Here is a 72,089-nt window from a genome sequence, read left to right as displayed (position 1 = left end):
GCACCCTCCCGAGGCTCGTAGCGACGAGCACGAGCTCCCCGGCGCACGAGCCCACGGTGGACCGCCGCTCGCCTATATAAGGCATCCCCGAGCCCCCCTCTAGCCACCACTCGTCCTCTTCCATTCCAAATAGCCCCACTGGGCCTCCCGTTCACTCCCAGAGCCGCACGAGCTCGAGCTCCGCCGCTTCGGGTCGCCGTCGATCTCGTGGTACAGGCCTCCTTTGCCCCCCATCTCTCTTGATCTGGAACCGCCTCACCTCTCTTACCATTTCCCCTCTGCCTCCCCTCTCTATTGCAGCCGGAATCGACCGGGGCAAGCACCTCCTGAAGCCCTTCCGCCGGCTTCCTCATCGCCGGCGAACCCCTACACTCTGGCGACCGCCTCCACCTCCACCCGAACGGCGACTCCGCCCTGAGCACGCTGATGCCCTTGGATCGCCTCGCCGTCGACCATAGCAACGCCGGTGAGCTCGCCTCCCTCTCTGGGCCGAGGTTGAAGACGACGGCCGTGGGGCCCGTCGGTCAGCCTCACACTCTGACGGGTGGGCCCCACCCGTCAGGTTTAAACACGCACGCGCGCGCACCGGTTTGCTGCGTCGGCTGGAGGTGTATTTCCCAAATACGCCTTCGACGTGGCAGCCTTGCGCGGGCTGGATTCCCCCTGGGCCTGCTGCACTGTGGCCGAATAGGCCCAGTTGCACAGTGGCCTTTTTCCTTTTCTTTTTTCTATAACTTCTCCAAAAATTCCACAGGATTAAATAATAATCCAAATGCAATAATTCCAACTCCTAAATTCTTGTAATAATCTCACCTATTTATTGGTGCTGTTTCCACTCTTATCAAACCAACTTTTCTTCGGTGTTCAAATCTAAATTTGAATTTGAGCATTTATGCCTGACATTTAAAATTCCTAGCACTGTTTCCATGACTCCAAATCCAAAACTAGGAATTTTACCCTTCTTAGTTTTCACCCTAGTATTTAACAAAAATGAGTTGACATTTTTCTGAGCACTTTGGTTATTCTGTTTTGCTATTGCCTTATTTTTCCCGTCATTTCTTTTGCGACGAATAGATCCCGTATTTGACGAAGTAGTTGGATAAGAAGAAGGAGAAGGACTTGAAGACTTTGAAGCCCAAGGCAAGCAGCCCTTTGACCATGTCTATGAAACCCTTTTTATGCATGTCATATAGCACTTTATTAGTGTTGCATCGGAATCATGATGAGATGGTAACCACTTTGATGGGTTGCCTCTATTACTACCTCGTTGATACTTGCATTGTGCATGACCCTACCTCCTTATGAGGGTTATGCCGGTGGGAGTAGATAGGATGCTAAAGTAGTGCTACGCAAAAAGGGACGAGAATATGCATGGTGATGGGGACATAGTATTTTCAAAAGACTTTTCGAAAACCCCATCGGGTGACACTTATGCCCGAGGGACATAATGAGATGGGTAACCACTTGATGGCGAAGTGGTGTACCGAGGAAAGTGTGTGTGTTGTTTTCGAAAATGGATTAGATTTAAGATTTGTCGACTGTCCCAACCTTACATGCGCAACCACTCTACCCTTATATGGGAAAGGGCATTATTGATTACCTAGGCCGATACTAGCTTGGAGCCCGCATTACTAGTGACAGGGGAGAGTTGGTGCTCTCTCTCGGGACGGGGTCATGCCAGGTAGGGCGGCCAAGAACATTTTTATGGGGCACCGGACACACCATTGGTACCCCATGCCAGTGGTATGTGATGAATATGGGAGCAAGGCTCCACAATTTTAAGTTGTGAAAGGTTGGGCACGGGGGTTACTACCAATCGAGTGGACTCCATGTTAGTGTCGTCTAGGGAAAGATAGTGATCGGGTGCTTACCCCGGGTACTTGAGGTACCGCGGGTCGTGGATGACACGGAAGTTCCTCGGATCTTGGGGGTAAAGTGTGCAACCTCCGCATAGTGTAAAACTATTCGAATAGCCGTGTCCACGGTCAAGGATAGTTGGGCGGTGCTGCTTAAACTACGTCCAGAATTTTAAAAACCACGTGTGTGTGTGTGTGTGTGGGTGTGTTGATCAAGCTAAATGGGTTAAGTCAGATGACTTGACACGATGATCAAGTTGGATTGGTGTCCAACTCTGATAACTGTTACTTGTTCATACGGATGTCTGTACTCTCTTGATGCATACTTTACATGTTGATAGATCATGTCATTGCACTCAAAACTAGCTTTCTGCAAACTACCTACTTAGTGCTATATCATTGCATCATTGTGCCCTGTTCCAATCGTGGGTTGCTAGCGAGTACATTCAAAGTACTCATTGGCTTGCCACTGGTTATTTAATTGGCCAGGCATGGAAGAACAGGAGTTCGAAGAAGAGTTCTTTGGAGACGAACATGCGAACTAGGACGTTTCCCAGTCAGAATGCCTGTAGGGTTAAGGCATATGGCATGGGTTGTACTTATCAACGAAGATTTCCGCTGCTTAAGTTTATTTGGTATTCAGCCCTTGTGGCTTTATCTATGTAATACTTGACCATAATGGTCATAATTTGTGTAATACGATATGTATGGATGTAAGACTTGTTATTCAGCTTTTGTGTGTTCAGTGAGCATTGATCTCCGGGATCACTGTACACGTGCATTCGGTGATCTCGACTTATGAGTCAGGGTCCCCACACATGGGATTTGCCACTTTCTTTGATATCGATATCGTGGCCCTCTTGTGGAGCAAGACTCTTAAAGTAGCCTTTGTTGGGCATGTCGAGAATGGTCTATATTTGATTAACTTTTTGGAGCGACCCACTAAGACTGCAACATGCCTAATGGCTAAAGTTGATGTGGGTTGGCTTTGGCATCGCCGTCTAGCCCATGTCAATATGAGATCTTTGCAAAGTCTTCTCAAGCGGGACCATGTCCGTGGACTAACGAATGTTAGTTTTGCTAAAGATCGTGCTTGCAGTGCTTGTATCGAAGGAAAGCTACATGAGAAGGCTCACCCTCCCACGACTATCATTTACTCAAAGAGGCCTTTGGAGCTCCTTCACTTGGATCTCTTTGGGCCTCCATCCTTCGATAGTCTTGGGGGTAGGAAGTATTGCTTGGTGATTGTGAATGACTACTCAAGATACACTTGGGTGTGTTTCTTCAAGAGGAAGAGCGAGACCCAACAAACCGTCATTGACTTTGAAAATGAAGCACAACGTCAACACAATGCAAAGATCTTGACAATAAGAAGTGACAACGGCACCGAGTTCAAGAACTACACCTTGGACGAGTTTCTTAGTGATGAGGGGATCAAGCATCAATATTCCGCACCTTACAACCCTCAACAAAACGGTGTTGCGAAGAGGAAGAACCGGACGTTGATGGATGCGGCAAGGACCATGATGGCGGAGTTCAAGTCTCCATACAACTTTTGGGCCCAAGCCATCAACACCGCGTGTCATGCACCCAATCGGCTCTACCTCCGCAAGGGCTTGAACAAGACTCCATATGAGATACTCACCGGTAACAAACCCAACCTCAAGTACTTTCGGGTGTTTGGGTGTAAGTGTTTCATTCTCAAGAAAGGTGTTCGGTTGTCTAAGTTTGACGCTAGAGCTTACGAGGGCATATTTGTTGGTTATGCTACAAACTCTCATGCTTACCGTGTCCTCAATAAATCCACGGGACTTATTGAGGAGACGTGTAACGTGGAGTTTGATGAGAATAACGGCTCCCAAGTGGAGCAAAGTGGCACTTTGTGATGTAGGTGATGAAATTCCTCCTCAAGCCATAAGAAGAATGGGTGTTGGTTTTATCCTACCCATTGAGGAACCCCTTGTGGCCGAAGGAGAAGCACAATGCTCCACTCAAGTGGAGCCATCACCAACCCAAGGCCCACACGCTTCCGAAGAACAACATGAAGACCCTCATCCTCAAGAACAAGACCAAGGGCAAGATCATGCTCAAGACGGTGTTGACACACCAAGTGATGCCCAAGGTCAAATTCTCTCCTCCGAGCAAGTTCAAGAACAAGAACAAGCTCAAGACGACGCTCAAGATGATCAAGTGACCACTCCTCGTCTCACCCCCGAGGAGGAATTGGAGCGTCGTGCCGCTAAGGTTGCTTCCAAGCTCTCCACCAAGGATCATCTCATGATGAATGTGCTTGGAAGCTTAAGAAAGGGGGTAAGCACTCATAGACAATTACCAAGCTATTGTGAGCATCACGCGTTTGTCTCTTGTGCCAAACCCCACAAGGTCTATGAGGCGCTCGAAGATCCGGATTGGCTCAATGCCATGCATGAAGAACTCAACAACTTCGAGCGCAACAAAGTATGGAGATTGGTGCCAAGACCGACGGGGAACCACAATGTCATTGGAACCAAGTGGATATTTAAGAACAAGCAAGATGCCCATGGGATTATCATTTGCAACAAGGCTCGCTTGGTAGCACAAGGCTACTCCCAAGTCGAGGGTATCGACTACGGTGAAACCTTTGCTCCCGTTGCTCGTCTTGAATCCATTCGCATGTTGATTGCATATGCTTCTCATCATAACTTTAAGTTGCAACAAATGGATGTCAAGAGTGCTTTTCTTAATGGTCCTATTAATGAATTGGTTTATGTCAAGCAACCCCCCGGGTTCGAGGATCCCTACTTTCCCGATCATGTGTATCAACTCGATAAGGCACTCTATGGCCTTAAACAAGCCCCACGTGCATGGTATGACCACCTTACCGAGTTGTTACAAGACCGTGGTTTTGAAGTTGGGCTAATCGACCCCACTCTTCTTACTAAGAAGGTTAAAGGGGATTTGTTTGTATGCCAATTATATGTTGATGATATTATCTTTGGTTCCCCTAACAAAGCTTTCAATGAGGAATTTGCCGCTCTCATGACCTCAAAGTTCGAGATGTCTTCCATGGGAGAGTTGAAGTTCTTTCTAGGGTTCGAAGTGAAGCAAAGAAGAGAAGGAACCTTCATCAACCAAGCCAAATACACTCAAGGCATGCTCAAGAGATTCAAGCTAAGTGATGTCAAGCCGGCTTCCACTCTAATGCCCACAAAGTGCCAACTTGACATAGATCCCAATGGTAAAGTGGTGGATCAAAAGGTATATCGCTCCCTGATTGGCTCCTTGCTTTACATTTGTGCATCTAGACCGGATATCATGTTGAGTGTGGGAATTTGTGCACGGTTTCAAGCCGCACCTAAGGAAAGTCACTATGTGGCGGTCAAACTAATCTTTTTGGCTCATACCCCAAACTTTGTCTTATGGTACCCAAGAGGAGCAAACTTCAAGCTTGTGGGGTATTCGGATTCCGATTGGGTGGGAGACAAAGTGGATAGGAAGTCCACTTCTGGAGGGTGCCAATTCCTTGGTTGCTCTTTGGTAAGTTGGTCTTCCAAAAAGCAAAGTTGTGTGTCTCTCTCGTCCACCGAAACAGAGTATGTAGCGGCTGGTAGTTGTTGTGCACAACTCTTATGGATGAGGCAAACTTTAAAGGATTACGGTGTCCTTTGTGACAAAGTTCCTCTTTGGTGTGACAATGAAAGTGCAATCAAGATTTCTCTCAACCCGGTGCAACACTTCAAGACGAAGCATATTGAGATTCGGTATCACTTCATCTGGGATCACATTAGGCGAGGGGAGATCGAGCTCAACTATGTCAACACTCATGATAACCTTGCAGATATTTTCATGAAGCCGTTGGATGAAGCAAGATTTCGCGAGTTAAGGCATGAGCTAAATATCATTGATTCGGGCAATGTTGCTTGAACCCTTGCACACCCCACCATACTCAATTTGTTATCTTGTTTAGATGCAGGCATAGACCTAGAGGGAGTGTTGTTCTCTCAATGAACTCTCCCTCCCCCCATTATGCATAAACTGAACAACTCTTCCACATTAGCCATTTGTGATGGTACTTGTGCTTCAAAGATGAGTTTTGGTCATGGTCCCAAGGATAATTCTTCGCAGTGCCATACCAATTGACTCATACATAAGGGGGCTACGGCCTCCGACCACCTTGTTCGTGTTGTGCCTTGTGTTAGTCCTTCTTGTTCGTGCCTTAGTTTGTTTTCTTAGGCGCTAGGTGTAGGGGTCTCCAAGTGTGGTTCTCTTTCTTTTTCTTTTTGTATTTCTTGGAGACCCACCTTTTTCTCATGCCTTCTCTATCCCAAGCCTTTCCTTCCTCAAGCCATCTAGTCTATATTGCACACTCTTGTTCATGGCGTTGGTGATGGTGTCCGGGCGGTACAACCGAGGTCACAGGCGGTTCTACCACTGGTGCTCTCCAGGCGGTCTCCCAGTGGTGGCTTAGCGGTTCCACCGCTCAACCACTAGGGGGGGCGTCTGGCCAGTTCTATCGATTGGTTACGGCGGTACTACCGCTGCCTCTTGGCGACGGAAGTACCGCCCGTACCCACTGGCTCCTACCAGGCAGCGGTACAACCGCTCCCTTGAGCGGTACAACCGCCGCGCGACTTTGGGCCTATATATTCCCCTCGGGCTGGTGGGGGTTTCTTTTCTTCCTTCCCCAGCCCTTCCCATCTTGTTCCCTAGCCGCCGGCCGCCATTGCCTCTGCACCGGAGTGCTTCTCGCGCTTCGGATCCGTGTGGTCTCCGTGGATCCTCTCCAAGGAGGCCTCCTCCTTCCCGATCTCTTCCCATGGATGACGGTAATGCCCCATTGTCTTTCGTTCTTCGTTCTAGGGTTTGTTCCCTTTGTTCTAGGGCATTACTTGACATTCCGTGTTTATTGATTAAACTATTGGGTGGAAGAGATCACTTTTTGCCTCATGCTTAGATTGCACGTCTTTGAGAGTAGAATATGGCTAGTATGATTCATATTTCACAGTTAAATCTAGTCTCTACCCGTAGTGCCACTGTTCAAGCGGTTCTACTGCCTCTGCAGGCGATACAACCACTGGAGCGGTACTACCGGTAGGAGAACCGGTTCAACCGGGATATCTGCACCATGTAGCCCTGTTTCATTTTCTAAGTTCGTGCAATATTTCTTTTCTTCCATTTGTGTGTGCAATCCTCTCATCCTTGTTGGGTCTCTTGTGTTCTCCTTGTGCGTGTGTTCAGGTGGATCTAGTTCTCGCTCTGCTCCTCGCAAGACCAAGAAGAGGGCACGACGGACCTTGCGTCCGGTTGTGTCAGATGACGAAGAAGAGGTTGTGATTCCTACCAAGCCCACTCATCGTGAAAAGTCTGCCACTGCAAAGCAACGTGTGGTAATGCTGTTGCACCGTTGGAAAGCCAAGGATTGGGAAGCCTTCCGCTCGAAGAATCCTTATGAGGTTCCCATTGCTCCTCGTTGGAGCACCGTTCAGTTCCGGAATGAGATGCAAGTATGTTTTGTACATGAACTCTTTGAGTACAACAAGAACAGGTATGCCAAGCAATGGACCATCGATCTTGACCATTGGAGGAGCAACTTGGAGTATTTTGGTGAGGCATGGGCTCTCTGCGAGGAATTTGATCTTGTCAAGCTCATGTCAGTCAACTGTGACTTTGATGTTCAACTCATCCATCAGTTCTATTCCACGGTTCACTTTGGAGAAGATGACGCACGCACTCTCACTTTCATGTGTCGTGATGAGCTCTTTCAATTTCCCTGGAGGGCTTTTTGCAATGCTATTGGGTATGATACCGGTCTGGAAGGAAGGGGTGGCATCCGTCCTCATGACCATCCTGAGTCCATGCCTAAGGAGAAGCTTGCCCCTCTGTACATTCGGGGCCGTGGGATTATTGGAGAATCCAAGGATTTGGAGAAGGTCTATGACATCATGCACCGAGTGTTCCGTAATGTGCTCTTGCCCAAGGTGGGCAATCAAGATGAGATTCATGGCTATTTGGTTGACTTGATGGTTTCTATGAAGACCATGGTGGGGACTGGTGCAACGTTTGATGTGTCCAATTGGCTGTGGCATGAGATGTACAACATGGTCATCTACCGTAAGGTCCCAATCTTCGCTCCGTTTGTCATGTGCTTTTTGAACTCTATGTGGGCTGTTCGTCGTCCCGGAGAGCTCCTCACTTCTCCAGACAATCTCACTGTTCATGAGGTCAAGCTTCTTAAGAAGAAGAAGCACGCCGAGCCTCGCTTCCCTGCCAATGCTCCTGAGGATGTCTATGCCACTTCTAACGATGAGGACTTTGAGATGGAGCCAGGGGCCAAGCCCTCTTGGGTGGCCAAGCTCACTGCCAAGGTGAAGAAGACCTTTTGTCTCCAGACTGACATCCAGAAGAAGATGTATGAGGCACATGTCAATGAGAAGCTTGCACGGCGTCACCAAATTGCAATGATGAAGCACCACAATATGCCAGTTCAGAGTTGCTCTGAGAAGAGCATCACCCTAGAGGAGCGTTGGATTTCAACCCACAACACCTGGACTGATGATGAGGCCCCTCCCCAGCCATCCACCTCTTTTGCTGCTGCTGACAATGCCATGGAGGAATCCGATCACAACGACGATGACGACTCTGCTGATGAGGATCCAGATGCGACCGAGGAGTCAGAGGAGGACTACTGAGCTTTGGGACGCTAGCTTCGCTCTTTTCCTTTTTGGTGTCTTGATGCCAAAGGGGGAGATGGTCCTATAGGTCTCGGGATTTGCATGGGTTTCTCGTTTCCTCGTGTTTCTCTTTAGTGTTGTACTTTGTTCGTGGTTCTTGCTGTGTTGATACTTATGCTACTTATTATTGCTTTTAGTTCATCGGTTATTATTATTATTATTGCTATCTATCATATTATGTGCTTAGAGTGGTGAGTCCATAAAATCTAGGGGGAGTCTAGCCCTGAATGTGTGCCCATGCTTTCTAACAGCTTGTTCATATTGGGGCACACATCTAGGGGGAGTTCTGACTAGATTTCATAGACTTCTCTCTTGCAAATCGTGTTGTTGTCATCATCCACCAAAAAGGGGGAGATTGAAAGGGCATTTCCCTACTTTATGTTTTGGATGATGATGACAACCCGTTGTTGGTCTAATCTTGTGCTAAATGTTTCAGGTTCTTGACGCTTAGGCCTACATCGGAAAGCTATTCTCTCTCGTAGGAAAAGATCGAAGACGGAGTCCCCTATGCTTTTTTATCTCTTTGGTCGTAGGGAACCCGTACTATCAAGAGGGAATCCTCATTAGAAAGAACTGGGGGAATCTATTCACATACACCTTCATCACCCCTCCTTTGTCTTTCTCGGGTGTGTGAGAGAGAGTTTCCCTTATCTCTTCCCTTATATACTTCTGCTCACTGTTTCTGCCCAGCGGTTGTACCGCTCTTTGGAGCGGTTCTACCGCTGGGTCTTGACGCTCACCAGCTTTGATCGAGCGGTTGTACTGCTGCCTCCGGGCGGTGGTACCACCACCTTGCTCTGCAAAAGCTAGGGCGGTGGTTCCGGCCATGCACCCTCAAGTACCGCTCGAGCTTCTGTTTTGATGCGGTTCTCGGGCGGTAGTGGCCCGGTTGCTCCGGTCGTTCCTCGATGACCGGTACCACCGGTGGTCCGAGCGGTTCTTCCGCTCTGAACTTAGCCGCCCAAGAGCTCAAGGCCATGCAGTTGTTCCGGCCATGCACCGGTCTAGTACCGGTCAAGCTTCTGTTTTGATGCGGTAGTTGTGCGGTGGCTAGGCGGTTAGTCCGGTTATTTTCTTAACCGGTACTACCGCCTGCTGGCCCGGTTGTACCGCCTGGTAGGGTTCTACAGATACACCGTGAGTCCCGGTTGTACCGGGACAAGGACCGGTTGTACCGCTGCAGTGCAAAAAACGCAGTAACGGCTGAAATTTTAGGGTTGCTATATAAGGGTGCTTCTCCCACCTACCACTCCTACCTTTGACCTCTCTCACTCCACCATTAATGCAACTCAAGCTCTCATGCCCGATCTCTCTCTCTCTAGCCACTCAAACTTGTTGATTTGCTAGGGATTGAAGGAGACCTAGATCTACACTTCCACCAAAGGATATTTGCTTCCCCCATACTTTTTTGTGTGGATTTTGTTACTCTTGGGTGTTTGAGCACCCTAGACGGTTGAGGTCACCTCGGATCCATATTCCATTGTGGTGAAGCTTCGTGGTTTCATTGGGAGCCTCCAATTAAGTTGTGGAGAGAGCCCCAACCTTGTTTGTAAAAGTTCGGTCGCCGCCTTCAAGGGCACCAATAGTGGAATCACGGCATCTCGCATTGTGTGAGGGCGTGAGGAGAATACGGTGGCCCTAGTGGCTTCTTGGGGAGCATTGTGCCTCCACACCGCTCCAACGGAGACGTACTTTCCTTCAAAAGGAAGGAACTTTGGTAACACATCCTCGTCTTCACCGGCTCCACTTTTGGTCTTCTCCTCCCCTTACTTTTGCAAGCTTACTTGTGTTACTTTCCTTTCTTGCTTGTGTGCTTGTATGTGTTGCATCATATAGGTTGCTCACCTAGTTGCATATCTAGACAACCTACTTTGATGCAAAGTTTAATTTGGTAAAGGAAAGCTAAAAATTGTTAGTTGCCTATTCACCCCCCCCCTAGTCAACTATATCGATCCTCTCACTTATATTTTCACCTCCCAACGTATTCACCTCAAGGGTGATGTCAACAATAATAACTCATGCTACCCATATCCAACTGGATATATGTGCCTAGATCTTTCCTCACCACATGATGCTTGCCAAAAGAAAAAATAAAAAGGAATAGAGAGAAGAACCTTGACTCTTGCATAAAAGTAAATTCATAAAAGTAAAAGATAGGCTCTTCGCAGAGGGAAGCAGAGGTTGCCATGCGCTTTTTGTTTGTATGCTCAATCCCTTAGTGCAAAAGAACGTCACGTTATATTGCCCCTTGTGATAGCAACCTTTATTATGCAGTCTGTCGTTTTTATTCTTTGTCATCACAAGTTCGCACAATGCTTAATTTTCTCTTACACTAAATGATCTAACACTTTTATAAGCAATTTTATTGCCTTATTGCACCGATGACAACTTACTTGAAGGATCTTACTCAATCCTTAGGTAGGTATGGTGGACTCTTGAAAATAAGATTTGGGTTTAACGGTTTTGGATGCACAAGTAGTATCTCTACTTGGTGCGAAATTTTTGGCTAGCAAAGATGGGGCCAAGCACCACATGTTGAAGGATCTATGACAATATAACTTCTAGAGAATATGAACAAACATAAATCATTATGTTGTCTTCCTTGTCCAACGTGAACAATTTTGGCATATAATATTTTAATGGGGGCTCACAATCACAAAAGTTTTCCAAGATAGTGTATTTGCATGTTAATCTTCTCTTCCCTTATTAATTTTTTCATGAGTTGCATCATTGACCAATGCTAATCTCCAATAAAATTTCTACTTATACTTTTCCTTATGTGGTGTCATTACTTACCATAAGATTAGCATATGATCTTTTTCATTTATTTCATTTCCTTTTATTGAAACATGAAAGTAAAGAAAGCAAAACTCAAACTAAGCTTTATTATATATCTCACACATGATTACAAAGATAGATCACTAAGCAAACTCTCGAAGAGAAAGGATCGAACTAAAATTTTATTCATCTAAAGCAAAAGATAACTATGGATCGAACTAAGATAAGTAAATGCAAAATATAGTCGGGGTGATACGATACCGAGGCACCTCCCCCAAGCTTGGCGTAGGCCAAGGGAGTGCCCATACCCGATACTCAATTTTCTTTTGGTGATGAAGAAGGAGGTGGTGATGATGTAGTGGTAGCGATCTTGTCCTTCACGATCAAGAGATTCTCCAATCTACGAATGACGCTCCGGAGGACGATGATGTGCTCTTGCAACAGAATATTTTCACGGGTGAGATATTTATTTTGCACATGAACCGTTTCGATGACCCGAAAGGCTTCGATCTCGGTGGGGGCGAGATGATCATAGTAAGGTTTAAGGATTTCTTATTTTTCCTCGGCAGGCCAGGCCTGCTCAACCACCGACGCTTGATCTCCGGTAGCATCCTTGCTCTTGTCCCCTTTGAAGGCTTCTATGGGCTCTTCTCTCTTCAGCTCGATCTTCATCAACCAAGCATCCTCTTCCACGTTGTTGGAGGAAGAAGAAGACATGATGCGTGGCTCAACAGATCTGACCGAAAATAGCAAGAAAAGAAAACAGAAGATTTCTCCGTGATACGGTGGTCAATAGGTTCGGGGGGTATATAAAGATTTTTTATCTTGGGAAACAAGCAAACGGAATAAAAACGGAGTCCGGAAGGTACCCGAGGTGGGCACAACCCACCTGGGCGCGCCTGGCGGTGTCTTGTGCCCACGAGGGTCACCTTCCTGGTAGTTTCTTATTTTCCTAATTTTTAAATATTCCAAAGCTGGAAAAAAATATTTTTGCGGATTTTTCGGAGTCCGTTTACTTACTATATCACGTACCTCCTCTTTTTCACGATTCTGGAGTGTTCCAGAAGGTTCCTTTTTATGTGTTCTTCTGGTGCTATAGTTTGGATAATATTGTTTTCAACATTAATGGGTGTACCTGAGATATAATGTTTTATTCATTGCCCATTGATGACCTTAGGGTTAGTACTTTTGGCATTATTTATTTTCATAGCTCCAGATCGATAAACCTCCTCGATATCATAGGGTCCTTCCCATTTAGAGAGGAGTTTTCCTGCAAAGAATCTAAAACAAGAGTTGTACAAAAGAACATGTTCTCCGACTTTGAATTCACGCTTTTGAATTATTTTATCATGCCATATTTTAACTTTTTCTTTAAATAACTTGGCATTTTCATAAGCTTGAGCTCTCCATTCATCTAGTGAGCTAATATCAAATAACCTCTTTTCACCAACAAGTTTGAAATCATAGTTGGGTTCTTTAATTGCCCAATACGCTTTATGTTCTAACTCAAGAGGCAAATGACAAGATTTTCCATAAACCATTTTATAAGGAGACATACCCATACGATTTTTATATGTTGTTCTATAAGCCCAAAGTGCATCATCTAATTTCTTAGACTAATTCTTCCGGGACCTATTGACAGTATTTTGTAAAATTAATTTTATTTCTCTATTGTTAAGTTCAACTTGACCACTAGACTGAGGATGATATGGTGATGCAATTCTATGGTTAACATCATACTTGGCAAGCATTTTACAGAAAGCACCATGAATAAAGTGTGAACCACCATCAGTCATTAAATATCTAGGGACTCCAAACCTTGGGAAAATAACTTCCTTAAGCATTTTAATAGAGGTGTTGTGATCGGCACTACTAGTTGGAGTAGCTTCTACCCACTTAGTAACATAATCAACAGCAACCAAAATATGAGTATACCCATTAGAGGAAGGAAAAGGTCCCATGTAATGAAAACCCCAAACAACAAGTGAATAATTCATAGGCATTTCTTGACGCTTACCGATATTACCTATTCTTCGACATTCATCACAAGATGAGACAAACTTACGAGCATCCCTGAAGAGAGTACGTCAATAAAACCCAGATTGCAATACCTTGTGAGTAGTTTTGTCTCCCGCATGATGTCCTCCATAAGCTTCGGAGTGACATTTCCATAGCATTTATCCAAGTTCATACTCAGGTACACAACGTCTAATAATACCATCTACTCCTTTATAAATATGTGGGTCATCCCAAAAGTAGTGTCTTAAATCATAGAAGAATTTTTTTCTTTTGTTGGTATGTAAAGCTAGAGGGTATGTATTTATCAACAATATAATTAGCATAGTTAGTATACCAAGGTCTACTATTATAAACATTTATTGCAGCTAATTGCTCGTCGGGAAAACTATCATTAATAGGTTGTGGGTCATCAAGATTATTTTCAAGCCTAGACAAGTTATCAGCTACGGGGTCCTCCGCTCATTTTCTATCAATGATATGCAAATCAAATTCTTGTAGCAAGAGAACCCACCTAATGAGTCTAGGTTTACCATCTTTCTTTTCCATAAGATATTTTATAGCAGCATGATCAGTGTGAAAAACAACTTTAGAATCAACAATGTAAGATATGAATTTATCACAAGCAAACACCACTGCTAGAAATTCTTTTTCAGTAGTAGCATAATTTTGTTGAGCACTATCTAGAGTTTTACTAGCATAATGAATAACATTCAGTTTCTTATCAACCTTTTATCCTAGAACAGCACCAACAGCATAATCACTAGCATCACAGATAATTTCAAAAAGGCAGGTTCCAATTAGGTTTTAACAATAGGTGCAGAAATTAAGGCTTTCTTGAGTGCTTCAAAGGCTTCTAAACAATCATCATAAAAAACAAATGGAATATCCTTTTGCAAAAGATTTATAAGAGGCCTTGAAATTTTAGAAAAGTCTTTAATAAACCTCTTATAGAAACCATCATGGCCGAAGAAACTACGAATACCTTTGATATATTTAGGACATGGCATTTTCTCAATTGCATCAATCTTAGCTTTGTCCACCTCATCGTCAATAACACTCCATTCAGTACTTCTTGTCCGTAAACTTCAACGAAATTATCCTCTTCCATGAGAGCCGTTAGATTGACCAAGCTGCAAAAGTAGTTATTCTCCGGAATTCTGCAGTAAGATAACAGAGGCAGATTATGTGTGAGCCTCACAATTCTTACTGTCAGTCCATAGTAGTTCCAAGGATTGCATATAAGCTGCATCATCAATAGACGTACTCGCCCCATCAATACGGACACGTACTCTATGAAACCTAGTCATCATCTCGAGATTCTCTTCCTACCCATTAGAATGTGTCAGGAGATGCATAGTGAGCCATTCAAGTACCATATCGATTGACTGGTAGTTGTGTGCTGTGCATTGCCAATTATGAAAACTCTCACCCATAGACCCGCATCGCATTCTATCGTATAAGCATCATACTTGCCAACTAGCGATCACAGCATACAATTAAGACCGTTGTCTTTTCTGTGTATCTAGTGGTGCTTTGAAGAAAGACGCAGTTATTTGTGAGTTGAATTTAGACCGATGCAATTCCGATCACAGAAGCAAGAGAAAATGTGTGTGCTTCGCTCACAAAGTGCTCTATCTCGAGCATTTCGATACTTAATATAAAAGCACAGTCAGAGGAGAGATGTGAGTCTCTTTTCTACGTGCCTGCTTTGTTTTAATTTTCTAAATCGATTACCGAATCTCATACTCCCTATGTTACACGCTAAGTTCTTTATGTGGCTGGCACATTAAGTTCGATTGTTCTTATGTCCTTCTCATTAGTGGCGTGCTAGTTTGTATACTAATAGTTTAGATAGACCGTACAGCTTGCTTATATCGTAAGAGACACTCCCAATCTGAACGACGGATCTTCTTTACTCTTCATTTTGTATATCTGTAAGGTCAGCGACTATACGCATTATTACTATCACCTGCTCTATGCAATCGTTATTATATACTCTCTCGGTTCTTTCTCACCCTCCTTCATCTCTAAGCGGCCGATTTAACGCGATGTAGGTATAATCCAACACAACCGTCCTTGTTCTTATGGAGCATCAGATTCTGGATAGTTAATCTTGGTTTCCTGCAGGTGCAGAGTGGACTGAAACTGCCGTTAGAGTCTTCACACAGGAGTAGTGTTCGCACTATGGCAGACTTCGGTGACTTCTCTCTCAGTAGAGCTTCACTTATATCTTCGTCTTTCCAATAATCTCTTGCTTCTTCACTCGACGACTACGCGAAATTTCAGAGAGTGTCATGGCAACTGTGTTATTGAGACTTCTAAACATGCGACCGTATGATCACACTCGCTTTGTTTCAGGTCATGAAGGATGCCGTTAGACTACCGAGTAGTGCCTTCTCGGCGACGTATAGGCAAATTAGCTGTACTGTAATAGCAGATGGCCACTCAGCGTGTGTTCGACATACGACTAAACATGCGTCTAGTCTATTTCATTCTTTCATGCATATGCAGTGATCTAATCTATTCCCATGGCTTCTAGCCAATATCTGTGGTCTATAGAGGAACTCGAATAGGTACAACGCGTGACATCCGCCATAGAGCGCAAGGCTTCGATTAGATCAGGCTTATATATTCGAATCTCTTTCTTCATGAGCGTGGTGTGTCTTAGCGTGAATACTCTGTTGTGATACAATATCTTCACATGACTGATACTCATCATCCTCAAAAGCTACACTCTTATACTGTGCTCTGTCTTCTCGTCACAACTCTATGTCTAGCGGCAGTCCAAACTCTCAGCCTGGTCACAGAAGAGTGGCATCCTACCTGCTATGAGATCTAATGCGGACGAAACATCATCTGTCTGGAGATACCAGCACCGTAGAGTAGAAAGTACTACGTGGGTGTATCCATGTCTTTGACTCATTTGCGCCACAGAAGACTCCTTCACCTAACATCCTTCGCTACTATCAATCTACCAGTGGTCTCCTAGTGTGAATGAGGTGTCTCTATGTGTCTAAATGTCTTCACACTTTGTATGTCTTCTTCATTCTCTCTCGTTTAATGCATCTTGTTCCTTCATATTTCTCTTATAATCAACTTCGCATAAGAAGTGTTACTTGACCCTTTTATAGGTCAGCACTATTAATCAGACTTACCTATGTCACATAACCACCTTAGAGTGACGTCGAGAAGTGATGGTCGTGTCTTCCATCTTTATGTCTCCATGAGAACATCTGGTGACATATGTGCCGACAACATACACTGTCTATGTTCTCTATCGTTTTGCATCGAAGGTAGTTTAGAGCAATGTTCTAGCTGAGACTTCATATAGTAGTAAAATAACTATGCGCGTCTATATTTCAATCCAGTGGGTTCTACTTAGTATATTGATGTATCGTCTGGAGCTAAGGTTTATGAACTCTGTGTTACTCTCTTAAATTCGACTCACCATGATGAAAACTTTTATGATGCTATGTTCTTCTTATCTATGATGAGACGGTGTCTTTTTTTGCCATAGTATAGCAAGTAATGTATAAGGAACCAGACCAGTAACAACTCACACATTGTAATGAACGTAGTTTCTACCTATCTCTCGCTACCATAGAGCCGGCTGTCGCGTATGTAATACCTTGTATCTTTCTAATATGTCGTGTATTATACTCTCATTGAGCTCTTTAGGCGGAGATGTAGCCCATCAACGATATCGATCTAAGTCAGTCATAAATGTACTTTCCATCAATCGCAGGAGTTTGGTGCGCGTATATCGTCAGAAGTCCACAGGTCTCATAGTACTTTCGTATGCTTAACTGGGTTCAAACGTGTGTTCGTGTCCTTGTGCTGAATTCGCATGAAAGAGATGATTTACACTAATCAAACTTAAGTCTCGCTCTCATAGACTCTGCTAACACAGACTGTCTCCTCAAGATCGCAAATGTACCCGAATCTCTCCAGAGTTGCATTCTAACGAGTCTCTTCTGTCGGAAGATGTCCTGCACCAGAATTCGTAATCATGTGTCTCTTCATTACAGGAGACACTAGTACAAGACAAGATGAAAGTCAAGCATGAACTCCTATAGAATACATTGGATCGTGACTCAAGAGAAACCGAGCGCGCATAAACAATTTCTCTGAATGATAATTTCTCCTTGAAAGCTCTTAGTGATTGCGTGACAAAGCAATGAATAGTATGAACATTGAATGCCCCCTCGCTCGCTCCTGCCCCGCCTGCCGCGCCGCAGGCTAAAGACGTGATACTATTTCTCCGTGACACCAAGGCCTCACACAATTATCGACTATATGTAATCACTGAATTCCGACTTCCTTATGAGTGCACGGTCGCAAGTAAGATTGACCTTCGCATAGTCTCTATGTTTTTAGTCACTGAGATATCTGTCAATCTCGAGTCCAAGTTTCCGATAGCTGATATGCCGACTGTTATGTACTCACCATGAACTCTTGAATGACCATGTCACAATAGACTCGTTTCCACATGATAGTGTACACAGAGAAACACCTAATTTTCTGTAAGACTCATCGCACGGGGTAAACCTGGTATAGCTTAGAAGTGTGTTCAGCAAATTCATCTTCTAGGTAGTATATCAGATGTGATTTCAGGTGAGATCTTTCGCGTTACACTCCCGCTGCCGATAAGGCGATATTTTGAAGCAGTCTGTTTCTATCTAGCTATTCTCAATACCCGAAGACTCTGTTAGATATCTTATTAGTGATCGTTCAAATCACTCACAGTCTGTGCTTATGACTGTTCTAATTGTCGGTCACTGGAGAAGATGAGACGCACTTCTTACTGTGGTTCCGGTGAGTGAGCCTTTTCTGAAAGTTCATACCTAGCAGAACCCTCAAAAGGAGTGTATGTGCTATTTCCATATTACGAAGCTCGACAATAAATTTCCATAGTCATATTATAATACATTCGTATGATACCGTGAGTTACAATTGCGTGCCAACCATTTACCCAAGATGCGCTTCACTCATCGACCTTCCTGGCATAACTCATTGCCTAAGGTGCCAGAAGAAGTGTAATGCTTTGGAGTCTGCTCAAGTGAATAACAAAAATTTTCACTCGGTATTCGACCAGGATGTGCGATCCATCTGCTATGAGTTCAATTGCCGAGCTAGCACGACAGTGATCCAAAGTTATGTCGGATTGGCATGTATCAACACATACGCTCTTGTAGATCTCACCCGTGGAGAGCGTGCGAACAGAACCCGGCGCGTATGAGGTAAAGTCCCGGTACTCTGACATGTGCGATCTCAAATATCACCGCGATACCTAGGCCTGGCGATACCGAAAGCTGACGGTCTATTGGTCTCAACACACGTAGTCGACCCGCTCGTACGTGTGTCCTTGCTTGATGACGTCTCCCATTGGATCAAAGCGGTTGAGTGAAATAGGTTGAGGTTGGAGATGAATAGACCTCCATGCAGCTTAACTGACGGGCGGTCTGGCTGAAGGTGTGATGGCATGTGAGCGTGTCACGGCCGACTGAGTGCATTATGCACTGCATGGTCATGCTACAGCGCATAGAGCTTACATGTATGTGCTCTCTACTTGAGTAGTGGGAGTTAGCTTTAGCGAGGCGCAAGAGTGCCAAAGGGTGGCGAGCCTCCGCTCCCTCACCTACAAGACCGGAACTATGATATATATAACTCTCAAGCTCTTCCGCTAAGCGGAGTGTCTCGCGCCGGCTTCATGACCGAGCTCAGGAGATGGGAGTGCGGATCCCTTAGTGGAGAAGAAGACGCACGCGAGCCTCGCCAAACATCGTAGTGAGTGGCACACACAAGACCAAGGTGTCTGGAGTCGAGCCACGCGGGCCAACCGTGAACATGTTGACGCCCTGCAGAGCGCCAGCCGTGGCTCAACTCTCGGTGCCACGCCGTATGGTCTGTCCACAGGTAACGGACGCATGGGGTGCTGACACAGTGCGAGTGCCACCAAGGCGGCTCACTATCTGGCCTAGTTGCCCAACTCGCCTCCTTCTATTTAGTCCCATGGTGCGGCACGCTCCAGGGTGGATAGGGTGTCGGCCGGCCCACGATGTGAGATCCCCACTGGGACGATCCCGTGTCCGGGCTCATGTTGGCTACACTCCAGGTATGCCAATATTTCGCCTTACCTGTGACCCTCCGAGACCTTTGCTCCGATGCCCGACCATACTGCAACTATTGAACTGTATAATATAATATATGCTACACGCTCACAACGGATCTCCGATCTCCCGAGACTTCCTTTCACGTACGTCCAGGTGATCTCCTTCGCGTGGAGAAGAACGTCATCCACGCACATAGAGCGCTAGTCGTCGGTACGATGTCAATAATCATATCTCTTCACCACACAGAGTCACCACCATCACCGTATGAGAAGTCTGTGAATCGCCATTACGGGCCGTCTTCGGAGAGACATGATAGAATGACCGATGCGCATGCATATCTCATGGTCTCTATATCAATGCCTGCAGCAGACGCGATGATCCCACATGTGGACACGAACTCATTCTCTCGCGATGATCCTCCAAATCGACGATGACGACTCTGCTGATGGATCAGAGCGACATCACAGGCAGTCAGACGGAGTGTCTTACTGAAGCTTGTGTGTCGAGGACTTCCATAGCTAAATCCACGCACATATACTTTCCTCTTTGTCTTCATGGTACTTAGTTGTCCTGGTAGACTGTTCGATCATGATGTGTCGTATCACCCAATGAGCCGTGAGTTCTCGATACTCTCCATATGGCTGTGATGACAAAGAATCGACAGCGCAATGGTCAGTTATCTGACGTTCTTTTGCACTACCTGTCAGATGCGCATGATCCTCTGCTTCTCTGGCTCTATCGACACTAGATCTATCACTTTGTAGCTTCTCATGAGGTATGATGATGCACTCTCGTGATTACGATGTGCGGTGTGTCCATGCTCGAGGATACCGTCTCCTGTATGCATTACTCAGTGCTACTTATAGGAGCATAGATCCCCATCTCTAGTTTTCATACTCATTGGTGTCGAGCGAACCATCATATCAGACTCTTCACGGCGATGTATATTAAGCGTACTCATTCTATTTCATCATCTCCCAGTTACGTCTGTGTGTTATTGAGTACACGCGAAATGAGACATTCGCACCTTAAACGAGTTATCTCACGGGAGTTGGCGGATCTAGAGTCTCTCGAATGGTGTAAGTGATAAAGATACTGACATGAGTGACATAACATCTATCCGAATTCACGATTAATTGGAAGTATACGATCTGGATGTGCTTGTTTAGATTGCGGTCTTGTCTTCTGACTAGGATCACATGATTCTTCCTAACTGATATTACGTGATCACTCTCCTCTATGCACATGATCTGTTGATCATATGTGATTCTCCATGCAATAGCTACGTCACTCTCTCAAATAAGTGATCGGAGTTGAGACAATAGTCTCAATTCCTGCACCGCTCTATAGTCTCTAGATGGATTACTATGATCTGTGCGGGTGGTTTGCTATGGTCATATGCACACACAATGATCTTACAGTTGTCCGTCTACTAGGGTATACGATCGCATAAACATTGTATAGCTCAGCGTTGCTAATGGATTAACGCACATCATATATCCACATGAAACAATAGACATCGGAGAAGTCTATAAATCATATAATCCCTCTTCGTATCTATATTGCACTACTAGAGAGCTATGGGTTGTCACTAACGTCTGACCTCCACCGGTGATGCCCGCACCTAGAGTCAATCATTTAGTTGCGATGAGCTAGCATGTAATAGGCGATACAGATAAACTCTCCTGACGTGGTGATCTTCACTGTTTTTGCCACAGCTGAGAGAAAGGTAGATCGTTAATTATGTCAAACGAGAATCTGTGCGCGGACATTCCAGTGCCTGTATGTACTTGTACTAACACACAAATATATACTTAGGTCTCATCACTCCACTGTTAGTGTAACGATCTTTCCGTCAGCGAATAGGAGTTTGGATAGTAGTCGGCGACTGTCGCATTACGTGCCCAGGCTCTTGATGCGAGATGGCTTCCTCCTCGGGCCTGAGTAAGTGCAATTAGCTCATAGATGTATTGTCATCAGAGAGCTGCTGAGATCTCTCTGAGCCCCGCTGATCGGCGCGCTCGCTTTGAACAGCTTGGTAGTGAGGCTCGCTGGGTCGGGTGCGCACTGTAACATACTCATCACTCGAAAAGTCGCATTTACCATTTGATGCAGTCGTGGTCTGTGGTACACAACCACCTTGTCTCCTCTGCAGACAGCGTGCCATGTAGAGTTATCGCGTTCACAATAGTAGATCGGCTCGGCCACGTCCGGCCATTCGTTGGCCTCCATCCAACTCAGCTCGAGGGTGCCACCCAAGAGTGAACCAATCGCTACCATCACATTCAAGTAAGTGTACGTATCGGTTGTGTGTCAGAGTCTGCCGTAGTGCTGGATCTGTGTCGAAGCTAGCGTCGACGTAACCCTTTACGACGAGCTCTTCGTCACCTCCATAAACGAGAAACATTTCCTTAGTCCTTTTCAGGTACTTCAGGATATTCTTGACCGTTGTCTAGTGTTCCTTTCCGGGATTACTTTGGTACCTACCTACCAAACTTACGGCAAGGTTTACATCAGGTCTGGTACACAGCATGGCATACATAATAGAACCTATGGCTGAGGCATAGGGGATGACACTCATCTCTTCTATATCTTCTGTCGTGGTCGGACATTGAGCTGAGCTCAATTTCACACCTTGCAACACAGGCAAGAACCCCTTCTTAGACTGATCCATATTGAACTTCTTCAATATCTTATCAAGGTATGTGCTTTGTGAAAGACCTATGAGGCGTCTTGATCTATCTCTATAGATCTTGATGCCTAATATATAAGCAGCTTCTCCAAGGTCCTTCATTGGAAAACTCTTATTCAAGTAGGCCTTAATGCTGTCCAAAAGCTCTATATCATTTCCCATCAAAAGTATGTCATCTACATATAATATGAGAAATGCTACAGAGCTCCCACTCACTTTCTTGTAAACGCAGGCTTCTCCATAAGTCTGCATAAACCCAAACGCTTTGATCATCTCATCAAAGCGAATGTTCCAACTCCGAGATGCTTGCACCAGCCCATAAATCGAGCGTTGGAGCTTGCACACCTTGTCAGCATTCTTAGGATCGACAAAACCTTCCGGCTGCATCATATACAATTCTTCCTTAAGGAAACCATTAAGGAATGTCGTTTTGACGTCCATTTTCCACATCTCATAATCATAGAATGCGGCAATTTCTAACATGATTCGGACGGACTTCAGCTTCGCTACCGGTGAGAAAGTCTCATCGTAGTCAACCCCTTGAACTTGTCGATAACCCTTAGCGACAAGCCGAGCTTTATAGATGGTCACATTACCATCCGCGTATGTCTTCTTTTTAAAGATCCATTTATTTTCTGTGGCTCGCTGCTCAACGGGCAAGTCAGTCAAAGTCCATACTTCGTTTTCATACATGGATCCTATCTCGGATTTCATGGCTTCCAGCCATTTGTCGGAATCCAGGCCCGCCATCGCTTCTTCATAGTTCGAAGGTTCACCGTTTTCTAACAACATGATTTCCAAGACAGGGTTGCCGTACCACTCTGGTGCGGAACGTGTCCTTGTGGACCTACGAAGTTCAGTAGCAACTTGATCTGAAGTTTCATGATCATCATCATTAACTTCCTCTCTAGTCGGTGCAGGCACCTCAGGAACATTTTCTTGAGTTGCGCCATTTTCCGGTTCAAGAGGTAATACTTCATCAAGTTCTACTTTCCTACCACTTACTTCTTTCAAGAGAAACTCCTTCTCTAGAAAGGATCCATTCTTGGCAACAAAGATCTTGCCTTCGGATCTGAGGTAGAAGGTATACCCAATAGTTTCTTTAGGGTATCCTATGAAGACGCATTTTTCCGACTTGGGTTCGAGCTTTTCAGGTTGAAGTTTCTTGACATAAGCATCACATCCCCAAACTTTTAGAAACGACAGCTTAGGTTTCTTCCCAAACCATAATTCATACGGTGTCGTCTCAACGGATTTCGACGAAGCCCTATTTAAAGTGAATGCGGCAGTCTCTAAAGCATAGCCCCAAAATGATAGTGGTAAATCGGTAAGAGACATCATAGATCGCACCATATCTAACAGAGTGCGATTACGACGTTCGGACACACCATTACGCTGAGGTGTTCCAGGCGGCGTGAGTTGTGAAACTATTCCACTTTTCCTTAAGTGTGTGCCAAATTCGTGACTCAAGTATTCTCCTCCATGATCTGATCGCAAGAACTTGATTTTCCTGTCACGTTGATTCTCAACCTCACTCTGAAATTCCTTGAACCTTTCAAAGGTCTCAGACTTGTGTTTCATTAAGTAGACATACCCATATCTACTCAAGTCATCAGTGAGGGTGAGAACATGACGATAACCACCGCGAGTCTCAACACTCATTGGACCGCACACATCAGTATGTATGATTTCCAATAAGTTGGTTGCTCGCTCCATTGTTCCTGAGAACGGAGTCTTGGTCATTTTACCCATGAGGCATGGTTCGCACGTGTCAAATGATTCGTAATCAAGAGACTCTAAAAGTCCATCTACATGGAGCTTCTTCATGCGTTTGACACCTAGTGACCAAGGCGGCAGTGCCACAAGTATGTGGGACTATCATTATCAACCTTACATCTTTTGGTACTCACACTATGAATATGTGTAGCATTACACTCGAGATTCATTAAGAATAAACCATTCACCATCGGAGCATGACCATAAAACATATCTCTCATATAAATAGAACAACCATTATTCTCGGATTTAAATGAGTAGCCATCTCGTATTAAACGAGATCCTGATACAATGTTCATGCTCAAACTTGGCATTAAATAACAATTATTGAGGTTCAAAACTAATCCCGTAGGTAAATGTAGAGGTAGCGTGCCGACGGCGATCACATCGACCTTGGAACCATTCCCGACGCGCATCGTCACCTCGTCCTTCGCCAGTCTCCGCTTATTCCGCAGCTCCTGCTTTGAGTTACAAATGTGAGCAACTGCACCGGTATCAAATACCCAGGAGCTACTACGAGTACTGGTAAGGTACACATCAATTACATGTATATCACATATACCTTTCGTTTTGCCGGCCTTCTTGTCCGCTAAGTATTTGGGGCAGTTCCGCTTCCAGTGACCACTTTCCTTGCAATAAAAGCACTCAGTCTCGGGCTTGGGTCCATTCTTTGGCTTCTTCCCGGCAGCTTGCTTGCCGGGCGCGGCAACTCCCTTGCCTTCCTTCTTAAAGTTCTTCTTACCCTTGCCTTTCTTGAACTTAGTGGTTTTATTCACCATCAACACTTGATGTTCCTTTTTGACTTCTACCTCTGCTGATTTCAGCATTGCAAATACTTCAGGAATGGTCTTTTCCATCCCCTGCATATTGAAGTTCATCACAAAGCTCTTGTAGCTCGGTGGAAGCGACTGAAGGATTCTGTCAATGACCACGTCATCCGGGAGATTAACTCCCAGCTGAGTCAAGCGGTTATGTAACCCAGACATAGTGAGTATGTGCTCACTGACAGAACTATTTTCCTCCATCTTACAGCTGAAGAACTTGTCAGAGACTTCATATCTCTCGACCCGGGCATGAGCTTGAAAAACCATTTTCAGCTCTTCAAACATCTCATATGCTCCGTGTCTCTCAAAACGCTTTTGGAGCCCCGGCTCTAAGCTGTAAAGCATGCCGCACTGAACGAGGGAGTAATCATCGGTACGTGTCTGCCAAGCGTTCATAACGTCTTGTTCTACAGGGAGAGCAGGTGCTTCACCTAGCGGTGCTTGTAGGACATAATCTTTCTTGGCAGCTATGAGGATGATCCTCAGGTTCCGGACCCAGTCCGTATAGTTGTTGCCATCGTCTTTCAGCTTGGTTTTCTCTAGGAACGCGTTGAAGTTGAGGACAACGTTGGCCATTTGATCTACAATACATGTTGTAAAGATTTTAGACTAAGTTCATGATAATTAAGTTCATCTAAATCAAATTATTCAATGAACTCCCACTCAGATAGACATCCCTCCAGTCATCTAAGTATAACATGATCTGAGTTAACTAGGCCGTGTCCGATCATCACGTGAGACGGACTAGCCAACATCGGTGAACATCTTCATGTTGATCGTATCTTCTATACGACTCATGCTCGACCTTTCGGTCTTCTGTGTTCCGAGGCCATGTCTGTACATGCTAGGCTCGTCAAGTCAACGCATGTGTAAATCTGTCTTACACCCGTTGTATGTGAACGTTGGAATCTATCACACCCGATCATCACGTGGTGCTTCAAAGCAACGAACTGTCGCAACGGTGCACAGTTAGGGGGGACACTTTCTTGAAATTATTATGAGGGATCATCTTATTTACTACCGTCGTTCTAAGTAAACAAGATGCAAAAACATGATAAACATCACATGCAATTAAATAATAATAGTGACATGATATGGCCAATATCACACAGCTCCTTTGATCTCCATCTTGGGGCTCCATGATCATCTTGTCACCGGCATGACACCATGATCTCCATCATCGTGTCTCCATGAAGTTGCTCGCCAACTATTACTTCTACTACTATGGCTAACACGCTTAGCAATAAAGTAAAGTAATTTACATGGCGTTTCTCAATGACAAGCAGGTCATACAAAAAATAAAGACAACTCCTATGGCTCCTGTCGGTTGTCATACTCATCGACATGCAAGTCGTGATTCCTATTACAATAGCATGAACATCTCATACATCACATATATATCATTCATCATTCATCACAACTTTGGCCATATCACATCACAAAACACTTGCTGCAAAAACAAGTTAGACGTCCTCTAATTGTTGTTGCAAGTTTTACGTGGCTGCAATAGGGTTCTAGCAAGAACGTTTTCTTACCTACGTGAAAGCCACAACATGATTTGTCAACTTCTATTTACCCTTCATAAGGACCCTTTTCATCGAATCCCTCCAACTAAAGTGGGAGAGACAGACACCCGCCAGCCACCTTATGCAACTAGTGCATGTCAGTCGGTGGAACCGGTCTCACGTAAGCGTACGTGTAAGGTTGGTCCGGGCCGCTTCATCCCACAATACTGCTGAAGCAAAATAAGACTAGTAGCGGCAAGAAAGTTGACAACATCTACGCCCACAACAAATTGTGTTCTACTCGTGCAAAGAGAACTACGCATAGACCTAGCTCATGATGCCACTGTTGGTGAACATTGCAGAAAACAAAAAATTTCCTACGGTTTCACCAAGATCCATCTATGAGTTCATCTAGCAACGAGTGATCAGATTGCATCTACATACCTTTGTAGATCACGCGCGGAAGCGGTCAAAGAACGGGGATGAGGAAGTCGTACTCGACGTGATCCAAATCACAGGAGATCATAGCGCTGAACGGACGGCACCTCCGCGTTCAACACACGTACGGTCAGCGTGACGTCTCCTCCTTCTTGATCCAGCAAGGGGGAAGGAGAGGTTGATGAAGATCCAGCAGCACGACGGCGTGGTGGTGGATGCAGGAGTCACCGCAGCAGGGCTTCGCCGTTCTACTGCGAGAGGGAGAGGTGTAGCAGGGGAGAGGGAGGCGCCAAGAGTCAAGGGTGCCGCTGCCCCTCCCCCCCCCTTTATATAGGCTCCCCTAGGGGGGCGCCGGCCCTAGGAGATGGGATCTCCTAGGGGGCGGCGGCCAAGGGGTGGAGTGCCCCCCCAAGCCAGGTGGGGCGCCCCCCCACCCTAGGGTTCCCAACCCTAGGCGCATGGGGTGGGCCAAGGGGGGTGCACCAGCCCACTATGGGCTGGTTCCCCTCCCCACTTTAGCCCATGGGGCCCTCCGGGATGGGTGGCCCCACCCGGTGGACCCCCGGGACCCTTCCGATGGTCCCGGTACAATACCGGTGACCCCCGAAACTTTCCCGATGGCCGAAACTGCACTTCCTATATATAATTCTTCACCTCCGGACCATTCCGAAACTCCTCGTGACGTCCGGGATCTCATCCGGGACTCCGAACAACTTTTGGGTTACTGCATATTCATATCTCTACAACCCTAGCGTCACCGAACCTTAAGTATGTAGACCTTACGGGTTCGGGAGACATGTAGACATGACCGAGATGGCTCCCCGGTCAATAGCCAACAGCGGGATCTGGATACCCATGTTGGCTCCCACATGCTCCTCGATGATCTCATCGGATGAACCACGATGTCGAGGATTCAAGCAACCCCGTATACAATTCCCTTTGTCAATCGGTACGTTACTTGCCCGAGATTCGATCGTCGGTATCCCAATACCTCGTTCAATCTCGTTACCGGCAAGTCACTTTACTCGTACCGTAATGCATGATCCCGTGACCAGACACTTGGTCACTTTGAGCTCATTATGATGATGCATTACCGAGTGGGCCCAGAGATACCTCTCCGTCATACGGAGTGACAAATCCCAGTCTTGATCCGTGTCAACCCAACAGACACTTTCGGAGATACCCATAGTATACCTTTATAGTCACCCAGTTACGTTTTGACGTTTGGTACACCCAAAGCACTCCTACGGTATCCGGGAGTTACACGATCTCATGGTCTAAGGAAAAGATACTTGACATTGGAAAAACTCTAGCAAACGAACTATACGATCTTGTGCTATGTTTAGGATTGGGTCTTGTCCATCACATCATTCTCCTAATGATGTGATCTCGTTATCAATGACATCCAATGTCCATAGTCAGGAAACCATGACTATCTGTTGATCAACGAGCTAGTCAACTAGAGGCTTACTAGGGACATGTTGGTGTCTATGTATTCACACATGTATTACGATTTCCGGATAACACAATTATAGCATGAATAAAAGGCAATTATCATGAACAAGGAAATATAATAATAATCCTTTTATTATTGCCTCTAGGGCATATTTCCAACAAAAAGAGCCTTGATGACCCATAAGTATAGGGGATCAATCGTAGTCCTTTCAATAAGCAAGAGTGTCGAACCCAACGAGGAGCAAAAGGAAATGACAAGTGGTTTTTAGCAAGGTAATGTCTGCAAGCACTGAAATTATAAGTAACGAGTAGTTTGATAGCAAGATAATTTGTAACGAGCAAGTAACGATAATAGTAACAAAAGTGCAGCAAGGTAGCCCAATCCTTTTTAGGCAAAGGACAGGCCAAAACGGTCTCTTATGGTAAGAAAAACGTTCTTGAGGGTACACGGGAATTTCATCTAGTCACTTTCATCATGTTGGTTTGATTTGTGTTCGCTACTTTGATAATTTGGTATGTGGGTGGATCGGTCCTAGGTGTTGTTCTTACTTGAACAAAACTCCTACTTATGATTAACCCCCTCGCAAGCATCCACAACTACGAGAAAAGTATTAAGAATAAATTCTAACCATAACATTAAACTTTTGGATCTAATCGGTCCCTTACAGAATAGCGCATAAACTAGGGTTTAAGCTTCTGTCACTCTCGCAATCCATCATCTAATAACTACTCCACAATTCATTCCCTTAGGCCCAAATATGGTGAAATGCCATGTAGTTGATGTTCACATGACACCACTAAAGGAATCACAACATACGTACCATCAAAATATCGAACACATATAAAATTCACATGATTACTTGCAACAAGATTTCTCCCGTGACCTCAAGAACAAAAGTAACTACTCACAAATGATAATCATGCTCAAGATCAGAGGGATATTAAATAGCATATTGGATCCAAACATATAATCTTCCACCAAATAAACCATATAGTAATCAACTACGAGATGTAATCAACACTATTAGTCACCCACAAGTACCAATCTATAGTTCCGGTACAAAGATTGAACACAAGAGATAAACTAGGGTTTGAGAGGAGATGGTGTTGTTGAAGATGTTGATGGAGATTGCCCTCTCCAATATGGGAGAGTTGTTGGTGATGATGATGACGATGATTTCCCCCTCCGGGAGGGAAATTCTCCCGGCGGAATCGCTCCACCGAAGGACAAAAGTGCTCCTATCCAAGTTCCGCCTCGAGACGGCGGCGCTTTGTCCCGAAAGTCCTCTCCTTATTTTTTTCTAGGTCAAAATGACTTATATACTAGAAGATGGGCACCGGAGGTGGGCTGGGCTAAGCACAACCCACCAGGGCGTGCCTGGGGGCCATGGCGCGCCCTGGTGTCTTGTGCTCACCAGGTGGCCCCCCTCCGGTAGTTATTTGCTCCATTATTTTTATATATTCCATAAAAATTCCTCATGAAGTTTCAACTCATTTAGAGTTGTGCAGAATAGGTAGTCTGACGTACCTTTTTCAGTTCCAGATTTTCAGCTGCCGGAATTCTCCCTTTTTGTGTGAACCTTGCATATTATGAGAGAAAAGACATTAGAATTACTCCAAAATGCATTATTATGCATAACAACATTATAAATAACAGTAGGTAAACATGATGCAAAATGGACGTATCAACCTTCTCTCACCCTAAACATATTTGGTACTAATCCTGCTGCTAGGGTGTAGGGTTTAGGGTTCTGCCTACACGATGACGTGTTCTGCTGGAGCGTTTTGCCTACACGATGAGGCATTCCCGCTGCAGCATTCTGCATTTTTTTGTCTGCGACTAGTGAAGATCCGTATTTACCAATGCAAATTACAGTCTACAGCCTAAAGATTTTTAGTCAAAATGTAGGTTCTTGTTCGCTCTTGGAGCTGTTTATGACCTCGGGAAGCAAAATAATTTGCATTTTTTGTGTTTCGTTTGTGTTTTTTTAAGACCACAACATTGTTTTTAAGTTTTTCTATGGTGTTTTATTAACTCATAATGAAGCATTAAGAGAACACAAAACACAATAAACATAAATTCGGCCTCTGTGTGGCTCGGAGCCAACATCAATGAACAAAGGATCACACCGATATATAACAAAGCCATGAAATACCAACACTATGCCTAACACTGATCCTCGCAAGCAGTTGCAGTCACCAAAACGGACGCAAACACATATGCCCATCCACACTGCCGCACAATTCACCGCGTAGTTGGGCACCCTTACCCAGACTTCTCTTCCTCATCCACACCTCCGCGATGCATCCCGCCCGCAGTGTCCGCCGCCGCCCCCACCTCCCCTTCTTGCTCATCCGCACCGCCGCGATGCCTGCCCTCCTCCTCCTCCTCCTCGCCGTCCTGCTCCTCTTCGCCGCGGCCAACGGGTACCCACCCACCTGCGGCAACGCCACCTGCGGCGGCCTGACCATCGCCTACCCGTTCTGGCTGAACTCCTCCTCGGCCTCCAACTGCGGCTACCGCGGCCTCGGCCTTGCCTGCGAGGGCAACACCACGCTGATCCTCCCCGCCCAGTCCCACCACCGGTACAGAGTCTCGGGCATCGACTACGACACGCACTCCGTCTTCCTCGTCGACGACGTCGAGGCCGAAGCCCTCAACACGGCCAGCTGCCCGCACCTCCACTTCAACTTCACCATCGACGCCGGCTCGGCGCTGCAGCTCACGCAGTCGGACTCCAACATCACCTTCTTCTACAACTGCAAGAGGAACGCCTCATGGCCCTCTGCCGTGGAACTGACCGGCTGTCCCGACTACAACGGGAGTTCGTACGCGTTCGCGGGCGATGGCTACACGGACGAAGCGAGCGAGTACGGGTGCGAGGCGGCGGTGGTGGCGCCGGTGCTGGACGCTCATAAGAAGGCCATGATGGAGGCGCCTCCTGCGGCAAGATACGTCGAGGTGCTCAAGGGCGGGTTCGAGCTGAACTACAGCCCGCACTCGGAGCAGTGCGGCGCATGCGAGCGCTCCGGCGGATGGTGCGGCTACCGGCACAACCAGACGCACGGCGGGGTGGGGTTCGTCTGCTACTGCGAGGGCGGGCCCACGGCGGATCAGTGCGGTAGCGGTACGTATGACTTTTCTATCGCTCAGTAGTCATTAGTACTTTTGTTTGAACGAGTCCCTGTCGTGGCCTGTGGGCGCGTGGACTTGCGCCACACATCTCGTGGCACTTATTACGGAGACGTACCAGTCTTCCTGCTGATTGATGCACTTACGGAGGGTACACGGCCACATTCGTCAGAACCAAACGCGTGCAGGATCTCAGAGCTAAAACAGTCAGGTTTGTGTACGTGTAGCTTTGTTCAGCGCCCTTTCTGTGCACCGCCTTGCCTTTTACTACTGTACTTGCAACTGATCCCTCACACGAAACCCACGGAGTTATGCTCAACGCACCAACCACACCAGTCGCGCGAACCCGGTCTCGAGCCAACCAGAGAAGAAACTGGACATGTCTCTCCTCTACCGCCACATCATCGTCCTGCTCGTCGTCCTCTTCGCTGCAGCTTCCCGTGGCGATCAAGTCGGTGGCGCATACGGCCGCCCGACGTGCCAGCTCGGGCCTTCCACCTGCGGCCATGTCAGCGTCCGGTACCCGTTCCATCTTTACAACGGAACAGATGAGACAGTGCGGGAGTACGGCGAGCCGCAGTCGTCGCACTGCGGCTACCCCCGGCCTGGCCATCATCTGCGACGACGACACGCCCATCCTCCGCCTCGGCAGGGACGACTACACGGTCTCGAATATTAACTACACCAGCCTCACCGTCTCCCTCACCGACGCCGATGTCGGCGGCGACGGCACCTGCCCCATGGTCGATCACAACGTCACCGTCCCGAAGCAGTTCCATCTGCCCACCTCCACCATCGCTTACCTCTTCTTCGTCAACTGCACCTTCCTGCCAGTAGCCGATTTCGCTACATTACGCAAGCCGCCGAGCATCAAGCCAGTCACATGCGGGAGCTCTGGGCAAGAGCCTGCCATGTCCTTCGTGCTGCCGGAGCGTGAGGTCCCTCCCAAAGATTGGTGGCAGGCGTGCAGTCAGTCTACAGAGCCCCGGTGCTCAAGGACGCCCTCCCCGCCGACGCAAAGGACCCCGGATGGAGGGAAGACGGGTACGCGAAGGCTCTCCGCGGCGGGTTCCAGGTGAGCACGGACCGAAGCTCCGGTCCGTGCAGCCAGTGCGAGCAATCCAGCGGCAAGTGCGGCTACAACCGCACCGGTGAGTTCTCGGGCTGCTTCTGCGCCAATGGCGTCCTGGTGGGCAACGACGGCTGCAGTGAGATATGACACCACCGCGCCACTCTCCCGTAAGAGCATCTCCAATAGACGAGACGGTCCAAATATAAAAATATCTAACTTTTAAACCATCTAGAACAAAAAACGCTGCTTCAATAGACAGTCTATATAAAAAAAATAAACCACGGCCTCCTCGTAATGTAAAATGTAACACCTCGCGATGCAAATATACATCAGGCGATGCATCTGGTCCAAAACTAGCCGCTGCCCGCGAACGCCCACCCGTCACTTCATTTCCGTTCCCGCCCGCGCCCGTCCGCCCGCCCGCGACCCACCCAGCCGCCGCCGCCCCTCGCCGTCCGACGCCATCATGGCCGATGCCGACGACCCCGCCGCCTTCTCCGCCACCGCCGCAGCCGGTGGGCTGACCCACGTGGCCGCCGCCGCTGCCATCCCGCCCGCATCCGCGGCCATGCCGCCGCCCCCTACCGGCCGGCCTGGATTGGTGGCGCCCCAGCCGGTGGCCACCGCGCAGTCGGCGAAGCCGGCGAAGGGACGAGGAGGCAGCTTCAAACGACCGGTCAACCGCAGCCGCAACCCGGCCGACAGTTCTACGCGGCCGTTGAAACTCTCGAACGCGGTCGCGATGGCTCGGGGCGACGAGTCGCAGACGGTGCGGCCGGCGGCCTCCTCCAGCAGCCACACATCCATTCCTCCACCTCCTCCGCCGCCACCGCCGGCCGTGGATTTTAATTTCTAGGGCGAAAAACTTTGATTGAGACGATGCTCTTTTGATAGACAAATTTGATACTATGATGGTGATGCACTTTTGATTGAAACTATGATGATGATGTACTTTATTTTCAAATTTTAATTGCTATTTGAATGCAAAACCGCGGCTGAACAGTGGCTGGTAGCAGCCGCGCGGCCGTTTTCATCGTCATTTTGGACCATCTATTAGAGTTGCAAATTTGGACCATCATTTTAGACCATTTATTGGAGTTGAGCTTTTTTCAAAGCTCCAAAACGCATTTTTTGATGGTTCAAATTTTATATCTCCGGTTTTGAACCGTCAAATTTTGGACCATCTATTGGAGATGCTTTAAGCCGTTCTGATCGAACTGCCCCAACTCTTCTGTGACTCTGTGAGTACCGTGGAATCCTCACTTGCCTTGCCCGTCAAAAAAAAATTCCGGACACACTCTGGCTAACTTCGCTTGGCAATTTTGAACTAAAACAGCGTCACCTATTTCGAGTATTACTTTGCATGTCATAACTGAATCCATAGACTCAAAGCTGGCTTTTTTTATCGAATCATGCAGAGAGCTGCATGCAATAATTAGATAGAAAGAAAAGTCCCTGTGGTGGGCGTGTGAACGTGAATATGTGATGACCGATGATTCATACTAGTATGTCTTTGCACTTTGCACCACACATCTTTTGGCATTGACCGGCATTTGCCGAGATGCAATGCACCAGTCTTCGTGCCGATTCATCGCATCCCATCATTATCACATAATGTAGCGTGATCCCCCACATCGGCCAAGTGCAACTCCACGCCAGGTCTATATACGGCCACATTCCTCAATATCAAACGCGCGTGCATAATCAGAGTTGAAGCAGCAGCCAGATTAGTCTGTCTCCTGACTCTCGTTTCACCAATGGCTCACCTACCACATCAGCTTCTCCTCCTCTTCCTCGCCGTTCATGTCTTCGTCACTTCCCATGGCTCCCCTCTACCGCCATCTAGCACCTACAATGATTCCATGTGCTTGGAATCATTCAAGTGTGGTGGCGTTGACATCAAATATCCATTCTACCTGTCAAACACAACCCAAGCAACCCCCGATTACACATCCTACTTCTCTTGCGGCTACACCGATTTGAAGATCTTCTGCCAAGGCGAGGGGCAAACCGCGATCGCGGTCCTTCCACTCGATCAATACAACTACACCGTTCGGAACATCTTCTACGACAATTCGACCATCATTCTCGGGGACACTGAAGCCCTTAGCGGCGTCAAGTGCCCCACAGCCAGCCACAATGTGTCATTCGGCGACGAGTGGCTGGAATACACCGACTCCTTGCACGAGTTCACCTTCTTCTTCGACTGCTACTCCACGGCAAGCGATCACCTGCCTCCTGATTTTCCGACAGAAGATTTTCAGATCAACTGCAAAGGGTTCAATCCACCTGCAGGCATTGGAGATGGTGTTTCCTTCGTGTTCACCTCTGAGGATGACAACGTTTCTCGAGAGTACGAATTGGCCGAGCACTGCAGCCGGATGGTCATCATGCCGGTAAATAAAGATGTTCTATTGAGCAGTGGTCAGCTCATGCTGCCGAGTGATTACGGTGCCGTGCTCAAGCAAGGATTCGAGTTGAAATGGCATATGAGCACACCGCAGCCATGCGACCTGTGCGAGCTATCTGGCGGACGGTGCTCCTACAGTGAGGAGAAGAAATTTCTTGGTTGCTTGTGCTCCGGCGGGAGGGTTGGCGTTCAGGGCTGCCACGCCAGCGGCACCACCACTGCGTATTCAAACTCTCCATCAAGTAAGTTATTCAGAACTGATCCTTAAATTTTTAATCCCATCCGAAAACAAACGGCCGATAGTATCACTCGCTTGCCAATTCCTTCCCATTTCGCCGGAAGGCAAACCCAGGTAAGGTGTGCGGTAGACAACGTGTTTTTTACTAGTGCTAAAAATGTTCTTATATTATGAGACGGAAAGAGTAGTTGACAAGCTGCGGCGCGTCAGTAACAGGAGGCTTAGCAGTCCCGCTCTTGAACCTTTCAAGCTGTGGTTCGGCTGGTCCGCCGATGGGCTGTTTTAATTTCCGTCCGGGGTTTTTCTGTTGTGGACCTGGGTTGGCTTACCCTTGGTGACTTCCATCGGGGACCTCCTTTTTCAGACAAAAAAACTGTAAAAACCAACAATTAACAGCTCATTTGCCATTTGGTCCAACCATGTGCCTGCATCCTGCTCTCGATTAGGATGTTTATATGTATGCACTTGGCAATTACTACAAAATACGTAGATAATTTTCATTGGGAACGGAAGGAAATGTCTGTCTCAGGAAACTGTTCTGTGGGTGTAGATCGGTCAAATTTATACGCGCACACTAGTCTCAACGGACCAAACTCGAGAGATAGAGATGACCTGCAAGATCCTGCCATCTATCACATCGCCCATCCTTCCCCGAAACTTCTACCCAGGACCAAATGCCCTCGGAACATGTAAACGAAGGCATGAGGGCGGACAGCGAATCACCTGTTTAAAGATCAAAGCAGAGAATGGAACACTACTGCTGACTTAGCTAGCTAGCCAAGCAGCCATGCCTCTCTTGCCAAGCCACCACCAGCAGCAGCTGCTGCTGCTTCTCCTCTTGGTTGCCGTTGCCGCCTCTCATGGCGATTCATCCGATGACACCTACGATTCCTCCATGTGCCTGAACGAGCCTTCCACCTGCGGAGGCGTGAACATCAGATACCCGTTCTATCTCGCCGGGAAGACAAATGATCTGAAGGGCAACAACAACTCCTACTGCGGGTACCCTGGCCTGGGGATCCTCTGCGACGACAACAAGCCCATCCTGCAGCTCAACGGCACCGCCAACTACACGGTCAAGTGCATCGACGGCGCGCTCGCAACCGTCTCTCTAGCCGACCCGAACGTCGACGACGACCTCAACCCCTGCCCGAGACCAAGAATCGGCCGCAACGTCACTTTTCAAGAGGGATCGCCGCTGTACTTTCCTTGACGCGTTTTCAGTAGGTAGCAAAAATGCCTTGTGCAGAAAGGCACATAAAAAAAAATATCATACTCAAGTCTCAAGTAGTACTACGATCGGGCTGGAGGTCAAGTCAACTAGTGAAGCCATGGCATGACGCGGGAGGCAGCCCATCATGATCCATTCATTCATTTTGGCTTTTCTCTCAACAGCAAAGTGACCCAAGACGAGGAGACCGACTTTGCTTCGGTCTTCCGCGAATCAGCTCCACGCTAGTCCTAGCGGCACACCAACCAAGCAAAATTTCCACCAGACCCGGTCGCGCCCGCGATTTAAATACGGCGTCGCTCGCCGGAGCCTGTGGCGTGCAGGACCGAGCAGAAAACAGCCAGCCAGATTCGTCTTCCTCCTCTCGCCAATGGCTCACCTACCACCACACTCGCTCTTCCTCCTCCTCCTCGCCGTCCATGTCTTCCTCGCCTCCCATGGCTCCCCTCTTCCGCCGTCCAGCACCTACGATGATTCCATTTGCTCGGAGTCGTCCAGGTGTGGCGGCGTTGACATCACATATCCATTCTATCTGTCAAACGCCACTGGAGCAACCCCTGATTACACACCCTACTCATGCGGCTACACCGATTTGAAGATCTTCTGCCAAGGCGAGGGGAAGACCGCGATCGCAACCCTTCAACTCGGCCGAGACAAGTTACACAACTACACCGTCCAGAACATCTTCTACGAAAATCACGCCATCATTCTGAGGGACACTGAAGCCTTTATTAGCGGCGGCAAGTGTCCCACGGTCACCCACAACGTGACATTCGACAGGGAGTGGCTAAACTACACCGAGTCCTTGGAGGAGCTCACCTTCTTCTTCGGCTGCCACTCCACGGAGAGCGATCAGCCGGCTCCTGATCCTCCGCTAGACAAGTTCCAGATCGACTGCAAAGGGTTCAGTCCGCCTCCAGGCAGTGGAGACGGTTTTTCCTTCGTCTTCAGCTCTGAGGAAGGCAACGTTTCTCGGGAGCACGAACTGGCTGAGTACTGTAGGCAGAAGGTCATCGCGCCGGTACTCCAGAAAGATGCTGTGAGAAGTGGTCTGCTCGTGTTGCCGAGGGAATATGGCGTCGTGCTTGGACAGGGCTTCGAGTTGGAATGGAAGCAGAGCAAGGATCGGCAATGCGAGCTGTGCGAGAAATCTTATGGACGCTGCGCCTACAACGAGAAGAAGGAATTCCTTTCTTGCTTGTGCTCCGGCGGGATCTGCAAGAGCAATCCAAACCCTCCATCATCAGGTAAGTCCTTCACAACCGGTCCTTCAATTTCATTGCCGTTTGAAAACAAAAATGCCCGAAAAACGAAACCGAGAGCGTGTCTGTCGGTTTCGAAAACAGAATAGCGCGTGAGAAGCAGTAATATTTGCTCGCCATTTCGTCAGTGGACAAGGACGGTTCCCGACCTTTTCCACGCCCCTTGTTCCCTACCATGTATCGAAACGCGCCAGCTCGTGACTGCGGGGTTCATTATCATCAGGCGGACCGCTGCCTCCAGTGGAGCTTTTCTTCTTTTTCTTCTCTGAGTTTTCCGGGTTAAAGCATCTCGAGCCGTTGGAGCCCCCAGGACAATCGCCGGACCAAAAATAGCACGTCCTAAGAGGCAAAATATTTTCGCTGGATGAAATGCGAGTACGTTTTTCCAGTCGTTGGTGCCCCCAAGACAATCGTCGGGCAAAAAGTGATTAGGTGGGTTAGAAAAAAGGAGGAGTGGGGGAATAGGATTGGCTGTTACTTCCGCCGGCGCCCTCAAGAGAGGCCAGTGCGTTGTGTTTGGTCTGGGTTTGCCGGCGCTAATTTGAGGTCTTGGGAGGGAGGGGGGGGGGGGGCTTGGGGGGCACGGCCGGGCCGTTTTTTGTCCTTTTACATCACCGGTGCAAAGAAAATGGTCTGGAGGGGCGGCTCGAGATGCTCTTATGTTAGACAAACACGTAGTACCTTCATCTGCAGTAGGTCTTCGGAAGAGTTTTGACGTGGTCCTTATTCTTTCTTGGGTTTGGCTACGGCACATCTAAATACATCTAGATATGGTACGTCTAGATGTGCTGTTCTTTTTGTAGCTGGGAGGGATCCAGCTTGGATCACCACCAACACCAGGTGCACTGTTTTTACAGAGACTATTAAGAGAACTTAGCGATTCCCAAATTTTAAAAACCTGCTGTGGAAGACAAAAGGGTACATCGGCGACTAGCTAGAAGCCTTTCTTCGACGCGGCTGGGCCAATAAACTGAATAAAGTATACCACACCAGTCTCCACGGAACAACGACGGGAGGTAGCAGTACAGCAGACGACTTGCGTGGCACACTCGCGTTATGTGTGCGCGAGACCGGACTGGTCAAAGGTTTGAGCAAGAGGGGCCTTCCAAGCCAGCCAGCCGCCGGAGAAACTCGCAAGGCCTCCGCCACTTATAAACGCGGAGGAGGAGGAGCGGCAAGAAACAAACGGCCCGGTGCAGACAGCCACCAAACCAGAGGGGAAGAAAAAAGAGGCCCTCGTTCGCCTAACTCCATTAGCCCATAGCCATGCCTCTCTTGATATGCCACCGGCTGCTGCTGCTTCTCCTCCTCTGGGTCGCCGCCTCCCATGGCGATTCATCGGATGATGGAGCTTACGACCCCTCCATGTGCCTGAATCAAACTTACACATGCGGGGACGTGAGGATCAGCTACCCGTTCTATCTCGTCGGGAAGACAAAAGATCTCAGGGGCAACGACAACTCCTACTGCGGCTACCCTGGCCTGGGGATCCTCTGCGACGACGACAAGCCCATCCTGCAGCTTAGCGGCATCATCAACTACACCATCAAGAGCGTCGACGGCGCAACCGCAACCGTCTCCCTAGCCGACCCAGCGGTGGACGACGACCGCAACACCTGCCCGAGACCAAGAATCGACCGCAACATCACTTTGCAACAGGGATCGTTGCCGTACTTCTCTGACAGCACGGTCGATTACCTTATCTTCTTCATCAACTGCACCTTCTACCCACCGAGCGACATCCACCCGATCGGCTGCCAAAGCTTTTACGGTGGTCTTGGTCTTGGACCCTCGTTCGTGCTACCGGATGATGCAGTGCCTTCCGGCAACAACTGGGCACAAGCGTGCAGCCAAGTCATAGAACTGCCTGTGCACAAATACGGCGAGATCAACGTTACTCACCCTGGATGGGCAAACAGTGGATATGCCAGTGTTCTTCGTCAGGAATTCCAGCTGGGATGGAACGAGAGCGGGAAACCCCCGGCATGTATCCAGTGCGAGGGATCCAATTCCAAGGGACGGTGCGGTCACAGCCGGACTGGGGACTTCATAGGCTGCTTGTGCCCTGACGGCCGAGTACACTCCGATGATAATTGTGATAAAACCCGTAAGTTCTTTGAATCTCAAGCTTTTTCTTTGTAAGAAGTTGCCGTCTAGGTGTATTTGGCATGCTCTCTCGGGCCAACTTGTTTCGTCAGGTGTAAGAGAGCCTGCAATTATTTTTGAAGTAATCCTCCAAAATAACTAGTCCAGAGTCGATTAAATCCATATACATAGATTTGACCGTGCAAAACCCACAAGGTTAATATGTATCAACCGTCTAACTAAATGCACCCACGCAGTCCATTTATCCCCTACGAGAGCTCGCCTGAATTGGATATTCAATGGATTTGACTCTAACACCATGCTCACATAGTCTTCCTTGCGCTGAAGATCATATAAATATATAGTAGGAAAATTTATTTTGTGATGTATCTAATGGAACTAATTTGATGTTGTAGATGTTGCTGTATTTTTCAATAGACTTGATCAAACTTAAAGATGTTTGAGTTAAGATAAACCTAGAACCTTAAGTATTTTGAAATGGAGGAAATATATTTCACTGATCAAACTGATTATAAATAGTACACATGTGGTCACCGATGGGCCTCCTCAACCTCTCTCCAATGGACCTGGCACCAGCCTCGGCTACAGAGGCACCAATGGTGGCGTTTAGAGCCTCCTCCTCGGCATCAGCCTCGGGAAGGGTGTGTTTTGGGAGCTCCCAAAAATATTTTGGGATTTAGACATCTGTTTGGGATGGGTTAGATGGGCTTAACTCCCGAAAATTGCAGTTTTTTTTGGGGAGTTCACGAAATTATTGGGGATGGATTAGAGTTGCTCTAATTGTCTTTGGGCATGACTTATCGATATGAATGATGCGTCTAGGTCTGCATTGCATTGTGAACTTAGTCCTGGTCGTTTTTGGATGATTAGTACTGAGAACAAAATCAAAAGTGCATCATCGCCATTTTCTCATGTGCAAAAATAATTACTGCCTCCGATCCAAATTAATTGACGCAGCCTCTGTACAACCTTTATACAATATTGAATAAAGGCTGAGTCAATTAATGTGGATCGTAGGGACCGAGGGAGTAAATCATTTTCGTCACTTGGCAATATTCACTTACACATTGACATGAGTATCTGCACTGAAATACAGAGGGCATGTGGTATGTGGACAATTAACAGTTACACCATTTTGATCTCAAACAAATCCATCACCATTGATCCTAAAATTGCTAAGAGACTTCAATAGGTCCAGATTTTATGGCTAGGAAGTAAGATCAACTTCAAGTGATGATTTTTCTTTCTTTAAGAAACTAAAGAAATGACTGTTACATAGAAATGTTAAAACTATCTCTGTCAACGTTTGTACATAGAAATGATGATCACTTTTATTCTTGGGAAATGAGGACTAGTTGTTCCTGCAATAAAATTACTAATGTTACCTTCCTTTTAAATTTGTATGATAAACTAATTGTTGTATCAGTTGTGAAGTGTAAAGTTTATATTTTGTGAATAAATGCATCTTCCATCTACTCATAGGCACTCATGTTCAAATTTTGCAGGTCGTCAATACTCGAAGAAAACAACGAGAATTTGTAAGAAATATCTCTCAACCACATGATAAATTGTTTTGCATATTGCATCTGTAACAAACTCTGCTTCATATGTACTCCCTCCGTTCCAAAATAGATGACCCAACTTGGTACTACTATAGTACGAAGTTGGGTCATATATTTTGGAACGGAGGGAGTATGTACTTAGCAACCGTGTCCGGTTTATCTGAAAAGTGGCACTAGTTCATGACATGCAGGCTAATTCAGAGTTTATGATGCAAATATAATATAGCTAGCCTTTTAGAATATACAATACAGTAGGTTTGTCAACAATGGCCTTCAATAACTCGAGGTTCTCTGTACTGCGTGACACTAGATATTGTGTTCTTCTATAGTTGCACTGATTTCATGCCTCTACTGTGATGCAGTAAACAAAATGCAAATAAACCAGTTGTTAACTGGAAGATCGTGTAAGTGGGTTCCCCTTTTGATGCCTTTCTCCCTCCAAATTTTCTGCGCAGATATAATAGCAGTCAGCTCGAGCATACCTATGCTATGTCTACTCTTCTTTGCGTTCTGGTTGGGCTACAAGAAGTACGGATGCAAAAGAAAATCAAAGGAAACAGCCAGGATTGAGTCCTACCTACAAAAGAATGGAACGGTCCATCCGAAAAGATACGCTTACGCACAAGTGAAAAGAATGACGAGATCTTTTGCTGAAAAGCTAGGTCAAGGTGGGTTTGGTGCTGTTTACAGAGGCGACCTCTCTGATGGTCGTCAGATAGCAGTGAAGATGCTAAAGGACTTCAAGACTGATGGCGAGGATTTCATAAATGAGTTAGCTAGCATTAGTAGAACTTCTCATGTGAACGTTGTTACTCTCTTAGGATTTTGCTTGGAAGGATCCAAAAGGGCACTAATTTATGAATACATGCCTAATGGTTCACTTGAAAGGTATGCTTTCAAAGATAGCTCCGAAGGTGGAAATACTTTAGGTTGGGAGAAATTATTTGATATAGCAGTGGGCATTGCTCGAGGCCTTGAATATCTCCACAGAGGATGCAACACTCGCATAGTGCATTTTGATATCAAGCCCCACAACATTCTGTTGGATCAAAACTTCTGTCCAAAGATCTCTGATTTCGGACTAGCCAAGCTGTGCCTCAATAAAGAAAGTGCTATTTCCATTGGTGGTGCAAGAGGAACAATAGGCTATATTGCCCCAGAGGTTTATTCGAAGCAATATGGAGCAGTAAGTAGCAAGTCTGATGTTTATAGTTATGGAATGATGGTTCTTGAGATGGTTGGTGCAAGGGATAAGAATATCAGTCCAAATAATGAATCTAGCAGCCAATATTTCCCTCAATGGATTTATGAAAATCTAGATGAATACTGTGTTAGTGCTTCTGAGATTAATGGAGAAATCACGGAGGTTGTGAGGAAGATGATAGTGGCTGGGCTGTGGTGCATTCAGTTACGTTCTACAGATCGTCCAACAATGACTAGAGTCGTCGAGATGCTTGAAGGGAGCACTACTGGCCTTGAATTGCCACCAAAAGTGCTCTTGAGTTGATAGGTTTATATTGTTCTCGTCAACTTGCTCCAGTATTGCCTAATCTGTAAACAGACTGAAAATTTTAATTTTCAAAAAAGACTAAAGTTTGAATACTTGTGAGTGTGTATGTAGGTGGTGGAGAATCCACCAAATTATTGCCCGACAGTGACCATATAGCACTCTTTTGTGCAGCTGTCTCAGGTTTCAATCCTAGCTTCGAGCTTTTGAAACGTCGATCCCATCGATGAAGGAAATATGCCCTAGAGGCAATAATAAAGTTGTTATTTATATTTTCTTATATCATGATAAATGTTTATTATTCATGCTAGAATTGTATTAACCGGAAACTTAGTACATGTGTGAATACATAGACAAACAGAGTGTCACTAGTGGAGACAAGTTCCAGATCGACTGCAAAGGGTTCAGTCCGCCTCCAGGCAGTAGAGACGGTTTTTCATTCGTCTTCAGCTCTGAGGAAGGCAACGTTTCTTGAGACTATGAACTGGCTGAGTACTGCAAGCACAAGGTCATCGCGCCGGTACTCGAGAAAAATGCTATGAGAAGTGGTCCGGTCGTGTTGCCGAGGGAATACGGTGCCGTGCTTAAGCAGGGGTTCGAGTTGGAATGGAAGCAGAGCAAGGAGCAGCAATGCAACCATTGCGAGGAATCCAAGGGACGCTGCGCCTACGGCGAGAACAAGCAATTCCTTGCTTGCTTGTGCTCCGGCGGGATCTGCAGCAGCATCGACGCCACCGCTGCGTATCCAAACCCTCAATCAAGTAAGTTCTTCAGAACTGGTACTTAATTTAATTCCCATCTGAAAACAAACAACCGATAGTGTATACGCTTGATGCTACATTTTGAGTAAATAAAAGCGCCCATCATCAAAAGCAAATGGCCGATAGTATCCCTAGCTTGCCAATTGCCATTTCCCTGGGAGACAAGCCCAATTGTCTGCATCAAGGAAGCTGTGCAAAACCAATCCACAGTTTTTTTTAGTTGATAAACTGTGGTGCATCAGTAAGAGGAGGCTAGTGTTAGAAAAAATCCTTAGGGATAAACGTCACATGATCTTAAGCCTAGAATTACATCACCTAAAACAGATTAACAGAGAAGGAGTTCATGAGATCTTACGGGTATTGTGTAAGGTCTCGTGCCTGCTCGATGCAGGCATAGCGTATTCCATGATCTCCAGCAACGAGAAAACGGTGGATGAAGATGAGCGGCAAAAAGGCCACGTAGATGATGGCAGCAAGCCGCCGGCACGACCCTGCGGTGGCTGGCGGTGGAGATGGCCTTCTGATCCCTTCTAGCGCCCTTTTTGGATCGGCTGTTAGGAGTCTGGGCTTTTAGCCTGTACATGTGCGTGAGTACCCTTGATGGGTACGACTTCCTCCTTTTATATATGGCGTTAGGTGGACCAGGGACCAAAACCAAAAGTCGGTTATGGGTGCCTCCGATCAGAGCACAATCGTTAGGGGAGAAGACTTTGTCTCCCATATTTTTATCTCAGTTAACAATAACCTGAGATCAAACCCAACATTCTCCCCCTTGATCGTAAGGTTAATAAATATCATAAGCCCACTCTCAATAAAAATAATATACCAAAGTAAGGTGTTGCAATGGCCAATGAAGTGTCACTGAACCTCAATCCTTATAGTATACCATTCTATCTCGAAATGGATAACATTTTTCTTTATAGGAGTTGGTTTATTTGATGGTCCTAATTTCCAGGATCAATAAGGCTTTATGAACCCATGCCGGCAACATATTCATAAAATGGGTGGTAAGCCTTTACTAAGCGGTACCACAATACTTTATAAATCAAACACCATAGGTTTGATCCTGGACTCTATCTTTCACAACAGAGACATAATGACAATGGTTTTGGCAATACCAATTGACTTGTTGTTACTCGCATAGAGAACTGCGTGTTCATAATCGCAGTAAGTGGTTTATTGGTGTTGTCTACCACTTTCAATTCCGGGATTAATATTTCTTGACATACAACCTGCCCAATAGCCTCTTAACATGCCACATAAGTAAATGCATTATTTCCAATGCCATCGGTGTCATTATAGAGATCTTCCACGATATAGCTCCATATGTGAGAGTGAGGATGTAACATAGCGTGGAAACTTTTAAGATCCACACATCTCGCAGAAACAATGTCTGAATAACTCAGAATATCAAAGTTATTAGACTCCTTATAAGTGAGCATGTAATCTTTATTGTTTTGCATATCTGCAAGACATTTGGCGGCTTTTCCAGTGGTCCATTTCTGGACTTACTTGTATATTTGCCAAGTATCCCAATTAGAAACAAGGGCACGTTCATATTTGAATACACATATTGCTTCTGATAGCTAAAGCATAAGGAACTGACATTATCTGATCAGTTCATAATGGTTCCTTGGACACTAAAATGTCCACCTTTATCGCCCTTGACTTTAGTGGCAGGTGTGATAGAGTACTACCACATAATATTTTCTTTTGTACTCTATCAACGTATGTCATCACAATAAAACTTATACTCCTTTTGGACCTATATCTTGGCAAAATCAATACAAGCAAAGTATGAGGCATCACCAAGATCCTTTATGTCATAAATAGAAGATAGTTTTTTTTGCTCGCCCAAAAAAAACACCATCTTCACAAGGTAGTAATCTTACTCCCCCTTGTCTTATGGTATGAGTGTCCCAACACTTGCCTTATTTAATAATTGTATTTCTTTAGATAGCACGCCTTATGTCAACTTTACCAATGACAAGACCTTACTTTTGAGTTATATGTACATTCTCAACTAAGTCGACACAAAGAGTGTGTGTTAGTAATAACGCAAGCGTCACAACAACTCACTTGGGGAACTCTATTGAGTTTCATACATCACTAGAGCTCATAATTTTCATCCAATGTGGCAACAAGCCAATAAGATGACCATTCACACGCATTATCAACCACGAGGAAATTGTTGAGGCTCAACACAAAGTGTTGCATTAAGAATTTCTTCTCAATTTACATGATGCATATGAACAAAAATCTAATGGAGTTATCCTTAAGATTCATGTTCATAAGCTTCAGGTCCCCGATGATCACTTTATTTAGAAGATAAAAAATATATCCAAAATCTTGATAACAATCATCTCAGTTCTAATTCTCAACACCGTTGGGCAGAAGATGGAAAAGAACTTAATGAATTGTGAAACGTGATTATAAATGACGTTGGTCAAAACTATAACCATCAGCCACATGATACCGACAAACTTGCCACTTGAGTTAAGTGTGTCACACAATTATAAACGACGTTGGTCAGATATATAATCAGTATGTTACATCATAATGATCATTACTCTAGCAAGCTTGTCACTTTAGCATTCATGCGTGTTTATTAATGCTCATAAGGGGTAAGTACATAAACATGATAAAAAGAGTCAGCACATTAGTGTGATTTTCATTCATTCTTCTAAATAAGACTTGTTGCATCTTACTTAGAGAATTTACACAACTTTTGTTGTTTGTGTCATGGTTTTAGTAAGAGAGGTGAGTGTGATATCTCATCTAAAATGAGACATCCATTCTCCCCCCGAAATGCGGTCTACAAAAAAATGACCACAATTTCGATGAGGTCTCATTAGGAACACCTCTCTTATGACTTTATTGTACCATAACACACATAATAATTCAAAAATAAACATAAATCTCGCCTCTTGGCGATAATAACATCACATAATTGGATCTGACTTAATCATAATCATAATCATGTCATCTATTACATAGACAAAATGAAGTTTCTCCCATAATGAGGAGCATAAATCAACATAATTGCTACAATGAAGAATTAAGCCATCTTCAAATGCTAGTGGAATATATCCAATAGTTTTGATTTCAACCTCCTTTGCATAAGTAATGTGCATGATGGCACATAAAACTTTCAACATTAGTGGCAGAAACATTGGAAGATTCCTTACAGAAGACAAGGATCTCCACTCTTCATGTGGGAACGCTATTTACACAAGGCCTGTCTTCGCCAATAAAAAATGGCATCATTTCTAATGTTCATTGCTGCAAAAAGTGGAGGCAACTTTATCACCATCACAATAAAAACATCAACATGAATTAACCATGTAATAAGATGAACTAAATACATGCTTAATTGTTGTTCTAATATGTATCCCCGTTGGGCAAAAAAACAAACATAAAGAACCTTATTTACTCATAAATGACACATGAAAAATAATCAACGTTGGTCGGAATATTACCATATGCCATTAAATTATTTTCTTGTTAAATTACTAATCAAAACTTCTCGTTGGTTCCATTTCAATTAGAGAGATATAAAATCACATAATGACCAGCAAGAACACTGGCTAAATTAATAGCCAACATTTGCATAAAGCAACAATATTATATAATCATGTGTGCTATGAGGCACAATGATGACTTTTAACACTAAATGTGACATTCATAATATAAATATTAAACATAAGTGTTAAACTTATCAATAAAATTCTCAATGACATACAATGAAAATGGCATTAGAATTAACATATAAATGTAAATTCATTTCCACTGAGTAACGTTAATCTTGACACTTGGAGTGAAAACAGCATTAATATTATTGTCAGGATATCATACCATTTTCCAAATAAGAAAATTTGGACATAAATATTCCTAAGGATTCAGAAATTAACAATATTTGGCAAATGAGAGTTTTCAAACAAATGACAACATGTACTTTGGAAAATAGATACCCTAAGCAAAAAAAATCTTAGGGGATTGATCATGACTCCATAAATAATATTTTGTGTCTTTATGCATATTTTCAACGGTGCATATCATAATAAAATGGCATGAAATGCACCACCAAAAAAAACTTTAGTTTTGCCCAATAGGCACATCGCGGCAACATTATTATGCCGCATAGTGCAGTGCGGAAAAACTGAACCATGCGACCATCGCATTCTCTTTGAGGTGGCTTCAGCCCAGTAGAAATGATCACATCATTAAGAAATGCCATAAGACTGGCCTTAATATGAATTTCACAATAAGATAAAATTTCTACAAAATCATCATCATAGGAAATCTCTTCATAATAAATACAATTTTATGACATTAACATTCCATCATTAAAATGACCATCATTAAGAAAACCCATAAAATCATATTAACATGACCACGACATAAAAAAAATCTAAATAAATTTCCTACCATAAAATCTAAACATGATCTTAACATATCTTCAGGCAATTAAAACTTTGGTGCAAAACATGATAAAAAATATTAGTAAATTATAAATCAAACGCACCAAACATAGAAAATTGCCTAAAGAACATAATCTGACCCATAAGTAACCAAGGCCTTTCATTAAGAAAACTTTATCATTATTAACATTATTTTACATGATTTTTGGCACATGAATTTTCCAAGCAAAATTTCTTGTTGATTCCATTCCACTCAGAAAACTCAAGGAAGATTTACAGAAAAAATTTCTGGCTATTTTCATTTTATAACAACACAAAACATTTTGAGGATAATTTAGAAATGCACTGAATAAAATGAAATACACGGAACTCCAATTTTAGCTCATAAACCCACGACAACATTTTACTCATTCGGCCCAGGAGAATAATTCTTAGAGAAAAAGAAAAAACTCCCCAGGGCCGAGACAATCTAGGTCCCAGCCCACGGCCAGATTTGGCTCGTTTTCTGCCCGAAGGCCCAGTAGCTGTCCAGCGCCGATCTCAATCGTTCGATCCAATCGACGGTCGGGATAGTCCCCAGTAGGAACAAAACAGCCGATGGTCAAACCCTAGGGCCATTTGCTCCCGTCCTTTCCCCGATTCTTTTGGCGCAGCGATGAAGAGGCGAGCGATGCCGCTACGCGAGGTGCTCCGGCCATGGCGGTGCGGCAGCCCCGTTCGTCGGAGCAGCGTGCCTTGGCTCAAGGTCGCGCGCTCCTCCGCCGAACGGCGCCAGCCGTGTCGAGCTCATGGCGAGACCCGGAGTCCTTAAGCGCCAGGGATGCGGGAGCCGGGAGGCATCTCGTCGGAGGCTGCCGATGCAAGCATTTCGCGGCGACGGCGACGGCAACATGCAAGGTGCAAAGGCAAGCCGACGCGCACGTCCACGGCGGCTCGGGTTGGAACCTTCCCGCGCGTCGTCCCGAGAGACGGCGGCGTTGTCAGCGTCGGGACCCCGAAGGAGAGCACCGCGCGGCGTCATTAGGTGAGCCCCATAACTTTCTGTTCTTTCAATTTCATCATTTTGGGCTCCGATTTGGGGAAATTTTGGGTTCCAGGGATTAAAATTGGGGATTTTTTCTTTAAACATTTGATTCCCCTCCTTCTAATTGCTTAACCAGGGCTAAGAGTGCTAATTTAAAACACTAACGTAATGCGGAAGCATGGCTCAATTAGTCTAACCGAATAGGTTAAACATCATCATTATCGAATTAACACTAACCCATACCAATTAGTATCTTAACCGAAACCATTAACCCTAATCCTGATAATTAACTTTAAAGGCGGGCAATAATCTTAAACATAAAACATTAGGACGTATTCATAATTATCAACTTAAACAGATTGCTATTAAACTTGATTACGGATCTAATCTAGGCATTAACGTGCTTTGATACCATTGTTAGAAAAAAATCCTTAGGGATGAACGTCACAGGATCTTAAGCCTAGAATTAGATCACCTAAAACAGATTAACAGAGAAGGAGTTCATGAGATCTTACGGGTATTGCGTAAGGTCTCGTGCCTGCTCGATGCAGGCATAGCGTATTCCATGATCTCCAGCAACGAGAAAACGGTGGATGAAGATGAGCGGCAGAAAGGCCAGGTAGATGATGGCAGCAAGCCACCGGCACGACCCTGCGGTGGCCGGCGATGGAGATGGCCTTCTGATCCCTTCTAGCGCCCTTTTTGGATCGGCTGTTAGGAGTCTAGGGTTTTAGCCTGTACATGTGCGTGAGTACCCTTGATGGGTACGATTTCCTCCTTTTATATATGGCGCTAGGTGGACCAGGGACCAAAACCAAAAGTCGGTTATGGGTGCCTCCGATCAGAGCACAATCGTTAGGGGAGGAGACTTTGTCTCCCATATTTTTATCTCAGTTAACAATAACCTGAGATCAAACCCAACAGCTAGCAGTCGTGCTCTTGAACCTTTGAAGCTGTGGTGCAGCTGGTCAGCCAATGGGTTGTTTCAATTTCCGTCCGGAATTTTTCTGTTTGAACCTGGGCTGGTTTACCCTTGGTGATTTCCGTCGGGGAACCCCTTTTTCAGAAGGAAAAAAACCCTGTAAAAGCCAACAATCAACAGCTCATTTGCCATTTAGTCCAACCATCTGGCTGCTGTTGGATTAATTATGCATCTATGGGATGCCATTAGCAGGAACTGATTGCATCTAGATCACCTAAAACATGAACAGAGAAGGGTTTAGGGGATTATTACATGTCATGGCAGTGGACATGATTGCCTGCTTGGTGCAGGCTTGATGCAGGGGTGATGTAGTCGAAGTAGAGGTTCTCCTCGACGTCCTAATTTCTTCAGGGCGGCACCATCACTACCCAGGGACAGCGGCGGCGGCAGGCTTAGGTCTTCCCGTCACTGCAGCACTCCCCCTGATCGGATGGGGTGAGAGAATATCGGGAGGAGAGTAAACCTTACGTGAATTGTGATCTCGCAGGTGGCCAGCTCTCTCCCGTATCCTTTTTAATATGGCGCTGGCGACAGGGGACCCAAAACCTGAGTTGGTTTTTGGGCGCCCCCGATCAGGGCGCGTTAGTTCTGATCGAGACTCACATACGTTGGTTCGTGGACCCCTTCACTTACCGTTATCCCTTCATCCTTTTTTCTGTTAGACTAATAGATCTAACTGGCCTATTTAAGCCATCAGATCAAACCAACATTCTCCCCCTTGATCGTTAGGCTTAACTTCATTCGCCCATTCTACATAGGAATGATGTACCAAAGTGAGGTGTTACAACAGCTCGAAACGCCATAGAACCTCAACACTTATAGCACACCCGCCTATTTTGAAATGGAAAACATTTTGGTAATTGGGGAGTGGTTTATTTTAATGGTCCTCTTATTCCAGAATCATAAGGCTTCCAGTAGTCCCATGCCGGCAACATGCTCACGAAAAATACTGGGTGGTAAGCCTTTTGTTAGCGGATCCGCAAGCATATGCTTCGTTCTTATGTGTTTAACATCAACTATTTGATCCTGGATTCTATCTTTCACAACACGATACTTTATGTCAATGTGTCTGGCAGCATTACTTGACCTGTTGTTACTCGTATAGAAAACTGCTGGTTCATTATCGCAGTACAATAAAATTGGTTTAGATATGCTGTCAACCACTTTAAGTCCGGAAATAAAATTCTTTAGCCATACAGCCTGCCCGGTGGCCTCATAACATGCTACAAATTCTGCTTGCATCGTAGATCCAGCAGTTAATGTTTGTTTGAAGCTTTTCCATGATATAGCTCCTCCCGCGAGTGTGAATATATAACCTGACGTGGATCTCTTACTATCCACACATCCGGCAAAATCAGAGTCTGAATAACCAACAATTTCTAGGTTATCAGTTCTTTTATATGTAAGCATGAAATCCTTAGTTCCTTGCATATAACGCAAGACTTTCTTTGCAGCCTTCCAGTGGTCCGGTCCTGGATTTGATTGGTATCTGCCAAGCATCCCGGTTACAAAACATAAATCTGGGCGTGTACACACTTGAGCATACATGATGCTTCTGACAGCTGAAGCATAAGGAACCGACTTCATCTGATCAGTTTCATATTGGTTCCTCGGACATTGAAATGTCCCAAACTTATCGCCCTTAACTATAGGAGTAGGTGAGGGTGAGCACTTATGCATATTGAATTTTTTCAGTACTCTCTCAAAGTATGCTTTTTGAGATAGTCCTAACGTTCATCTGGACCTATCTCGATGAATCTCGATGCCCAAGACATACGAGGCTTCACCAAGATCTTTCATATCAAAACTGGATGATAGAAAATTCTTGGTCTCATGCAGGGTATCCTTATCGCTACATGCCAACAATATGTCATCAACGTATAGGACTAAAAATGTGAACCTACTGCCTTTAAACTTAACGTATATGCAATTGTCCACAACATTTTTAGTGAAACCAAAAGTTTTGATAATTTTATCAAACTTGAGGTACCACTCTCTTGAAGCTTGCTTCAAGCCATAAATTGATTTCTTTAGACGACATGCTAAATGTTCCTTCCCTTCCACAACAAAGCCTTCTGGCTGAGCCATGTAAACGTTTTCTTTTAAGTCACCATTTAGAAATGTCATTTTAACATCCATTTGGTGTAGTTCTAGGTCGTAATGAGCTACTAAAGCCATTATGATTCTGAAAGAATCCTTGGTTGACACAGGAGAGAAGGTTTTCTTATAATCAATTCCTTCTCTCTGTGTATACCCTTTTGCCACTAGCCTTGCCTTGAACCGTTCGACATTCCCTTTGGAATCATACTTGGTTTTGTAGACCCACTTGCAGCCTACTTTCTTAGCTCCATCGGGAACTTCTACTAAATCCCATACGTCGTTTGAGCTCATGGATTTCAACTCGTCTTCCATGGAAACCAACTATTTGGACGAATTTTCGCTTTTAATGGCTTCCTTATAGGAGGTTGGATCCTCCACCTTTCCCATATCATTCATGTCCTCCATTAGAAAGGTGATATAATCATCTGATATGGCTTTCTTCCTCTCACGCCGTGGTCTACCCATGGGCGGAGGTGGTGGTGGAACATCATCATTTTCATTATTTTCTTGGAGATCCTCATTTGTGTTTGGATTCTCATTATTAGTTTCTGGATCACCATTCGACTGAGAGACTGAACCGTGAGATTCAGGATCATCAGATGTCACATTTCTTCGTATTGGAAAAACAATCTCTTGGATAGTCGGGGATGGCACACAAACCCGCTTCTCCTCAAGATCGATCTCCCTTAAATTTGTGACCTCATTATCCTCAAAAAATGCTGCTTGTCTAGTCTCCACAAATTTTGTGGTGTGACATGGACAATAAAAACGATATCCCTTTCCCCTATGAGGGTATCCAACGAAAAAACAACTAACTATTTTTGGATCCAATTTCTTAAGTTGTGGATTGAAAACTTTAGCTTCAGCAGGGCAACCCCACACCCGTAAGTAATTCAAGCTCGATTTCTTTCCCGCCCACATCTCGTAAGGTGTGTTCGGTGCTGACTTAGTTGGAGCAAGATTTAGTATGTGTGCAGCTGTCTTTAATGCCTCTATCCAAAGGATTACTGGTAAACTCGAGTGACTAAGCATGCTTCGCACCATATCCATAAGGGTGCGGTTGCGACGCTCGGCCACACCATTTTGTTGTGGTTCACCAGGCATTGAGTATTGAGCAATGATTCCATTTTCAGATAAGAACTTGGCAAAAGGTCCAGGAATTTGCCCATAAGGAGCATGCCTACCATAATACTCTCCCCTGCGATCAGACCATACAACTTTGATTTTTGCGTTCAGTTGATTTTCAACCTCCGCTTTATAGACTTTGAATTTCTCCAAAGCTTCCGATCGGTCACGTATGGGATAAATATATCCATAGCGGGAAAAGTCGTCTGTGAATGTAATGAATGAATCAAAACCATCTACAGACTTAACATTAAGGGGTCCACATATGTCGGTGTGAATTAATTGTAAAACCCCTGTGGCTCTTACTGCTCCTTTCTTAATTGTTTTTGCGAATTTTCTTTAATGCAGTCGACACATTTGTCTGCATCTGAGAAGTCTAATGGGAGGAGTATTTCATTTTTAACTAAGCGTTCCATGCCCCCTCGAAATGTGGCCCAAACGACAATGCCACAATTTCGAAGAATTACTAACTCATTTCCATTTCTTCTCAACATTAATTTCATCACTCACATGCATAACTGAATCATTATTAAGAGATAACATGTATAGTTGGCCTCATCTAACACCGATGCCTATATTCTTATTACATTTGATCAAAGCAAATTGTTTTCTTGCCAAAATGGCACTCATACATATCATCATCTAAACGAGAAACTAAAATCAAATTCCTACTTAAGGTAGGCACATAAATAACATTATTCAATCTAAGAGTGTGGCCAGTGTGTAGCTCCAACGTGAGAGATCCCACAGCTTCAACATCGGCCTCAACTCCGTTCGCAACCTTAAGCTTTCTTGTTCCTCCTCTTATAGTTTGGATCGTATCGAATCCCTGCATAGAGTTAGCAACGTGAGTGGTTGCCCCTGAATCAATCCACCATGACTTTATAGAAAAATCGACATAAAGAGATTCATCTACAAAAGTAATTTCATCAATACCTCTTTTGTTCATCCATTTTAGAAAGCCTGGGCAGTCCCTTTGATAGTGTCCATCCTCTTTGCAGAAGTTACAAGCATTTTCTCCAGCAGTGGAGCTGCTAGGAGCAGAAGAAGAACTGTCGACTTCTTTACCCTTGAATGCCTTAGGGTTGAATGGCTTAGTGCCTTCTTTCTTGACTTGCTTTTTCTGAGGCTTGGGAAAACCTTGCCCGTCATGCTTTCTCTTGTTAGAGCCAACATGAAAAACATGGTCTTTCTTCTGCCTCATGATTCTCTCTTCCTCCTGGACGATCCTTGCGGTCATCTCAGAGAGTTGCCATTTTTCCTTTAGAGAGTTATAGTTGACCTTAAATTGTTCAAACTCTTCTGGAAGAGACTCAAGAATAATTATGACAAGAAGGGCTTCACTTAAAGAACACTCCAAAGCCTTAAGTTTGGTGTAAGCATTTACCACCCTCAATATGTGTTGCCTAACGTTTTCGTCAATAGTGTATTTCTGAAGAAGCTTAGCAAAAAGCTCATGAGCATACACTTTGTCGGAGCCTTTAAATTGCTCCTCCATTTCAGTGAGGAATTCTTTAGCAGTGTCTTTCTTAGGGAGTGCTTCAGAAATGTCCGGCGATATTGTCGCTTTCATGATGAGAAGCGCAATATGGTTGGACTTGTTCCACTTTTCCATCTTAACATCATAGTCTTTCTTTAGTTCTGCATACCCTGTAACACCTGCCACAGGTGCCATAGGTTTTTCTTCCCTCAAGGCATAGTCAAACTCATTACAACCTAAACATAATTCGACTTGGGACTTCCAACAAGGGAAGTTACTCCCCGTAAGTGGTTCGATCGTGTTGGACCGGAATGGAGCGAAAGCTGAAATTATCATTAAAAAAATCATAAGTAAACTTGCATGATTGTAAATTTACATTGGTAAATGAACAACCATGCCAAGAATTTTAATTTCAACTCCATGTCAAAACACCGTTGGGCAGAAAAAACATGGAATTAAAATATCATAAGTGATGACTCATAATAATAAAACAACGTTGGTCCGAATTAAAATTAGAGTCATTTCATTCTTAATTTAAGCATCAACATAAAAAAACAATATCATTATTTGATGCTTAAATAAGTTCATCATGCAAAGCACAGAATAAATCCTGAATAAAATATCTCGTTGGTTCAATTTTACCCAGAATAATAGCATGTTTTAATTCATTATTATCTCAGATATTTTCTGGCTAAAAACAGTGCAATAGCATAATGTGTATTAACTTAAAATGCACTGGAAAAGACAGAAAACAGCCAAAAGATATGTGCCCGAAGTACCCACGGTCATCCGAAAAGCGGCCCAGTCCATTAGCATAAAACATTAAAAGAAAAAACTTTTTGCTAGACTGAAAACAACCTGGGCCGCAACCCACAACCAGGTAGAGCCCATTAGCGCCCGATGGCCCAGCTCGGAGCTGCGCGACGTCTCAGTCGTCGGATCAAGCTGACGGCTCGGATCGCCCCGCAAACGAGCAAAACAGCCGGCTGGGTCAAACCCTACCCATTTCTTCCCCTCCTCCCCGATTCTCACTCTCTGTCTCTGGTAGAGCAGCGACGGCGTTCTACGGCGGCCCGAGGCGCGCCGGCCATGGCGGCGCGGCGGCTGCGCTCGCCGGAGGAGCGTGCAGCAGGATGAATCCCGCGCGCTCCCCCGTCGAACGTGGCCCCGACGTCCGTGCTCATGGCGCATCAAGGGAGGAGGGACGCCGGCCACCGCGACATGAGGGCGACGGTGACGAGCTCGTCCATTCGAGTGGTGGCGGTGGCGGCTAGTAAACGTTCCGCGCGTCGCTCCGGTGGGAGGCGACGGCGTCGCGGCGTCTCCGCCCTCGCACCATGATGGATGCAGTGCGGGCCCCGAAGGGAAAGGCGGCTACGCGGCGCATTAGGTGAGCCTATGCCTCATTCTTCTCCAATTCGTGTTCATCAGTGCTTATTTTGGATTAAAAACAGCCCTAATTGCAGAACGAGTGTACTTTCGAATTGGGGATAAAAACTAGGGTTCTTCAACATGGGGGGTTTGCTACTGTTGATCCCTCTGCCTTCTAATTTGCTTATAAAGAAAAACCGGAATCAGTACCTAAACATAATTGATTCTAATCAACCGTGACATAACCATGAGCATTAATCTTTAACATGGGTTAATTAAAAGGAACTGACATTAACAATAATGATCCGAAGCAAAAATAGTGTATCACATAATTATTTGCAGACGGCAATTGGCATGAACGTCAAACATTAGCATGATCATAGGGCTAAAACTTTCAATCTTGATCATAAAAACCCTAAACCTGACTTGATTTAAAACTTGATGTTGATCTACAGATCAATAATATAGGGACCTATTGCAATCAAAATTGGCGACTGATACCATTGTTGGATTAACTATGCATCTATGGGATGCCATTAGCAGGAACTGATTGCATCTAGATCACCTAAAACATGAACAGAGAAGGGTTTAGGGGATTATTACATGTCACGGCAGTGGACATGATCGCCTGCTTGGTGCAGGCTTGATGCAGGGGTGATGTAGTCGAAGTAGAGGTTCTCCTCGACGTCCTGATTCCTTTAGGGCGCCACTGGCACTGCCCAGGGACAGCGGCGGCGGCAGGCTTAGGTCTTCCCGTCGCTGCAGCACTCCCCCTGATCGGATGGGGTGAGAGAATATCAGGAGGAGAGTAAACCTTTACGTGAATTGTGATCTCGCATGTGGCCAGCTCTCTCCCGTATCCTTTTTAATATGGCGCTGGCGACAGGGGACGTAAAACTTGAGTTGGTTTTTGGGCGCCCCCGATCAGGACGCGTTAGTTCTGATCGAGACTCATGTACATGGACCCCTTCACTTATCGTTATCCCTGCATCTTTTTTTTGTTAGACTAATAGATCTAAGTGGCCTGCTTAAGCCATCAGATCAAACCAACAGTTGCATCCTGCTCTCGATTGTTTTACTGTACTTCTTTTCAAATCTAGTTTTAGCATTCCAAGGTTGGTTGAAGTGTGTCGCTTAAATGTATGCACTTAGCAATTCCAAAATAGACAATTGTCATTGGGAACGGAAGGAAATGTCGGTCTCAGGAAATTATTATGTGGGTGTAAATCAGTCAAATTATACACGCACACTAGTCTCAACTCTCAACGGAACAAGCTCGAGAGATAGAGATGGCACACGACTGACTAGTCTGGCGCCAAGATACGTATCGATGACCAGCAAGATCATGCCCATCCTTCCCCGAAACTTCTATCCAGGACCAAGAGCCCTCGCAACTCGTAAACAAAGGCATGGGGGTAGGCAGCAAAGCACCAGTTTAAACTTAGAAGATCAAAGCAGAGAATGGAACACTACTGCTGACTTCGCTAGCTACCCAAGCAGCCATGCATCTCTTGCTAAGCAACCAGCAGCAGTTGCTGCTGCTTCTCCTCTTGGTTGCCGTCGCCGCCTCCCATGGCGATTCATCTAATGATGGTGCTTACGACACCTTCATGTGTGTTGGGGATATGACTATTTGTGTAAGCCATACAGGAGAGGCCGGATTACGCAAATAGAGGTTCATCAGAAACTTAAGACCAATGCATGAAGATGACGGTTCATTAAAAGGCTTAAAGGCCCACAGGCGACTCTGAGGCCCGTAAAGATAAACCGCCATGATGGTATAACTTGTACTGTAAGGTAGAAGTAACTAGTCGCCGAGTCGGACACTGTTTATGAGCCGGCTGGGACTCTGTAGGCCGCAGGGCGTCAACCCGTGTATATAAGGGGACGACCCGCCGGCGGTTTAGGGCGAGAAACAACTGATCGAGAGCCAGGCATAGCATATCTCGCTCCCTGGTCATCGAAACCTCAAGCAATTCCAACCCAACTAGACGTAGGCCTTCCTTCACCGTAAGAGGCTGAATTAGTATAAACCTCGCGTGTCTTTGTCCCGATTAACCCCTTTAAGCTTTCTAGTTGCGATGGCTCCACGACTAAGTCCTTGCAAAAGGACATTTTCCGTGACAATTCCACGACAGTTGGCGCCCACCGTGGGGCCAGCGCACGGTGGATTTGAGTTCTTGAAGGGCAGCTTCGAAGGGCTCAAGGGATACGCAGTTGGCCGGATAACCAAGAGTCGTCGCGGCAAGATCTACATCAATGACGAAGGCTGGGGCCCCGACGCCGGCTTAATTGAGTACGGGTACCGGGTCCCATTTGGCGGAATTCACGTCTTCATCGGCGGGATTGGTGAGCCAGGCCCTGAGCCGGACAGCTGCACCGACCTCGTCGAGACGGCTCAGCGTGCGAAACCCGCCCGAACTCAACCTGTCGTGAAGCGTGCCTTTGTGGGTTGCATCCACGGAGGTGAACTTTCTGAAGGATCTGAAGGTGATGGTGAGCCGGCCGTCCTCTCTGACGGTGATTCGTCCGCCGGCTCAACAGATTCGTTGTATCAAGTTCAAGATGGTGTGCTTGGGGGCTGTTCCGATGGCAGCACTATTCCGGACCCCTCAGAGTCGCCAAACTGGGCAGGAGTCTTCATGGCTGGTACTCAACCCAGCCAAAATTGTACGGCCTCAGCGGCGATAACGTCCGGGTTAGGAGCAGCCGGGGCAGGAGGCCCTGTGCGCTCACCGGCTCAGGTGCTGATGGATCTCATGGATAAACTTACGGCCTTGTTAACTGCTACAGTTGTCCCTGCAAACCAATCTGAGCATGAGGCAGAGGTGGCACAGGTTCGCGATGAGATCGCCCGGGCCAAGGAAACCTTAGCAGCTGAAGATACTAGATTAGCCACAGAGCGGGCGGCTTTGGACGTACGGGCGCAGCAACTTTAGGCAGAGGCCTTTCAGCTCACGTTGAGCTTGAACGCATCTAATGAGGTAATGAGGAGGAGACATCAGAAAACTCAGTCCCGTTTACCTCAGATTTATGATTCTCGGAATCTCTTTGCTACACCCGGGGCCGGCCCAAGTAACCCGCCAGGTGCAAATCAGTTTATGACATCCGGAGCGGGAGGCCCAGTCCAGCCTTCGGTGACGGCGCCTCTTCACGGCAATATGGCACCGCCCCCATTACGTAGCAATACCACAGGGTCACTTCTCCAACCCCATGGAGAACTTAATCGCAGCATCAGCACGTTTGGCGGCTCTCCCAGTAGATGGTGATGATCCGACATCGTTGGAAACCCGAAGGATCAGGGAACTTGTCCAAACAGCCCTGGCTCAGCAAGAGGCCTACTCCTACAGCCGGGACAGGATTCACTCAACTCCTCCGCCCTGGTTAGCTTCGCCTCGTCAAAACCGGAGCCCAGATTATAGTAGACACATGGAGTCAGAGGCCTTGTCAAGTAGCGCTCAGCGCCGGAACCAGCCCGGCGGGTATAACCCGGTTCAGGATCGGATACGTCAGGAGGACGAGCGGGCGGCTCAGCTAGCAGCCCAACAGGACTCACCGGCTTACCCGACGACTTCCGTTGAGGCGGGTGTTGCTACTAGAACCGGAGGAGTTCCTTGTCTGGTACCGGCTCTACGTAATGTACGTCTGCCCAAGGATTTCAAGGGACCTCGAAAGGTGCCGAATTATACGGCCGATTTACAGCCTGGGGCGTGGATTGAAGGTTACGAGATGGCCATGGAGCTGCTGGAGGTTAGTGATGAAGCGATGGCTAAATACTTCACCATGATGTTGGACGGAACGGCCCGTTCTTGGTTAAAGGGTTTGCCACCCAATTCCATTAGGTCATGGGCGGAGCTAAAGGCCCGTTTCATCCAGAACTTCAAGGACACTTGTAAGCAGTCTATGTCGATTGTGGACCTGACAAATTGTAAGCAGGAGGAAGGTGAATCTACGACTCATTGGGTGCGCCGGGTCAAAGACATAATACATTTGTCTGACAAGATGGATGCCGGCTCAGCAGTTCTCATGCTGGAGAAGAATTGCCGCTTTGAGCCTCTGAGACAGAAACTGGGGTGCCTTAAGCGTGATTGCAACGATATGGGACGCTGATGGCGGCTTTAGTCAAGTACGCCGATTCTGATAGTACCAAGGATCCCGCGTCTGATGAGGAAAAGACAGGGAAGGGAAAGAAGAACGGTAATGGAAAGGGTCAGCAGCATAACCCGGCGAGTCAAGGAGGCAATAAGAGTAAGGTGGACGGTAACCCAGAATTTGTGGCCGATGCACAGGGTAACAATCAGAAGCGCAAAGGAAAGCCACCCCCTCGGTTTGGTGGGTCAGGTCCGTCTCTGGAGCAACTACTCAATGAGCCCTGCCCAAAACACGGCACCCGGGAACGACCAGCGACTTATTTATGGAAGGATTGCGCAATCATGAAGGCTTTCAAGAATTATAATACGTTTGATGGCAATCAAGGCCCAGGCGGTGGCTCAGGAGCTGGCGGCTTTCATGGCCCGGGCGGCGGTTCAGGATCCGGTTTTCAAGGAAGCCAGGGTGGTTATAATCAACAGCAGTCTGGTCAAGGAGGTCAGCAGCAGCAGCAGTCAGGTTATCAGAGTCATCCAAAACAGCTAAACAGTGGGCAGTATCACGTGTTTACCACAAGTTTGTGTAAACGTGATCAGAAAGTTCATAAGAGGGCTGTGAATTCTGTTGAGCCGGCAGTCCCTCGTTACTTGAGGTGGTCGGAATAGCCTATTGTCTGGAGCAGGGAGGATCACCCTCCCTGGGTTGATAATCCGGGTCAACTGGCCCTGATGGTGGCACCGCAGGTTGGTGGTTATAAATTTACTAAGGTGCTAATGGATGGAGGGAGCAACATCAACATCCTCTATTACGAGACCTTTCGGCGCATGGGCTTAACTGACAAGAGTTTAAAGACTTCCAACACCGTCTTCCATGGAGTGGTGCCTGGTAAGTCGGCGTATCCTGTGGGTAAGATTGAATTAGAGGTGGCCTTTGGAGACGAGCATGATTCTAGGGCGGAAAAGTTAACTTTTGAAGTGGTAAAAATCAAGAGTCCATATCACGCTTTGTTCGGGCGGCCGACTTATGCCAAGTTCATGGCGCGGCCGTGTTATGTTTATTTACAGCTCAAGATGCCAGGTTACAAGGGTACCATCACTGTGCATGGAAGCCGAAAGGTGGCCCTGGAATGCGAAGAAGGCGATGCAGCTTATGCCGAGTCTGTCTGTGCAGCAGAGGAGCTCAAATTTTATCAAGATAATGTTGACCCGGCGGATATGACCTCCCTCAAGAAGCCGACTACGGAGCATGACCCGGCCATGAAGTTTAAATCGGCTGCAGAGACTAAGCTTGTTGATTTTACTCCGAACGATTCGTCTAAGCAATTCAGCATCAGTGCCAACTTGGATCCTAAATAGGAAAGCGCGCTCATCAAGTTCATCCGTGAGAACCGGGACATCTTTGCATGGAAGCCTTCTGACATGCCGGGTGTATGGAGAGGACTCGCTGAGCACACTCTTAATATTGATCCGAAGTATAAGCCGGTCAGGCAGTTTCTGCGGCGATTCAATGAGGAACGACGAAAAGCTATAGGAGAAGAGGTCGCCCGGCTCTTGGCGGCTGGGTTCATTGTCGAAGTGTTTCACCCGGAGTGGTTGGCTAACCCGGTGCTCGTGCTCAAGAAAAACGGCACCTGGCGGATGTGTGTGGATTACACGGACTTAAATAAGGCTTGTTCGGCTGATCCTTTCGCTCTCCCCCGTATTGATCAAATCATTGATGCTACGGCGGGTTGTGCGCGTTTGAGCTTTTTGGATGCTTACTCTGGTTATCATCAGATCAAGATGGCAGTTAAGGACCAGGAGAAGACGGCTTTCATCACTCCGTTTGGAGCCTTCTGCTATGTGTCTATGCCTTTTGGGCTCAAGAGTGCCCAGGCGACTTATCAACGGTGTGTACAGAATTGTCTCCACAATCAGATTGGGCGCAATGTTCATGCTTATGTGGATGACATAGTGGTGAAATCCAGAGAGGCGGAAACCTTGATATCTGATCTCAGAGAAACCTTTGACAATCTCCGGGTTTACAAAATGATGCTTAACCCGGAGAAGTGTGTATTTGGTGTGCCTACAGGTAAGCTTTTGGGATTCTTGGTCTCAAACAGGGGTATCGAGACTAATCCGGAGAAGATTAAGGCAATCACTTCTTTGGCTAAACCGTCATGTATCAATGATGTTCAGCGACTGGCGGGTCGTGTTGCCGCTTTAAGCCGGTTCATAAGCCGGTTAGGTGAGAAGGCCCTACCGCTGTACCAACTGATGAAGAAGGCAGACACCTTTGTCTGGAGTAATGCTGCTTTTGAGGATTTGAAGAGGCAGTTATCTGAGCCGCCAGTTCTTGCAGCTCCCATTGACAAAGAGCCTTTGCTGTTATATGTGGCTGCTAATTCACGAGCCGTCAGTGTGGCAATTGTGGTAGAGCGCAAGGAGGCTGGTAAGGAACATCCGGTTCAACGGCCGGTTTATTATGTCAGTGAGGTACTCATCGAGTCAAAACAAAGATATCCTCATTGGCAGAAACTTGTTTACGGGGTGTTCATGGCAAGCCGGAAGCTGAAGCAATACTTCCAAGGTCACCCTATCACTGTGGTAAGTTCTGCCCCCTTGGGAGACATTATTCAGAACAGAGAGGCTACAGGACGAGTCGCCAAGTGGGCCATCGAGCTCGGGTCTCATGGTCTGAAGTACGTACCACGCACTGCCATTAAGTCTCAAGCTTTGGTGGATTTCATCAACGACTGGACAGAGCTGTAGGCACCTGAGGAGAAGCCCGATAACACTTATTGGACTATTCACTTTGATGGGTCCAGACAGTTGGAAGGCTCGGGGACTGGAGTCGTGTTAACTTCCCCTCGAGGTGACAAATTTTGTTATGTGCTCCGGCTTATGTTTCCTTGTACTAACAATGTAGCTGAGTACGAGGCCCTACTCCATGGTCTCCGGATGGCCAAAGAGATGAACTTGAGCCGGGTAAGATGCTTGGGAGACTCAGACCTTGTGGCTCAACAGGTGTCAGGCAAGTGGGACTCTAAAGATCCCCTTATGGCGGCTTACCGTCGTGAAGTCAATGCTGTGGCTGGACATTTCAAGGGTTATGTGGTGGAACACATTGATCGAAGGAAGAATGAGGCGGCTGATGCCTTAAGCCGGCTGGGATCTCAGCGTAAGCCGGTGCTGCCTAACACTTTTCTTGATGTTTTGAATAATCCTTCTGTTAAGTTACCTACAGAGGAAGATCTGGCAATACCAGACCCGGAGGCACAGCTGGTGGCGGCTCTCCACGTTATCCCGGATGGGACAGTGCCTTATTTGGCTTACATGACCCGGGGAGAGTTGCCTAAAGATGAGACCTTGGCAAGACAAATCGCCCGGCGGTCCAAGTCCATGACAATTGTCAATGGCGAGTTACATCATTGCAGTGTCACTGAAGCGTTTCAATGTTGCGTGTCACCTACAGAGGGTCAGGAGATCCTTCGTGAGATTCATGAAGGCGATTGTGGTCATCACGCCGGCTCAAAATCTCTTGTGGCCAAAGCTTTCCGTCATGGGTTTTATTGGCTGACGGCTCATGCTGATGCAGAAGACCTGGTCAGTAAATGTGACGGATGTCAGAAATTCTCACGACGAGCCCATGTGCCGGCTCAAGAATTGAGGATGATTCCAATTACTTGGCTGTTTGCAGTCTGGGGGCTTGATATGGTCGGGCCTTTCAAAAGGTCTAAGGATAAAAAGACACATCTCTTGGTGGCGGTTGACAAGTTCACAAAGTGGGTGGAGGCGGAGCCAGTCAGTAAGTGTGATGCAGCCACAGCGGTCCAGTTTATGAAAAAGGTGATTTTTCGCTTTGGTTTTCCACACAGCATCATAACTGATAATGGCACTAACCTCTCCAAAGGAGCTATGCAAGAGTTCTGTCAATGAGAGCATATCCGGCTTGACGTTTCAGCTGTGGCTCACCCTCAATTCAATGGTCAAGCAGAACGAGCTAATCAAGAAATCTTGAGGGGTATCAAGCCCCGACTCTTGGCCCCCTTGCAGCGGACGCCGGGTTGTTGGGTGGACGAGTTACCTTCTGTACTTTGGAGCATCAATACTACACCTAACAGATCTACGGGTTACACGCCTTTCTTTATGGTGTATGGAGCAGAGGCGGTCCTGCTAAGTGACATCCGTTATGACTCACCCCGTGTGGCGGCTTATGTTGAGGAAGACAACGAAAAAGCTCGGCAAGACGCACTTGACCTGTTGGATGAAGAGCGAGACTTGGCAATAGCCCGCTCGACGATTTACCAACAAGACCTGCGCCGCTACCACAGCCGCCGGGTTAGGTCCAGAACCTTTCAAGAAGGCGACTTAGTGCTCCGACTCATCCAGGATCAATCTGACATGTACAAGCTATCCCCTCCTTGGGAAGGACCCTTTGTGGTCAGCAAGAATCTGAACAACGGATCATACTGCCTTATCGATGTTCGGGAGCACAAAGACTCATGTAAGTCGAAGGAGGAGACCCGTCGGCCGTGGAATATCGCTCATCTTCGACCTTATTATACCTGAGCCATCGGCTCTAATGTGTATATACTTATACTATGTATATTACATAAAGCAATAAAGCAGGACCTCTGTCCTTTTTTCCACTCCCAAAAAAGGTTTATGTGTTTTCTTTGTCAGGTGGTGTAGATAACCAAGGAGAAGCGGATCATATTTGAATCCGGCTTTCCTTTGGTCCGGCTTATGATCATATCTGAATCTAGCCGTGATCACTTGGGGGCTTCCTGTTCAAACTTAGGTCGTATTCGAACCAAAGAGAACATAGCTGTCGATACCCACTTGATCGGCATACTGCCAAACCCACTTGGGGGCTTCTTAATCATATTTGAATCATAGCTTAACCCCTTTGGGTCTGATGTGGATCGTATTCGAATCAGCGTCATTAAACAACTATTATGGTCACTTGGGGGCTTCCTGTTCAAACAAGGTCGTATTCGAACCAAAGAGAACATAGCTGTCGATACCCACTTGATCGGCATCGCCACAGCCACTGGGGGCTAACAGATCGTATCCGAATCTTAGCTCAACCCCTTTGGAACGGTTCACTGATCATATTCGAATCAGAAACCCTTGAATTTTGTTCATCATATTTTACAAGTATCAACATTGGATATCTTGCGACCCTCTTGAAAATACAATGGAATACATTGCAATCCTCCAGGATTAATATTGGTTACATCAGGTTGTTAAGTACCAGGTGAACTTTTATGTGCCAATTTTCAGGAGTTAAACTTACCCTCAGGGGTTGGCTTATATAAGCCGGAAAAGCAGCCGTAAGCATCACAGGGCAATGCAAGACATTTCTGCAAAGGACATAACAGATTCATATAAACTACAAAGTGCATAGTGACGGCGGCTTATGCAGGTATTAAGGGCCATAAGCATGCGCAAAGGCATAGCAAAACTCAAAGTATTTTCTACTTTGTTACAAGACTCCCCGAGTCTGAATGATGCGGCATTGTTTTTCTACAACGACATAAGCAGGTGGCGCCTGGCAATCTATTCTTGGGGTTGACTTGAAGCCTCCGGGTTATCCTTCTTCGCCTCTCCGCCGGCTGCTTTGTCCTGGAAGGATGATGAGGCCCAGTCAATGCCACTCAAGGCCTCAAACTCAGCTTCATCATCTATTAAACCGGTTGGGTCGACTTCAGGGGCAAAGGTGTGCTTACGGATTGGAGGGATCAAGTTGACATCGTCATAATGCGGCGTGGGGATTCTCCGATTCTCCTTGTCATAACCCGGCTGACACTTGGTGAGGTCAGTGTCGTTTCCAATTTGAGTGGCCACAGGGCGTATATCCCTCACGCAGGTGGTGAAATCCTTTTCATCAAATGGAGTGCCATCCTCCTTTAAACTTGGATACCCAAGAGCGATGTCGGCCGGGTCTAGCTCTGGTAACCAGGCTTTGGCCTGACTCAAAGCGGCTATTGCTCCGGCTCTTGCTTGGGCCCGTCTCAACTCTTGAATCCGCTGAGGAAGTACAGCAAGCCGTTGTAACACATCTTGCAAGAGGTGGGCAACATCATTTGATAAGGCTACGACGGCCAAGACACGTTGTGACCCGATGTACAGTTGCTCTACTAGAGTATACACCGCCTTCAATTTGATCAGCATATTCTGCTTGAGGTTTGTGCTCCTGGGGCCTGTATTGGTAAGTATAAAGTAAACCTCAGGTAACAATTGAAAGAATATTTACAATATTTAATGCTTGCTTAAGATAACTTACCAAAGATCGCTGAGACCATCCGAGATATCTGGCGCTGTAAGCCGGTCAGTTCGGCTGTTGCATTTGCCAGCGACGCCTCTACTGTCTCGGCCCAGGTCACCAGTCCGGCCTTTTCGTCAGTCCAAATTTTCTTCTCCGACTCAAAATTTTTCTTCAGCTTCTCTTGTTCAGAGACGCTGAATTCAAATTTGGAGTTAGCCTTTTGAATTTCAATCTCCTGGGCTGCCAGGCGGTTCTTCAGGTCAGCAATCTCTGATTCAAATTGACTTATGGTGGCCTGCATTGCACCGGATAGTCATCAAGATTACGGTAAATAATATTAAGTCCCAAGCACTTTGCAAGCAAAGATACTTGACACTTGGGGGCTAATGTATACCGAAGCTTTCTAAATTATTAAGCCGGTCCTAGATATTAAGTCCCAAATACTTTGCAAGCAAAGATACTTGGCACTTGGGTGCTAATGTGTATCACAAGTTAAAGGTATTGAGGATGCATCCGGTTTAAATATTTTTCTTTAAGCCGGGCAAGCAGCTCTAACAATTTTTCTAAGTCTACAGCATATTTATTCATAAGCAATAGACTTGGGGGCTGGTATAGTAAGTATGATTGAAAGTAAGGAAGCATAAGTCATACCTCAGATTTTTGCTGTATTTGCTTCACCATGTCAATTTCCAGGTCACGGCTGCTTTGCACCTGGTTGATATAGCCCAAGACGATCTCTCCAATACTCAAATGAGTATAGTCGGTGATATCCATCTTGGCCTTACGGCGTTCTAGCAACTCCTCTTTAGCCGAGCATTTGGCAAGGACAGTGGGCCTGGCCGGCTCAACGAATTGAGCCTTGAGAAATTCCACTTCTGGGTCAGCCGTTTTGACTGGGCTAGGTGTCTCTGGGTTAACAGAACCATCAAGAATATCTTCAGCAGGCGGGTCAGAAGTTGGTGCTGCAATGTCTTGAGCCGGCTCAGGCGGCGGTTGATGTGTGGAAGAGTCGGGAGCAGCTATACCCTGTTCCGGTTCAGTCACCGCAGGGGTTTGGGCCAGTTTATCCTTTTTGTTTTTCTTCCTGGGCTTAACCTACATGCTATGGGCAAAGCAGAGAAATAAGTAAAGAAACATGAAGAAAGAAAAACATAAGGTGAATAAATTGATATTACCCAGGGGCAGTCTTAAAAGCTGGCATGTTTGATTGCATGGACTCGCCGGATGAAGGAGAGGTATCCTGGTAATTGGAGTCAGAGGAATTGAGAGGTTGACGGATTAGACCCGCCAAAGGTAAAAAAGGGTATAAGTTGGAGATAACCTCAGTCCGACGCTTCCGGGTTGTGTCAGGCAAGCCGGAGGATAGCTCTGCATCCTTCCTGGTCCGGGTCTACCTCCGGTTTTCAAATTGCTGTTGCTTCAAAAGAAAGTCAGGATCTTGGTAAGCCAAAGGGTGTGAAAATCTTACTTTCCGGGTTACTCTTCGAATTTTCTGACGCGGCCGAAGCTCGGAGTCGGAGGAGATTATAGTTACCTCTTCCTCGACGGGTTGGCTGTTGCCCGTGTCTTCCTGAAAGAAAGTTAATATCAGTAAGGTAGTGATAAAGGAGAAAGGGAAATTAAAAAGTTACCTCTTCCTCATTATCATCAGAATCATCAAGCTGAAACAACTCAGAAGCGCTTGGCTTCCTTTTCCTTGAAGTGGTGGGCTTGGCGGTTTTCCTTTCGGCTCTCTTGGCCTCCTGGCTTTCTTGGCCGCCTCATGATCATATGGATTTTCCAGAAGTTATCATTTGCCTGTAAAAAGTTATAAAGGGTTATGCGTAAGAATACAGTATAACATGATAAAAAATAACCCGACGGCTGGAAACTTACTGCAGTGGGCCGGGCTCTTCTTGCAAAAAGGTAGTAAGCCAAAAGCGTTACTATTCACTGTGCCCTCTTTCAACAAAGACTGAGTTGTAGCTTCCACTACGTCATCTGGTAAGTCGTCAGGACTATGACGTTGAGGGTCATTTTTCTCGCCTGAATAATTACACATTAAGCCGGGGCGGCGGCTTAACGGAATTATTCTCCAAGCAACCCAGACTCGGACCAGGTCAATGCCATCTAAGCCGTTCCCTAAAAGAGCTTTAATCTTCTTGATCTTGGGGGTGAGTGGCAAACGTTCAATAGCAGTCAACTTATCCGGCAGCGGGTGAGTAGGTTCAAGGCGCAATGCACGGAAGCCGGGCAGCGGGTTTTCACCAGCCGGAGAAGTATCTTGGTAGTAGAACCATGTCTGGTTCCAGTCCTTTGGATGACTCGGCAATTCAGCATAAGGGAACAGGCAGTCTCTCCGCCTTTGAATCGATATGCCACCAAGCTCCAGACTGGGCCCGTTGGCCCGCTCATTCTGGCGGTTCAAATAGAACAATTCCCTGAACAAAAGTAGGCTGGGTTCTTCTCCAAGGTAGACCTCACAAAAAACTTGGAAGTTGCAGATATTTGACATGGAATTGGGCCCGATGTCTTGAGGTCTTAAGTCAAAGAAGTGCAAAACGTCTCTAAAGAATTTTGAACCGGGAGGAGCAAATCCCCAGCTCATGTGATCGGTAAAAATGATCACCTCCCCTTCCTTGGGTTGAGGTTTCTCTTCAGACGGGTCAGGAGCATGATAAGACATGACATCCTTCTTGGGCAGATGGCCAGATTTTACAAACTCGGACAGTTTGCTCTCTATAACAATGGATGGGACCCAGTTGCAGGTAACCGGAGGTTTAACAGCTTTGGGTGCCATTGGGTAAATTGAAGCCTACAACAAGATAAAGGAAATTTTCCGGTTTACTATAACCCGGAGAATAAACATTATTGGGTTATTTAAGATGGCGGCTTAAGAAGGGGCCTAATGACATACAGGAAACTATGTGATAATGTTTAACAGCTGCAGGTATTAAAGATGATTAAGGTTTTCTTAAGTTGCCAGAGGCAAGCGGTGCTGATAGCCGGTATTATCTTAAACCGGTTACACGGATTACTATGGCTAAAACAGAGTCAACAGACACAGTTTTTCGCTAAGTGTGGAGCAAACATGTTTCACAAATTGCAATTATTATTTTGGATCAAACGATGCTCTGGAAAGGAAAAATTTCTAGACCTAAAACAGTACAGGGAAGTTCATATACTCAAAGAGGGCTTCCAAAACAAGGAAATGAGATCTATTTTCATACAGAATAAGCACACAACATCCTTCGCAGCAGTTTTATGTGGTTTTTACGATCTGAACAAGGTATTAGAGGTAAGAACTAATGGAGGTTGCGTCGGGCGACGATGAACGTCGACGAACTCAAGACAATACTAATGCAGATCTGAGAAAGGGGGGAAAGAGAACTCACCGATGTGGAAGAACTGCGGAGGGTTGCCGTTGTTCTCTGGTCAAAAAACAGGGTGATGCAGCGGCCTGAGTCGGTGAAGACGAGGTTTCCGACGGTGGCGGCGGCGAAGCTCGAGCGGCAGAAGAGGGAGTGCGAGGAAGAAGACGACCGGAGGAAATGAAAAAGACCTAGGTCGCGCCTATTTATAAGGAGGACCGACTGAGACGGCGCGAGAAACGAGGAGACCAAGACATCATTATCCAGCGGCCCCGGCGCCTCGATTTTCGGGAGGGTCAGTAAAGGCAAAGATCCGTTGAAGATATGATAAATTAAAATATAAGTTTTATTGAAGATGACGTCACGATGATTTAACCCGGAGCCAGAGGATGACGTCACGGCGGCTTACAATTTTCACGCAAGACAGAAGACTAAAGGCCCGTTCATAAGGTGTTCAAAGATTGACATGAACCGGTTCAAATCAATCTGGAGCCTAATGTTGGGGATATGACTATTTGTGTAAGCCATTCAGGAGAGGCCGGGTTACGCAAATAGAGGTTCATCAGAAGCCCAAGACCAAGGCATGAAGATGGCGGTTCACTAAAAGGCTTAAAGGCCCACAGGCGACTTTGAGACCCGTAAAGATAAACCGCCATGATGGTATAACTTGTACTGTAATGTAGAAGTAACTAGTCGTCGAGTCGGACACTGTTTATGAGCCGGCCGGGACTCTGTAGGCCGCAGAGCGTCAACCCGTGTATATAAGGGGACGACCCGCCAGCGGTTTAGGACGAGAAACAACTGATCAAGAGCCAAGCATAGCGTATCTCGCTCCCTGGTCATCAAAACCTCAAGCAATTTCAACCCAACTAAACGTAGAACTTCCTTTATTGTAAGCGGCTGAATTAGTATAAACCTTGCATGTCTTTGTCCCGATTAACCCCTTTAAGCTTCCTAGTTGCGATGGCTCCACGACTAAGTCCTTGCAAAATGACATCTGCCGTGACAATTCCACGACAATGTGCCTGAATCAGACTTACACCTGCGGAAGCGTGAACATCAGCTACCCGTTCTATCTCTCTGGAGAGACAAAAGATATCAAGGGCAACAGCAACTCCTACTGCGGCTACCCTGGCCTAGGGATCCTCTGCGACGACGACAAGCACATCCTGCAGCTCAGCGACATCGCCAACTACACGGTGAAGAGCATGGACGGTGCGCTCGCGACCGTGTCTCTAGCCGACCCGAACGTCGACGACGACCGCAACCCCTGCCCGAGACCAAGAATCGATCGCAACATCACTTTGCAAGAGGGATCGTTGCTGTACTTTCCTGACAGCACGGTCGATTACCTTATCCTCTTCATCGGCTGCATCTTCAACTCTACCTTCCACCAACCGAGTTACATCCGCCCGATCAGCTGCGAAAGCTTCGCTGGTCCTGGTCCTGGACTATCGTTCGTGCTTCCTGATGATGCAGTGCCCGCCGGCAACTGGGTGCAAGCGTGCAGCCAAGTCATACAATTGCCTGTGCACAAATACGGCGAGATCAACGTTACTCACCCTGGATGGGCAAACAGTGGATATGCCAGTGTTCTTCGTCAGGAATTCCAGCTGGGATGGAACGAGAGCGGGAAACCCCCGGCATGTATCCAGTGCGAGGGATCCAATTCCAAGGGACGGTGCGGTCACAGCCGGACTGGGGACTTCATAGGCTGCTTGTGCCCTGACGGCCGAGTACACTCCGATGATAATTGTGATAAAACCCGTAAGTTCTTTGAATCTCAAGCTTTTTCTTTGTAAGAAGTTGCCGTCTAGGTGTATTTGGCATGCTCTCTCGGGCCAACTTGTTTCGTCAGGTGTAAGAGAGCCTGCAATTATTTTTGAAGTAATCCTCCAAAATAACTAGTCCAGAGTCGATTAAATCCATATACATAGATTTGACCGTGCAAAACCCACAAGGTTAATATGTATCAACCGTCTAACTAAATGCACCCACGCAGTCCATTTATCCCCTACGAGAGCTCGCCTGAATTGGATATTCAATGGATTTGACTCTAACACCATGCTCACATAGTCTTCCTTGCGCTGAAGATCATATAAATATATAGTAGGAAAATTTATTTTGTGATGTATCTAATGGAACTAATTTGATGTTGTAGATGTTGCTGTATTTTTCAATAGACTTGATCAAACTTAAAGATGTTTGAGTTAAGATAAACCTAGAACCTTAAGTATTTTGAAATGGAGGAAATATATTTCACTGATCAAACTGATTATAAATAGTACACATGTGGTCACCGATGGGCCTCCTCAACCTCTCTCCAATGGACCTGGCACCAGCCTCGGCTACAGAGGCACCAATGGTGGCGTTTAGAGCCTCCTCCTCGGCATCAGCCTCGGGAAGGGTGTGTTTTGGGAGCTCCCAAAAATATTTTGGGATTTAGA

At 46.1% G+C, this 72,089-nt stretch overlaps 3 protein-coding genes across 8 annotated transcripts; 1 reads left to right on the top strand and 2 right to left on the bottom strand.

The window, feature by feature from the left end:
- Positions 1-30,264: 30,264 nt before the first annotated feature.
- On the top strand, positions 30,265-42,967 carry LOC125544507 (LEAF RUST 10 DISEASE-RESISTANCE LOCUS RECEPTOR-LIKE PROTEIN KINASE-like 2.1). 4 transcript variants are annotated; one of them, XM_048708227.1, is made up of 4 exons: positions 35,048-36,227; positions 39,191-39,619; positions 41,124-41,156; positions 41,636-42,967. In XM_048708227.1, the coding sequence occupies exons 1-4, from the start codon at positions 35,807-35,809 to the stop codon at positions 42,685-42,687; spliced, it is 1,935 nt and encodes a 644-aa protein (XP_048564184.1). In that variant the 5' UTR covers positions 35,048-35,806; the 3' UTR covers positions 42,688-42,967. The 4 variants fall into 4 exon arrangements, with proteins under 4 accessions (XP_048564185.1, XP_048564182.1, XP_048564184.1 ...); XM_048708228.1 differs by lacking the exons at positions 35,048-36,227; positions 39,191-39,619 and adding an exon at positions 30,265-31,294; XM_048708225.1 differs by lacking the exons at positions 35,048-36,227; positions 39,191-39,619 and adding an exon at positions 34,129-35,023.
- A 10,651-nt stretch (positions 42,968-53,618) lies between these two features.
- LOC125548534 lies at positions 53,619-57,925 on the bottom strand. Its single transcript, XM_048712114.1, has 3 exons — positions 56,555-57,925; positions 54,037-54,903; positions 53,619-53,929 (listed from the first exon to the last, which is right to left on the bottom strand). The coding sequence occupies exons 1-3, from the start codon at positions 56,571-56,573 to the stop codon at positions 53,883-53,885; spliced, it is 933 nt and encodes a 310-aa protein (XP_048568071.1). The 5' UTR covers positions 56,574-57,925; the 3' UTR covers positions 53,619-53,882.
- Positions 57,926-65,384: 7,459 nt separating this feature from the next.
- Positions 65,385-69,591, bottom strand: LOC125544506 (the record flags this gene model as incomplete). Of its 3 annotated transcripts, XM_048708224.1 has the most annotated exon segments (9): positions 65,385-65,649; positions 65,754-66,227; positions 66,311-66,587; positions 66,944-67,394; positions 67,468-67,532; positions 67,614-67,703; positions 67,827-67,862; positions 67,924-68,089; positions 68,168-69,591. In XM_048708224.1, coding segments are annotated over 4 exon segments (909 nt in total). In that variant the 3' UTR covers positions 65,385-65,614.
- Between the last annotated feature and the right edge of the window lie 2,498 nt (positions 69,592-72,089).

This window comes from Triticum urartu, chromosome 3 (assembly GCF_003073215.2).
Source record: "Triticum urartu cultivar G1812 chromosome 3, Tu2.1, whole genome shotgun sequence".
Classification (NCBI taxonomy): Eukaryota; Viridiplantae; Streptophyta; class Magnoliopsida; order Poales; family Poaceae; genus Triticum; species Triticum urartu.
The sequence above is the reverse complement of the archived record's forward strand: the minus strand, read 5'-3'. Positions and strand labels throughout refer to the sequence as shown.

Bases quoted from the DNA above. Each gene is read 5' to 3' on its own strand.
- LOC125544507 (XM_048708225.1), top strand. From the start codon at position 34,129: ATGGCTCACCTACCACATCAGCTTCTCCTCCTCTTCCTCGCCGTTCAT. The intron at 35,024-41,123 runs GTAAGTTATTCA...CAAATTTTGCAG, and splicing joins GTATTCAAACTCTCCATCAA to GTCGTCAATACTCGAAGAAA. The intron at 41,157-41,635 runs GTAAGAAATATC...TTTTCTGCGCAG, and splicing joins GAAGAAAACAACGAGAATTT to ATATAATAGCAGTCAGCTCG.
- LOC125548534 (XM_048712114.1), bottom strand. The intron at 53,930-54,036 runs GTATTGATGAAA...AACTCTATGCAG, and splicing joins AAAATGGATGAACAAAAGAG to GGATTCGATACGATCCAAAC.